Below are 72,089 nucleotides of genomic sequence, written 5' to 3' on the forward strand. Positions count from 1 at the left end.
GGCTGTCCTGCTCGGCCGGTGGTGCTTCCGGACCTTCGACAACACAGGAGGGCACCGAGTGGAGAGGGGCGGGCCGCTTTCCTAATCTCTTAACTCATTAAACTGGCCTGGGGGTCGGAGGCAACCCCGGTTAAGCTGGAAACTCATGGCACAGCCATTCTCCGTGGGAGGCTTTGAAGCCCTGGACATGGAGCTATATCACCTCAGTGCTCAGGCTCATTATACCATTTACTGATTCCACCCGCCACCCTTCATGCCACGCCTGGCCATGGAGGAGGACTACATGGCACCTACACCCCTAACCTGCCAGCTGGGAGCACAAGTCCCAGGTGACAGGGTATCACACCATACTGTCTCTTGCACCAATAACTCCTGGAAACGCTTGACTATGGAAATGGGCAAGACCCTCCTTTACCCTCCCCCCTTTGTGCTGCTGCCACACCTTCTACTCGCCCCAGTCACACAGGAAGCAGTATGTCGGGACATGCTGCGTAGGAGGGGACTACACACATGGGGAGACCTATATATGGAAAGCGGGTTCAAGGTCAAAAGGAGCTATTGGTGGGGGAGAGAGTCACCCCTCTGGAGATGTTCCTTTATGTCAGTCTCAAACATGAAATACGAGCCAGCACACCATGTTTCCTACAGGAGCCTGCCCCGTTGGAGGTCCTGCACACCACACTAAAGATGTCTGGCCCTTCACACGCTGTGTCTCGCATCTATCGTGCGGAGTTGTTAGTGTGATCGCATGTGCCACCAGGCGCCAGGGCTGCGTGGGATCAGGACCTGGACTCTCCCTGCAGAAATTACAGCAAGCAGCAGGCTACGCACCATACATACATTTCAAGTTTTTGCACAGGACTTACTATACTCCCCATTGCTACATAAATATAGGCTACAGGGAGACGACCATGCCTGAGATGCCACAAAGAGGGGGCTGACTTCCTACATTTGGCATGGACCTGCGCTCAGGTCCAAGGTTACTGGCGGGAGGTACTGGAAGCATTATCAGAGATGATCACACTGTCCCTCCCATTTTCCCCTCTATTTGCATTGTTGGGGTATACAGCAGACATCCCTAAGGCACACAGGAAGTTCGTTGCTATGGGCTTGCTGCTGGCCAAACGGAGAGCGGCCTGCAGGTGGGGCAAGGGGAGGGCTCCCAAGTTTGAAGACTGGTTACACAATTTAATATACAGTAAAAACCAATTAACAACCTATGCAGAACTGCTGCTGGTTACGTCCCGCCTCAAGGATATTTGGGAGCCACTGCTGTCTCCGCCGCTGGATACCCAGGAGGATGCCGCTTGAGTACAGCAGAGCAGTTTGTAGTATTGACTGCCTAGAATTGAATTTTTTACACAGCTGGGCGGGGGGCATGGGGGGGCACAGGATATGTCTGGCGCAGAAGCCTTTGTGCGCCCTGACAGGGCTAAGCACTGGGAGGTGAGAGTTGGATATTTTTCTGTTTATGTACCATGCAATGACTACTCTATGCTGAATCTGTGAGTTCATTTCACTGTTTGACAAAACATGATAAATATAGGTTTAAAAAAAAAGTAGGTCAGATTCTGTGTCTACCAAAAGGTTGAATATGTGGACAGCAAATGAGTGCACCTGGAGACGGTTTGTGTTCAGTTTTCTGATCCACAAACTATGTCTGAGATAGCAGGTTGGAAGAGAGAAAAATGAGGGTAGAAGAGAAAAACTGGGTCCTGCAATAGCAAAGTTTGGTTTTTGGCAGGATTGCACAAAATCACAAATATTTTCAATTCACACACGCACAGTTTGTTACCAACATAATACTGCTATATAGCTCTAAAATGCCCTGTGACTCTAGTCTAAAGAGCTATCGGGCTGAGAAACACAATTCAAGCAGTCAGCAGGTGCCTGTGAGTGAAAAAAGTAAGGGGCCAGACCGAGCGGGGGGAGCAAAAAGAAGGAAACAGAGGTTTTTAAAGGGGGAACGAACAGCAAAGAGGAGCACAGCAAGTAAATGGAGTATATGTAAATGTGGGATACTTGTAAAGCGCACTGTTACTCTACCCGAGTGTCCTGGTGCTGTAGACCGCTGGGGAACCCGTCCTGGTTTTCCCTGTGAGATGGCCCCTTTCTGGGTATCTCCAGGGTGAAACCAGGCATCCCCGGCGTCTGTGGGGGGCCGTTGTAGAGATGAGGCAAGCTTTATGCCCAGTGTTACCGAGTGTGTTCCCTGGTTAGAGTAGGCACTGAGGCAAGAATTATCGAGTCTGTTGACCCTGGTCCAACACCCTGCCGCATCGGGAATTGAAACCTGGTCCCGGGCCATTCTCTGCTTACAGGTCTGCCGCCTCTAACCAGTGAGCCACACCTCTATATTGGGGGATTGGGCAGTTTGAGAGTGTGGAGAGAAAGAGAATGGGAGAGAAAACACAGGATGCAGAGTGGAGGAAAAAGAGAGCAAAATATAGGTTGTAAAGGGGGAAAGCCCAGCAAAGAAGGGGAGTACAGCAAGTAAATGGAGTATATATTGGGGGGTGGAGGGAAAGGCAGTTCGAAATCACACAAGTGGAGAGTGTACAGAGAAGGAGAATGGGAGAGAAAACAGGATGCATAGCAGAGGATACATAGAGGAAAACAGAGAGGAAAACAGAAGCTGTGAAAGGGGAAAAGCACAGCAAAGAAAGGGAGTAGAGAGAGTAAATGCAGTATGTAGAGGGAGGTTAGGGGGCAGGATAAGATTAAACAGAGGAAGAGTGCCAATAGAGTGAGAAAGGGGGCGAAAAACATGGGGTGAGAGGGGGATAAAGAGAGGGAACCCAACGCTGTAAAGGGGGAAAGGGCATTTAAAGACTTTATCCAGTATAAAAACTGTTTTTCTTTGTACAACAAAAGATAGGAGAACTAACACGACGAGGGTCCCAGTGGACCAGAAATATTTACCAGAAATCACTAAGTAACTGGTATTAACATATATTATGTTTAGGGAAGAGTTGTAAAGTATTTACAACTGCTCCAGACAGACCAAGTTTGAATAACGGGGAATATATTTATTTTCCATGCTATGAAACTTAGGAAGTTAGTGATTAAATAATGATGCATTTTGCGGAGTATCCCATGTTTTGACCCTATTAAATGAAATGTTTTATTAATTCATTTTAGCTGTTTCAATTGGCCCATGGACACATTAGCTGGATTTGTATCCTAAGATGGATTAATGGTATATCTTTAACAGAAACAGTGCTTATGTTATGAAATTGTAATTGTTTTATTTGTATGCGTTTATGGTTGTTTTAAACCGAATAAAGTATTATTAAAAAAACAGGTCAGACCTGAGTTAAGGCCAAATTAAGAGGAGTAAAGGAGCTCCTATTACCAGAAGGTGTGTCTCAAGTAATCGTAGGTTGAAACGTTAAGCCCCTAAACCTATTAGGGAACGACTAAGTAAGGATGTAGAGAAGACAGAGGAAGATCTCAAGGGAGGAGACCCTTGCTAGTTGTCCTTTTCTGGCTTGAAACAAAGAGCTTAGGGAATTGGGGAACTAGAACAGCAACCCAGCTATTTCCGTGTAGGCATCTATTGTAGGGCATGACAGTGGTTTTCTCCACTCTGTGTCAACAGTCATTAGTATTGAGAACCATACAGTGATGAAGAGGGTGAGCTTATACATCCGGATTAGTTGAAAAACTCAAAATGGTGCTATATTTGACCTATTTTCTCAGTACCCTCCAGTGAAATCCACAAATCCTTGGTAATTTTAGAATCCTCAGGACGTATGGAAAAAAAGGGTGCAAATGTGGCCTGGATACCCTATGTGGAAAAAAGTTATGGAGCCTTAAGTGCGAACTACACCAAATAGCAGAAAATGGGTTTAGCACTGGACTGTAAAAGGCCCAGCAGTTATGGGGGTTAAAATGCTAATTTTAGTAATTTGGGGTTGAAATAAGCTACAAAGTCAATGCAACCACCGTCTTAAATAGTTATTAAAAATTGAATTCAGTGCTAAAGTTGAGCTTTTGATAAATATGCAGAAAACATAACTTCTAGAAGTTATACTTTTTGATCCTGGAGCCCCAATACACTAGTTAGCATTAGCATGCCTGAATCTGCTCTCCATGTCAGTGCTGTCCCCTTGCTAGGTTGTGAAAACTACTTCCAGAAGAGAAACAACAACTTGAGCCTTTTGGAAGAAGGACTTGGATGCGAGGCGTGCAACTTTTCTCTTCTCAGGAAAGCAGTCTGGATGGTTGAACAATTCACTTTAAAGGGACTAGGGTGAACTCTGCTCATTCATTGTTTATAGTTAAATATAAAGTGATACCTGCGGTAGAGGGGTTCTTTGGTCCCAGGGCCAAATTTAACCTGTCTGGTCCCTTTCCAATTTGAGTGGGCGTGGTTAAGGAGGAAGGGACTGCACATTTCCCTAAAGGTTTTCTTGGGTAGGCTACCAAGCTCCTCCAGGGCAGGAAGTTTGGGAACTTTTTCCCATTAATATTGGAGTGCCGACTAGCTCATGAATTGTACAAAAGTGGCACATCCCCCACCTCAGGTTCCTAAGACCATATGTTGACCTGAGTATAATCACATGTGTGTGATCGGCTGTCACTCTCACTGTTGCCACAAGGCTGTTAAACCCTGCCATGGCAGGTCTGAGTTACCTTTTGAGGGCTACTCATGTGGGTGGCACAATCATTGCTACAGGCCCACAAGTAAAGAAATCACAATGGGGTAACCCAGTATCCCTCAGAACCTGGGCAATAGTATGAAGTATACAATTGGTTCTGTCCGGTTTACCTTATTTCTTCAAAATATTCTGAATATTCAGCAATTTATTCATTTTTATAAACAGTAAATTAATTCAACTAAAGAAGAAGCGTCAATAGAAACCAAATAGGGTACATCAAAATACTTTTATAAATTAGTTTTATTTATAATTACCCTAAATTCACAAATTACATGGTTGTAAGCAATACATGGCAGCCCATCAAATAAGGTGAAGGTGACGTTTTGGTGCTCTGTGATATTTGTGCAAGTGAGAAATATATATAAAGGTGACTTTAGGTAGGGTGGAGGAAAAGGGAAAGGGGAGAATGGCCAGTGACACAGCGTTTTCTAATTAGTTCTGTGAACCACATCAGTTGGTATTTATCACAGAACCCTTTTCTAACTGGTGCAAAAGGATTTCAATGTCAACGTTTCAACCCTGAAAAAGCCAACTTGGCAGGTCATAGCGGGTCTTCATCAGGACCGGGTGGGGGGGGGGGGGCAGGGCAGACAGCCTCTGGAATAAATGAAACATTGGTAAGGGTTTGGATTAAGGTGTTAATTTATTTAAGAAGATCTCTTCACACTAGAGACTCACCTTCTTGGGGCACTGGTAGCTGCACACAGCTGGACTAGTCAATTTGAATTAAGCAAGTGGTTCAGGCTCTCTTGGATGTAGATTCTGAAGAGAAACAGGCGTAAGAATTACTAATCTCATAATACTCTCGTATTGATTCAAGGGTATGGCTCGGTCGGGCTGTGGACCCAATACCAAGGAAAAAGCTCATCGATTCCAGGAAAATTAGTTGGTTGCTTGTTAATTGCAATCTGCTCTCGCGGCAAGGGTGGGGGTGACGTCTAAAGGGAAGTGGAAGAGCACAGATTAGTGAAATCCGCCCTGATTAAGATTCTAAAGTTACGGGAGTTGGATTTCCTAAAATCTACAGTACGCTCACCTTTGGGCATTCATGCTGAATCCGAATAGCAGTCGCGGGCAATAATTTCTTTCCGCTCTGATCGTGCTTGCTAAAGTTTCAGCGAGCGTATGCTGACTCGTATAAAATTGGTTGTACAAGCGCGAGGACGTTCAGTTGGAATGACGCGCAGCAAGTTGCTAGGCAACCGCCCTCACGTCACAATTGCGAACGAGCTGACGTGGTGTATGCCTGACAGCATGCGGGCCGGTAGTAATAACATTCCGATCTCTCGCATGTAATGTTTAATATGGGGTTTGCAGATGTGTTCACCGCTAGTGCCATCATTACGGGTCACAATTGTCTTGAATTCAGCCAGTCAGCCAGTCGTAATGTTAGCCCCATTGAGGTCTCCTAGACCTTATGCATCGGGTGGGGATAATGTGGAGTTTGAAAGGAGTGCACTAATTAACAACAACATTGTCTGTGGGTGCTTAATTTCCCACTAGTAGTATTTGATTTACAGGCCCTGGTACACTCAGTGCACTTTACTAGGGGCTAACAAGTAAATCAAATATCCAATAATGGAAACACCAATCCATAACATAATCTACACAGAGAGCCTATGCACTTTATCACTGATTAGCAGTGGTAAACTGCCCAGAGTCCTAAAACCAACACAAACAGGTCAGGAAAAAAATAGGAGGAAGCAAAAGGTTTCGGGATAACCCTGCAAAAACAACTAATAGTCACTAGTCGAGGCAGAAAACTCCACACATACAAGATAGGCTTGTCCTGTTATGTCCACTGTTATGCCTGCAGTGCTAGTGACAAATCTAAATCCACACGTACGGCTCTGAAGTAGAAGTTCCCTTTAACCCTGGTACAAGCTAGGTTTGGATATTATTTGGATAGTCAATTTACACAAGGTTTAAAAAACACTTCCATGCTTGTTTTGATGGGCTCTCGTTCTCATCGGGATACCACCCATTTAGTGAATATTTGATCCTGATAGAAGAAAAAGCTTGTCAGCTCACTGGCTCAAGGCAACCTTTTTAAACAGAAGGGGGGCTGGAAGCACACTATCTCACATCCCAGCATAGTTCACCCATTTGCAATATGGTGCATGCAGTTCACAATTAGTGCTTACTTGAATATTAGTAGTAGTAATTCACCAAAATTGGTGTAGGTTGTGATGGATCTAGAGGTAACTCCAGAGAGGAAGGAATTTTCCAGCTTAGCCTATCAACTGTTATGTTGGAAGGTCTCTGAATACCTTGTCCCTCCTGCTTTTTCACATAGGCCTTGGTGGTAACATTGTCTGTCGGAATCAACACTGGTCTCCCTGTCAGAAGAGACTTCAAGAAAAGAAAAGCTTATCTTAAACTCCCTCCAGTTTGAGGATCTCTGAGATGCCTTGTGGGACCAGCCGCCCTAAACCTGCACGGAGGTCCTCAATATGCCAGACCATGAAAGAGTGGCATCTGTTGTTACAATCTGGGAATTTGATGGATTCAATTAAGCCTCTTTTTGAAGATTGTCCTGTGACATCCACTAAGCCAAATCTTCTTTCCCCTGTTGAGTAACCAGAATTCTAATCCTTAGATTCTCTGATCTCAGATCCCAGTTTGTCTAAATCAAGGAAACCAGTTTGTGTAGATGGAATCAAGGCCATTGTACCAGGAACCCTGAGCCACAACCCCACTCTTGGAGCTTTGTGACTTAGCAATTCCAAAATATGACTTTGATTTTTTGCAATTCGCTGCAGTGGCAACAAGACCTTTCCCTGAGTGTGAGAAATCGAGCTCCTGTAAAAGTTAGATCTTGAACTGGCTTAAGATTGGATTTTATGAGAAACCTGTGAGGCCACAACGCTGTCAACACTCTGTTGATATGAAACAAGAGCACTCCTTCTGAAGCAGCCTGAATCACAAATCTCTTAGGTAAGGATGGATAAATATACCTGCGGATTGAAGCAATGCAACTAACAGTGCTAACACCTTGGTGAACATCCTGGGAGAGGTTTTGAGTCTTTGTTCTGATGGGCACAGACACATAAGTATCTTCTAGTTCGATTGATGTAAACCAATCCGCCTTTTGAACCAGTGGGAGAATGGCATGCAAGGTCACCATCCGAAAGTGAATAGTTCTTATCCTGGAGCTGACCCACTTCAAATCCAGGATAAGCCTGTATGCTCCTGAGGCCTTCTGGAACAACAAAAGGATTGCCTAACATCCAGTCCCTCTCTCCCACTGATTAACTCTCACAATTGCTCATTTCCTGAGCAACAATCAACCCCTTTCAGAAGACCCAAGCATTTGGGACCTGAAGAGGTAAGAATAGTCAACTTTACCCCTCTATACAGGGGCTTTTTCAAAATTTCTATATGTATAGCCTTTGCCGACTATGCTCAACACCCATGCATTACATCTTTTTGCCAGAAATTGAGAAAATGATGAAGCCAACCTTCTACTGACATGGACATGTCGGAACCATAATTGTCAAGACCTCTTCTTCACCAACCCTTTTTTTCTCAGAATCCATCTTAGGAAAAAATGTATTTGTTTGGAACTTCTGCTTGTGCACTGCATAAGACTCCCAGTGAGAAGATGATTTCACTCACTTGTTCCAAAAGCTTCTTTACCAGATGTACTCTAATATAGAAGAGTATGCTTCCAATCCTAAATGCTTCAGGGATCATAGAGCTAATTGATCTTCAAAGAGTATTTTGCCATGAAACAGAATCGTCACATACTCCGTTTTCCAGTCCCTCATCCACAAATTGTGTTTTGCCACAATTATAGCACCAGAAGACATTGTGGTTGCTTTGATTACATCTGAGCAGATACCCGCCAGCAGATGTGCCTGTTGATCCATGCCAGCCAACAGTTCTGAATATAATGGACCCTCTTCGATAGCCACTGACAGAGCATTAAATTCTTAAATGAGTGAGGTAGCCATTTATGCTGTATACAAACTGGATTTTGGTGATAGATTCTCCACAGCAAATGCCTTTCACAATCCTGAATCCTCCTTTTTATCAGAAGGATTAGAACGAGCACAATCCTCTGAATTAATGGATGTCTTCCTAATCAAATTGGCCAAAATTGCATCCACTTTCACGTTATGTGGCAGAACAGTTTCACAGACCAACATGTACAACTTTTGAAGGTATTGTTCACTTCCTTCCATTCATTCATTACTATGGGGGGTCATAATTTATGGCTGAGGGACCACCACCGACAGGTGATGGTGGGGGGAAGCATGGCAGTTGGAAAGACTGACCCCCACAGTCCAGATGGGTGGAACAAATCCGACAGCCCGTCGGACCAACTGCAAATCCCTGCATTGCGGTGGTGCCTACCAGGCACCACGGTAGGGATTGTGATATCCCTTTCCCCAGGTCGTTGTACGGCGGTCAACCCGCCGCAAAACTGTTGGCAGAAACGGATTTGGGAACCCGTAACAGGCCCCCCTTAATCCCTGGGGCAGGGACATATCCTCGGGGGGCACCTACGGTGCCACCCTACGTATCCCTGCACCATTTGGCAGGCACCGCATGGTGCCTGCCACATAGTGCATGGATATGTATGCACCATATTTTTTGTATTGCTCCAGGGGCTTCTGACTGCATCCCCACCACAATACAAAATATAGGTAATGTGCCTGCCATGGTGGCAGTTGCATCATCATAATTTGGGTTTTGTGGGTAGGCGGCATCGTAGGCAGCCAATCCCATATCCGATACAATGGTGGATGGACTGAAGTCCATCCGCCTTCGTAATGACCCCCTTTGTTTTTAATAGCCCCATGAAATGGCATTTCGATACAGAAAGGCCTAACAAATTGTCGGAATAGGTTGTCTCCCTTCTCATCCACTCGAAAGGGAAGATAATCCAAATTTATTTTGCACATGTATTGAGTGTCCCACATATACTCTCACCTGAGATACTTTCCTGATAAAGTGAATGGTTTATCGGCTTCCGAAGCATTGTCAATGACCTATCAAGTGAATGCCGTCTCCTCCTCCTGCTTCAACACCCTCCGCATGCTCCGTAAGATCTACAGATGGATCCCCACCAGTACCAGAAGGACAGTCACCCAGGCCCTCATCACCAGAAGACTGGACTACGGCAACGCTCTCTAAGCAGGAACATCAGCCAAACTCCAGAAACTACTACAACATATAGAGAACGCCTCTGCATGCCTCATCCTCGACATCCCCCACCACAGCCACACCACAGCCCACCTGAAAGATCTACACTGGCTTCCCGTCAAGAAGAGGATCACCTTCAAGCTCCTCACCCACGGTCACAAAGCTCTCCACAACAACGGACCAGTGTACCTCAACGAACAACTCACCTTCTACACCCCGAACCGCTAGCTTTGCTCCGCTGAACTCGCCCTCGCCACTGACCTCTGCATCCGTCGAGCAACTGCCGGCAGCAGATCGTTCTCCCACCTTTCAGCAAAAACCTGGAACATCCTCCCCATCCGCCTAGGACAGACCCAGACCTGCTGGCCTTCAGGAGACTCCTCAAGACCTGGCTGTTCGAGCAAGAGCAGCACCCCCGCCTCCCCCAGCGCCTTGAGACCCTCACGGGTGAGTTGTGTGCTCTACGATTTTACTGATTGATTGATTGAGGAAACCAAAACATCTGTACTTCCAGTGGACTTGGGGGCATATCAAGAAAGAGTTAACGCTACCAGAATATCACTTATTTTGATGTTCTGTTGGTGTTAAGTCCTTCACCTTATTTACAAGGCGGCGTTAGGCCCCTTTTTGTGGCTTAACACCGCCTTGTAAATAATGGCCCAATTCATGCAGCACTAAGAATGAAAGGGGTGTGCAATGGGTGTTGCACTGGGCATTTGATGCTGCCTCAGATTTACAAGGCTGAGGCAGCGTCATAAATACGACCAGGAAATATCTAGTCTTAAACAGGTGATACAAGGAGAAATTTGTATTTCTCCTCCTATTTGGCTCATTCCATGTGTGCTGCATTCTGCAGCACACATAGATAGAGCAAATCACCTGTAAAGATTGTTTATGTGCCGGAAGGTGTCCTTTCCTGCACTTAAACAATTGCCCCTGCATTACAGGCACCCTAGCAGAATGGTATCTTTTTTAGCGCCAGTGCCAGGGAAAATACAGGGGTGCGCCTCATTTTTTTTTTTTTTTTTTTTTTTTAAGATTGTCATCTTATCACCGTAAGCGTCTGCAATCGTTTCATTAGACCCCTTTAATCCTGAACGCCCATGGTCCATGTTCCTGCATACACTACGGGCCGCCAGGCCTGCTTCTTTGTACGAGGCTTGGTGTAATCCTTGGACGATCTTAAACCCTCACGGGTGAGTTGTGTGCTCTACGATTTTACTGATTGATTGATTGAGGAAACCGAAACATCTGTACTTCCAGTGGACTTGGGGGCATATCAAGAAAGAGTTAACGCTACCAGAATATCACTTATTTTGATGTTCTGTTGGTGTTAAGTCCTTCACCTTATTTACAAGGCGGCGTTAGGCCCCTTTTTGTGGCTTAACACCGCCTTGTAAATAATGGCCCAATTCATGCAGCACTAAGAATGAAAGGGGTGTGCAATGGGTGTTGCACTGGGCATTTGATGCTGCCTCAGATTTACAAGGCTGAGGCAGCGTCATAAATACGACCAGGAAATATCTAGTCTTAAACAGGTGATACAAGGAGAAATTTGTATTTCTCCTCCTATTTGGCTCATTCCATGTGTGCTGCATTCTGCAGCACACATAGATAGAGCAAATCACCTGTAAAGATTGTTTATGTGCCGGAAGGTGTCCTTTCCTGCACTTAAACAATTGCCCCTGCATTACAGGCACCCTAGCAGAATGGTATCTTTTTTAGCGCCAGTGCCAGGGAAAATACAGGGGTGCGCCTCATTTTTTTTTTTTTTTTTTTTTTTTAAGATTGTCATCTTATCACCGTAAGCGTCTGCAATCGTTTCATTAGACCCCTTTAATCCTGAACGCCCATGGTCCATGTTCCTGCATACACTACGGGCCGCCAGGCCTGCTTCTTTGTACGAGGCTTGGTGTAATCCTTGGACGATCTTAAACCAACCTTAGTGCCTTTCCCCAGCACACCAAGGGCGCCCAAACGTTACCTTCCGTACGGTCTAGCCTTGCGGTTGCAAGTGCGGCTCTAAGCCACTTCTCATATAGGGGGGCAGCTGGATCTTTCCATAATATACATAGTTCACTACGGGCCAACAGGATTACATTTTAAAAAAGGCCAATCTGTGCTCTAGACATGGAATTTCCAAGTGAAGAATTTAAACCAAAAATAACTAGTGCTGGGTCTAAGTTGATCTTTTTTCCAAATATACCGATAATGCCTGTTCTACGTTCTGCCAGTACCCTATAAGTTGGGGACATTCATAAAACATATGCAGATCATCTGCTTTAAGCATACCACATTTAGGGCATCTGGGGGTTGGGTTATCTACAAATTTAGCAACTTTATAAGGGGTGTAATAAATCCTATTCAGGGTAAAAAAGTAGTTTTTCTTTAGGGAGGCAGATTTTACGAACTTATAAAGGTTTATGATAGAAGGAAGAAAGTATTCTGCAGCACTATTTTCTAATACTGATGTTCTCCATACCATATAGGGTGGAGGAAGTTCTATATCTTCTCTATCTAGCTGAACGCCGCACACGCCGAGGGTCTGAGAGCCGACACCCTATCACAGGTTCGGCACGTTGTACTGAAAATTCTGGTACTGCTCACAAGCACTTGGTCTGTGACTTTATTTCGGGGAACCTCGATGTTTGAAAAACGAATACAAGCTGGCACTATTTGAAAACGGGTTCGGCACGTTGTACATCAAATTTCTGGTACTGCTCACAAGCACTTGGTCTGTGACTTTATTTCGGGGAACATCGACGTTTGTAAAACGAATAGAGGCTGGCACTATTTGTAAACGGGTTCTCAATCTTCCTGCGTGAAACACAAGATCACCCCAGGAACCACAGGCTGATATACGCTATCCTTATTTATGAGAACGCACGTCCGGCCTACACAGCGTAATATGTGGAACTATGTGGCAGTCCGAATTTCACTGCTTTGAAGTCTCAAGTTTATTGTCTATTGCCCTGACGAAGTTCCAAAAGGCAAAGAGTGGAACGAAACGCGTTGGCTGTGCCTTTGATGTTTGAAAGAAATTCAAAATAAAGAAGAATTTATACAAAAAAGCAACTACGGACACTGATTTTTCTTAGAGTGCACCTTCTTTTTCTGTTTCAATCTTCTCTATCTAATAGGTACCTATACCATACTCCGACTTCCTTTTTAAAGGGGGTGGGATTTTGCAGTTTAAGCTCTATTTCCCAGTTTCCGCCAATATTGTTATTTTCTGCTGCAAACCATGAGCGTAGTTGTATATATTTAAACCGTGAAAAGGAATCCCCGATTCTTGCTTTCAGGACCTCCCATGGATAAACCCCTTCTGCGGATATTAGTTCTGACCATTTACCTATACCTGCAAGTTCTATTGGCACCGCCAAACCATCTTTCAAGCTCTCAGGGAGCCCAGGAGAATCCCAGATTGGGGCAAAGTCTGAGTAGTATTTTATACCCCATCTAGTTTTCAAATTTAGCCATACATAAAGTGCTGCCCGGATGACCTTCAGTCGGACCTTCTTGAAGAACCTTATGGCTCCGAATTTGTACAAAAAACCTTCTCCACCTCCCTCGTGTATTGCCATTGTTTTTAAAATCATCCTCCAGTTGTTATTACAAGGACTGGTCAAAAGACTTCAGATGTTTTTAAACTGAAAAGATAGGCAGTAGCAGAAAATATCCGGTAGTGCGAGCCCCCCCTTAAGTAGTCTTCTCTTCAGCTTTTTCCAGGACAGTCTGGTGGTGTTATTGGCCCATACAAAACTACCGATCTTACTTTGAATTTTCCCGATAAGCCTAGAGGAGAATTCAAGGGGAATAGCGCTAAAGAGGTATGTTAACTTGGGCAAAATTACCATCTAGAGAACACCACTAAAATTGCAGACAAACTTACCGGAGCGCCGTGAGGGGAACGGCAGGACCGACGGGCACAAGGGAAGTGCCGTGAGTCATTACAACTCGGCTCTAGGCACCACAAGCCCCAGAAGCACCAGGGGCGACGCGCCTGTGACGCGCTCGCAGCGCCAGGAGGCGGCTCGTCAAAAGGCTGACTCCCCGGGAGTCCAGTGGGAGAACACCACTAAAATTGCAGACAAACTTACCGGAGCGCCGTGAGGGGAACGGTAGGACCGACGGGCACAAGGGAAGTGCCGTGAGTCATTACAACTCGGCTCTAGGCACCACAAGCCCCAGAAGCACCAGGGGCGGCGCGCCTGTGACGCGCTCGCAGCGCCAGGAGGCGGCTCGTCAAAAGGCTGACTCCCCGGGAGCCCAGTGGGAGAACACCACTAAAATTGCAGACAAACTTACCGGAGCGCCGTGAGGGGAACGGCAGGACCGACGGGCACAAGGGAAGTGCCGTGAGTCATTACAACTCGGCTCTAGGCACCACAAGCCCCAGAAGCACCAGGGGCGGCGCGCCTGTGACGCGCTCGCAGCGCCAGGAGGCGGCTCGTCAAAAGGCTGACTCCCCGGGAGCCCAGTGGGAGAACACCACTAAAATTGCAGACAAACTTACCGGAGCGCCGTGAGGGGAACGGCAGGACCGACGGGCACAAGGGAAGTGCCGTGAGTCATTACAACTCGGCTCTAGGCACCACAAGCTCCAGAAGCACCAGGGGCGGCGCGCCTGTGACGCGCTCGCAGCGCCAGGAGGCGGCTCGTCAAAAGGCTGACACCCCTATCGCCCCGCGAGTCGCGCGCGGGAGTGCGCCGGGCTAAGCCGGGGCAAAGGGCGGGCCCTCTGTGGCCCTCAGAGGCACGAAAAGGCCAGGCAAGGCCACGCCCCTGACACCTTCCGTATGGACTATAAGGTACTGTTCCCAGTTCGATATTTTGCACATAACATTGCATAGATGACATTTTCCTGCTATTTCGCCGCTGCTGATTGATATTCATATCATATCGTGTTGTTATCATCCACTGAACCCATCTTAGCTGAGCTTGGAAAGGCTGTCTAAAGCCACAGCCCCAATCATGGGGAAAAAACTGGTACCTGCCCCTGCTGAGACATTGAATACTTTAGATTCCTATCTTGTACAAGTGGTCAGTAGCATTAATAATAAGCGAAGGCAATCTCTTGGCTTGAGCCAATCACCTGTTCTGCCTTCAGAAAGCCCATCTACAAGCGTACTAAGCACAGCGACGTCTGAATCACTGCTAGAAAATCCTCAGTTAAACCTAGCTGATTCTATTCCTCCAGATATTTGCATTGAGGATGCTGATGACTCTGACCCTCTAACAGATAGAATAGATTTAATAGACTTATCAGATAACGCTATTATTGATCCAAACCACCAGATAGCCGCCACGGACGAAGACCTACAACCCCTGCAGCCTGCTACACGGGCTGTTAGAGCTTGTAGAAAAATCCCAGCAAAACGAGGGGGGAAACAACTAGGTAGGAAAAAGCCCGCCACCCCACCTCCTAGACGGGTGGGGAAACATGCAGATCTTGATGTTGATATTGAGTCAAAACGCATCATCGATGACGACCTTTTTAATAGGATTCAAGACATGATAGACATTAAAATTAGGACTATAATCAAACCCCTGATCGGGAAACTGGATAAATTAACATCTGAGGTCAGAAAGTTGGGTGGGGTACACAGCAAATTGGCTAATGAGGTAGAGAATTTATCTTCCCTAGTCACAAATTTAACACCCACGGACGTGGAGGTTACCCCAACCGAAAGCAACTCACAGCCCATCCAACAAGGGCTGCCGCCTCTGCCATCACTACCATCATTACCTGCCCCGGGTCAGGATGTAGAAGCTGGAGACTCTCACATCAGTACAACTGGCGCCACAGCGGAAACACATCAAGAGGATGCTTCAGCCCAATTCATCTTGGAAGCCTCACCGGTAGTACTGGTGTTGGCAAATGTCCCTGTTCTATCACAAGATAAAACAGAGTCCAATCAAGGTCTAAAAGATAAAGCGTTACATTGGCTCACTAACAATATGCACATGGCACAAGAGGGGTTGGATAAACTGGCAGGGGATATAGTCTTGACCAGGAGGGTATCCTGGATTGGCAGTAAGCCAAAAAAGTTTAAAGGTGATTGTGTTATTTTAAACTTTGCTAATGCCGAGGTCCTCCCAGACATCCTGAGTAATGTTTTTCCACTCCAACGTCGTAGTGGCTCTATAATTCCCCTTACTCTCAAGTTCTTTTACGATGAGATTCAGTTTGCTACTTTACCCAATATCCCCAGTTATAAAAGACCTATTAATACCAGCAGCTGGGGAGGGGTCACCAGATCTCGACACCCTAATGACTGGTTTCAGCCTATAGCTTACCGGGAGCCAGGAAGATCCATTTACCCGAATGAGCAAAACATCAAGTCTGTCCGGTCACATGAGTCAAGAACCAATGATTGGGGTCCTGGTCCCCTGGGTTATGACCATAGTGTTCGGGGCAATAGGCCCACACACTGGCTGAGAAATGATCCGTTTTTGATACGTCCAAATACCCCACAACCCATGTGGAACTCAGCCCTAAATGGTCAGGGTCAGGTAGCCACTCCCTTTGCATGGGGTTTTGCTACAGGAAATAGGTTTGGCCCTTTATCTGATCTAAATACCTGCGATTGACTTGAAACAGGAGTCGATCAAGAAAGGGAGGTGCTGAACAATCGAATAACTAATAGTGGTGGTCCCAACATTGTTGAACACTTTAGCCCTTTAACTCTTAATGTAGCTCCAGAGTCTCAATCGTCCACAAATTTCGACCAGCAATTAATTTTATCTGGGACCGTGGCTTGTGCTAAACCGAGTACGATTGGAGAGGACACACAGAGCCCCCGTCAAGCGGTAACTAGTGAGGAACCTTTATCGCAACAAACAGCTGAAGGAGACTCAGAGGGCGGAAACGAATTAAGGACACCCACTGACTCTTGTAAGATCATAAGCTGGAATGTAGCAGGTTTAAATGCAAAACGCCAGGACCTTGCTTGGCTGAGCTTTGTTTCAAAGCACCACATCATTGCTCTGCAAGAAACCTGGGACACATCAAACAATCTTTGGTGGGATGGATTCACCAGCTTTACAAAACCTGCAGTCCCTAGCAGAGCGGGCAGGGCTAAAGGCGGTTTGGTGTTTTTGTTTTCCTTGGATCTAAAAGGAAGTTACAGGCAGATCAGCTCTGATTCGGATAATATCTTAATAGTTGAAAGGGTGATCAACAAAACAAGCAGGACTTTATATGTATAACTTTTATAATTCTGGGAACAGTGATTATAGCGGTTGTAATATCGCCAGCCTGGACAGTATTTTAAACACAGTCTCACAGAATATCGAGTTAGCTTTTGAGTTTATTTTATTAGGCGATTTTAATATTCATTTATGTAAACTAGCCTGTAAGGGAAGAGGAGTCAACGAGGTTGATGATGCGGCCCCGCAGGGACCTCACTTCGAACATTCCGTAGAGGGGCAGGAGCTTGAAGACTTACTTGCTAATTATAACCTATACGAACCTGACTGTGGCCTGAGAATGCCAACCTTTATCGGCGCCCAACATGGAACAGTGATTGATTATATTTTTGTCTCACTAGGCATTCTAAATCGGACCACGGCCTATCGCACAGTTGCAACTCACTACAGTGACCATAACCTAGTACTACTCGAAGTGGCCTGGGGAGTTCAGATGGGGGCAACACCAATAACTGCAAAATTGTCACATCCCCTGAGGACCACTGATCAAGATAGACGAGTGAAGTGGGCGAATGTGATCCCGGATAACTTTTATGAAAAATGCTTCCCTAAAATTAAAGACCAGGTCGAGCTCTGTAAAAATCGACACTCAAGGGAATCATATAGTAGCAGCTTATGAGGCAATATGCGACCAGGTATCTAAGGATCTTCTAGCCAAACCCATCCAGGGAGCCCAAGGTCACAAGCGATGGTTCGACTCTGCATGCTCGAAAGCCCACAGAGAATTGTTGGCGGCTCTAAAAAACGCCCCTAGGGTTAAAGATGATATCTCGAGACTAAGGAAAACTTATAAGGCAGCCATAAAGAATCGCAAAGACACCATCAAACGCGAAACATGGGATAATCTCCTTTCAGCGGCAGTGCTGAAGGACAGTAGGAGATTTTGGGAGATCATTAAACAGCCCCTATTTTCTGAAGACAGTAATGCACCCATGGACTGCGTGATTACCGATGCAAAATGGCTGTCTTTTTTCAAAAACGTATATTGGGGTGACGATGAGGGAATTAAAAAGGGTCCACTGCCCAATGTGGCTGTACATCCTATCATCTTTAATCCCCAAGAAGTGGAAAAAGCCCTCTTGGCAACCACCAAACATAAGGCACCTGGTCCAGATGGAGTCCCCGCTGACTTTTTTATGTATTCACCTAAACTGTGGGCGGAGGTTTTGTCTAATGTGTGTAATGCAGTTAATGGCAATTCAGCTCCCGCCTCATGGGCCATATCCACAATCGTCCCCATTTTTAAAAACAAAGGTCAGCGGGATGATCCCGCGTTTTATAGGCCCATATCCCTTTTGGACTCAACCATAAAAGTTCTGGGCAGAGTCCTCCTATCTAGATTGAGGGAGAATGTTGAGGGCTGTGGTGGGCTGTCCGAACTGCAATACGGTTTTAGAGAGAGAAAAGGGACCATCGAACAATGTATTAATTTGCATTTACTCATCTCTAAGTACACCGTGGCCAAGGAGGGTTCCGTGTTTCTTGCATTCATGGACCTCTCTTCGGCTTTCGACCTTGTGAATAGGTCAAAACTATGGTCGATCCTGTTGGAAATGGGCATCGATGAAGCTCTGGTCATGTTCATGTCCACCTTGCATCAGGAGCTTTTTGCAGCCGTCCGAGTGTCAAACAATGGCAGATGTACCCCTCTGTTCAAATCTTTAAAGGGGGTACGGCAAGGTTGTATTTTAGCCCCCTCGCTTTTTACCATCTACATTAATGGCCTGGGGGCACACCTGCAAGGCCAGGACGCGCATGTGTCACGCGCAGGAGATGTCCAAATTCCGGCACTCCTGTACGCGGATGACGCCGTGTTGATCGCCCGCACTGGTGTTGGACTCCAGCTTCTCCTGGACGCCTTCGGTTCCTTTATGGAAAATTTGGACCTTAAGGTTAATGTCTCCAAATCACACACGATGGTAATGGGGCGTGAGTGTACCAAAAAAAGACATAAATCATTCTTTTGTAGAGGGGTCCCGGTTTCTAAGGTAACCACATTTCCCTACTTGGGTGTATTGTTTGATCAAAAAGGAACGTGGGGACACAGATAAGTGCAAAGAGGCTGGCGGTAACCAGATCTTCCTCAGCGCTCTTGGGTTTTGCTGGTAAGTTGGGAGCCAGACCCATGGAAGCCCTATTAAAAATCTATAAGTGTAAGCCTGTGGCCATTGCACTATATGGATCGCCTTTGTGGGGGTACGTAAATCTCGACCCCATCCAGAGAGCAGAAAATAGATTTATTAGATCTCTCCTCTCTGTACCCCAGTCAACCCCAACCTATTCCATCCATAAAGAGGTGGGCCTACCCTACTTGTCAGACTTATTGAGTTTAGCGCCCCTGACCCTGTGGCTGAAAATGTGGTTGAACGAAGACCTTCCTTTGAATCACAAAATATTGAAGGACGTCTTATCACTTGATAAATATAGCAGAATCCCATGGCTGGCCTATTTAATTAAATCATTTACAGAATTGGGTCGTCCAGAACTTTTTTCATGCCCAGAAAAAATTAGGGCTCTGGACACAGGCCATATAAAAAAGTTATTCAAGGAAAGGAAGGAAGCGCGCCGCGAGGAAGTCGAACTGCTGAAACCAGCAGTTAGGGCTCATAACCTTTTGGTGAGTGTACCCTCTCTTGCACCTTATCTCAGCTTCGTTACATTCCCTTATCACAGGTTTTTATTAATTAAATTCAGGTTTAACCTGCTACATTTTTACCTAGGTTCTTTTAAGTGCTGGCAGAAGCCAGACCTAGCCCCTCCTTGCAGTTGTGACCATTTCTCCGTGCAGGACACAATGCACTTTGTCATGTTTTGTAGCTTGTATCACGAGCAGAGGAAAAAATATTTGCTCCCCATTTTGAAAGAAGCGGGATTCACACAGGTGCGCCCGGCGCTGCTCTACTTACAGCTCCTGACAAATCCCCGCACAACTTTCTGCATTGCTAACTTTTTAGTGGCCGCTGCGAGGGTGAAAGCTGTTGGCCAAATTTCGCCTTAAAATTTTTTAATGGTTAAGATGTTCTTTTTGATTTGAATCATAAAATTTACCTTTTTTAATTTTGTACATAGTATTTAAAATGCTCATCTAGATTGATGCTTTTTATGAAAATGCAGGGTTATGTATGTATCCCATGTCATGTTTTATTGTTTTCTGTTTCTTTGTATGACTTGGAATAAGTCGAATAAAGATATTCTGACTGACTGACTGACTGACTGACTGACTGACTATATTTACACGCCCATATATTGTAAGTTGGAGGTTTCTCCACCGAAGGAAAAGATGGTCAATTTCCTTTATCACTCTATTTAGGTTAGTCAAGGGTATGTTTATCAGGTCTTGCTCTATACTAATTCCCAAATATTTAAATCCTGGCCCATCACGTCTTTCCCAGCCATCGACTCCCCAGCTCATTATATCGGTCTTAAGAGTATTAACTGCATAACCGGAGAATCTTCCGAACTCACTTAGGGAGTACTCGACCTTTGGGAGGACCTCAGTGGGGTTGTTAGTGTATATTAACAGGTCATCCGCGTATAGAGCGAGCTTAATATTGAGGTCTTGCACCAGAAAGGGAGTTATTTGCGGATCTAGCCTGTGCATTTGCGCCAGTGGCTCTATATAAATGTTAAATAATAAGGGTGAAATCGGGCACCCTTGTCGGGTGCCTCTCCTTATTTCGAATCTAGATGTTAGTTTACCATTTAGAAGGATATTAGCGGATGCCCCGTCATAGCATTTAATTAATGATCGTATAAAGAGTGGGCCAAATCCCATAACTCTTAGAGTTTCCCAGAGGAAGATCCATCTAACACGGTCGAACGCCTTGGCGGCGTCGTACGCTGCTACTGCTAGTGGTTCTGACTTTGCTATCGCTAAGTCTATACAGCCGATTAATTGTAGAGTCTGTTCCTGTATATATCTGGCATTTTTGTTAAAAAGGTGCATCCCTGCATTTAAAACTGTTAGAGCACGAAGTTACCAATTTTGGAGTAACACTGCACTTCACCAATTTATTGGAAATATGCTCGTTTGTACTTAGCTGAGACTTAGCCTTCTTTACTGCTCTTGAAACAGCCTTTTCAACCATGTCCTGAACCTCTGTCTGCGACATAAGAGGAGGACCAGTATCAGCTTTATTCCCACTTTTCACAAGATGCTTTGCCGAAATAGGCCCTTCATCATCAGAAGATAGGGAATAAATGACATGCATCCTCTTCATCCGACGTTTCCCAGACATACTGGCACAATATGACCATACACTCTGTTGGCTCCTAAAATACCATCACACAAGCTTGAACTGCAGCACAATGAGGCCCTAAACAGCCAAAAACCCACCAATGGGAAGGAAGGACCTCACCTCCAATCAAACCTCAACAAGGGAAACACCCAAAAGCAGTATCATTGTCCTCCTTCAAGGAACTTTCTGCCTTTGTATATGTAGGACCATTTACCCTAGCGTTGAGTGTCCGCTAACCCAAAAGAGAAGCCCCAGCTGCATCAGATCCACCCAAGCCCATCAGGGCATACCTTGCTGATCCGGACGTCTGCCACTTTGTTCACAGCTACCTCAGAGCACACACGGCTCAACACAAAACTGAGTGATTTAAGGGAGAAATACACAATTAGCTGTGGTGGTCAGCAATGCCCCACCACCTCCAACAGTGTGACCAGGTACCGGGAAGACACACATATGAGGTATGGTATGGGGAGGGGTTTTTACTGCTTCTCTTGGGATGTGATTGGGTTTAGTTGAGGCAGGTAATGATCATGTATACTGAATTAAAGTGAGGGAGGGACATAGGGGTTATGTCATTTTCTTACTCTCCGGGTGGGTGCTAAATGAAACTAACTAGGTACAATATGGTGTTTTCCACACATGGTACATAGTGATGCAGGGCACTTGCAAAGTTCCGATTCGTGAAAAGCGACAATAATAGATCATGCACTTTAATTGTACACCTGCCACTGCCTAAAGGACAAGGAGTGGCTAAAAATAAAATGATGTCCATGCTTTCAGATCAATCAGTCTGGCCGTGTGGTTTCTTGAACTGGTAGGCGATGGGATCACAAGAGGACGTGTTTCCTGTTTTTCTGAAAATTCTGGCCAACCTTATGGTATAGAATTCACACAGCACAATTCTGTAACTCAGTTGGAAAACAGATTTGGAGGAGAACTCTCTATGCTGTAGGTAGCGTCACTTTAATAATTTTCATGGACAATGTAACTGTACACTGCAGGAACATTAATGTTCAGTCATTTCTTTCTGTTGGGAGCATTGGAGCCCTCTGCATGAATCATGTCATCGTTGTAAGAACATGTTAAGCATGTTTTCACGTAGGGCACAAAGGGACCATTCTACAAACTGCACTTTGTGATATGTACGCTTTTACTATTTATGTACTACACAATGCTATTCACAATCCTAAAGTTGGTGATCTCCGCTTGTCCTAGTTTTACTATGCAGGGAACCCAATTATGTGGAATTTAAAATACAGTTGTAAAGTTACGAGTTAAGGTCATAATAATAATAATAATAATAATAAGCTTTATTCGATTTTCATTAAAAAAATCATAAAAGCACAACACATACATCAAGGTATAGTCAGAATTAATATACATTTACGTAAACATTACCAGTTAAAAAACAACCGCTGTAATAAGCAAATTATTAAAAAAAAAAATTTGTACGAATACAATGTGATATAAAGTGCAAATGATACTGTCTAACATAATGAACATGGACCCAGGCAAGAATGTTTTACCACATAGTTTTCCGTAACAACATAACAGCTCTTAAAAAACATGATACCGCAAAAATTACATGCTCATCTTCAAGTTTTGATAATCTAAGAAAAGCAGGCCTACAATTTCTTACACCCCACCGTTTTAAAAGAGGTTTTAAATAAAGTTTTCTGGGGGAGGAATAAAAAGTGCAAAAGAACATTATATGCAAATTAGATTGCAGAGCGGTATTATCACAGGTGCAGGGCAATTTAGAGGTAGACCAATAATTCATCTCCGGTACAGATACCATGCGAAAAAAGGTCCCAAGGCGAAGACGGGACAGAAGCATTCTGTTATATGGGCTGGGCTCCACAATTAGATACGTTTGCATGCCTTCATTGGGGGTGACTTCATAAAGTATATTTTATGCAGACTCCACCCCCTAATTTGAGGGAAGGAAGGAGGTAAGTCTACAATTAAGAGTAACTTTACACTTCAAAATAGTGAGTAGCAAAAAGTAGTGGACTTAGTCCTAAGTGGAAGAGTAACTTTACACCCACGTAAATCTACATACTTAAAAGTACTCATGTGAAAACGCACCATAGTGAAAGAAAAGGCACAGTTGTCGAAGTGTGCATGGTTTTTAAAATAAAAGACACAATGGAGAAAAGATTATAAACTAGAAGTGCATTGAAAGACTACGCTATAAAAAGCAGACTCAATGAGAAAGCATAAAATGAAGTGAGTAGAGACTGCAAAATGGTTTAGACCCATATTACAGAATAATGAAAGAGAATACAGTGTGTGAGAATGGTACAAATCAATGATCACACATTATAAGTACTGACATTGTCTCATCCTCACTACATTTTAATTTGCCATGTCTAAAATATAATCCCAATTAATGCCAGTTCCTGCACACTGTGTTTGTTTAGGGTGCAAAAAACAGAAAGGCGGATTATTTAGTCTTTAGAGAAACTAGGTAAAAATACAATTAAAGCAATCAATCCTTGAGCATTTTGCATGTCTTCATTCACAACTACCTGAGATGGCTCTTTCGAAAATGATGTCCTTAATGGAAATCTGTATGTGCTGGTTAAGCAAATGATGTTCTAACAGCCAAAAAAGATGTAAATTGTGAAAGTGCGGGAGCTGGATACAGGAATCTAAAGTGCATACTATAAATACCAGAACGTGACACCTGAATCTCAGAGGTCAGTCTAGCTTGATACTAATGCATCGAAACGGGGTGAGTACGATAAGCGTCGGAGCTTGGACATACATATGCAACATAAGTATTGGTTCCTTCAGGTGTAGTACACACAAGGTCCACATGTTTAGGGGAAACAGCAGGAGCTAATTTCATGCCAGAATTGATAATTATTACTAATTTATATCAATAATAAATCAATTACTAATGCCACATCAATTGATCCGTGATTACGTGAAATGTATGCAGCCAGTGACAGATTTAGTATGTTCAATCCAATTCACAAAATATAAAAGGTGCTATGTGTGCAAAACGGTGTGACGTGCAGGGATTGAGTGACAGTAAAACATGGGAAACCAATGTGAAGAGCTGCTCTCCTTGTGACCCTTCCATTCAACTCAGGCCATATACCCTACTTTTGTAAGAGAGTTTAGATGAATCTACTTTGTTCTCTTTCATAGGAAAAACGAATCTCGTTGATGCTTACTCAGTCATCTCAGATAGATAACAATGACACTTGTTTACATCTAAGTATGTTTTAGGGACATAACATGCCACGTGCGGTTCTTAGATGCTTGTGGGTTTTGCAGTACAAATGATTTTGTTTACGGTGTGCTTTGAGAACTATTCATGCACTCAATGCTACATCAGGTGTAAGATATTTGAACTACACGACGTTGCTTGAAAATATTGATAGTTGTATTGATTTACTCGACAACTCTAAGTGGATTAAGACTTGCAAGATGTAGGAGGGGCATGTACATATCAATACTATTTATATTGTTTATTCTAAAGCACGTCAGTCCATTTTATCTGCAAATTTCATTAACTAAAAAAGACCTTCTTAAGAAACATCTCATGAGTCCAACCAGAGGCTAAGCTTCAGGGGGTGTTTGGGTTGTTATACCCCGCTAATATATTATTTTGTAAATAGTTGGGTATCGGAGCTTTCAGTCAGGTATATTAAGGAGTCTGTAAGATTTCATCTGGGATTTTTAAATGCTCACTCAGACATAAACACACACACACTTTTCTGTTTTGAAGGTCTTAAAACATTGATATTTTACAAAATAATTTTGCATCCTCCGCAAGACCTTCAAATCAATCCCCCCCGAATCCAGAAGGGCCATCACCCACGCACTCATGACCAGCAGACTGGACTATGGAAACGCCCTCTACACCGGGATCAACAAATCTCTACTCCGCAAACTCCAGACCATTCAAAACACCGCAACCACACTCGTCCTTGGCATCCCACGACAAGACCACATCACCCAGCACCTACTAGATCTCCATTGTCTCACTATCGAAAATAGTGTGACCTTCAAGCTGCTCACTCACTCCTACAAATCCCTACACAACATCGAACCCTAATACCTCTATGAAAGAGTCTTCTTCTAAGCACCCAAAGGAAGCCTCCACTACGCTGACCTCGCCCTGGCTGAAACCCCACGCATCAGCAGAGCCAGGATGGGAGGAAGAGCCTCCTACCACTTAGCGGCCAAGACCTGGAACAAACTCCCCCTCAGCATCAGACGATCCCCCACTCTGAAAGCATTCAGGAAGAGCCTCAAGATCTGGCTCCTTGGATGAGACAGAGTTGCACACACCCACCCCCCTCCCCCCAGCGCCTTGAGACCCTCCCAGGTGAGTAGCGCGGTTCACGAATCCCTGATTGATTGATTGATTTTAAGTACCCCTCACAATCCACACTCCTTTCCATTGGCCTTAAAATCCCCTACTTGTGCTAGTCTCATATAATAATGAACATGATATGCCAGCGTGTTTGTTTCCCTCCTGTCTTACTGACCAAGCTACTCCCTTGTTTCCAACCTTTTATTTATTTTATGGACACTAAACTGAATGCTGCCTTGCACCTTTCTTGTTGCCATCTACCCAGGCCTTTTCACTCAGCTCATTACAGATATTTGTCTCCTCAAAATTCCTGCCTCCTTGTTTTCGTTACCTTTCCAATCAGCTATTTTATCTTTTAAACCCCTTAAGTGTACAGAACATGACAGCTGATCTCCATCTGATAAATAAAGAATCCCTAGTATTGTTAATTATCAGTTGTGATAAATAACACCTAAACTCGTAATCAGGCCCTATATGTGTTAAATGTCTGACAAATTTTACGTGACCTGGTGAAATTATGGTATTTGTTATTAGTAAATTACATTTTTTGACTAAATCAGTTAGCTGCCTCTCCCATGAGGGGCACACAAATTTAAAACACCAAGTGTAAGGCTAAACATGCCAAGAATCTGCCAAATGTCTCACAAATGTGACAAATGGCTCTAACATTATAGGCACATCAAAAAATACAGTTTCTACTGTGATATCTCACATTTTTAAAATCCTTTTGAATGTTTGGTGAAATTCTATTGAAATCGCCAAGCACTGCTGATGACGTCACATATTACATCACTCATGACTTCTTTAAGGGCATTATTGATAATATCACTGCAACATTTGCATTTCAATTATTGATGAAATAACTGTCCATGTGGGAAACACAAGTTATAATTACCTTTGGGCACAAGTCATAGTTACTTGCAAAATTTCCACCTAACTATAGCATTACTTCAATATGTGAAAAAAGTATCTATCTATATTATCTATCTATACAAGTATATATATATATATATATATTCACTGAAAAAACCATAGGTTTCAGCCACGTTATAGTTAGGAATTAGCATTAAAAAACCGTAGAAATTCACTGAAAAACCATAGGTTTCACACACATTATAGTTAGGAATTAGCATTTAAATAAACCTTAGAAATTCACTAAAAAACCATAGGTTTCACACATGTTATAGTTAGCTGGACATTTCACTCATACAAAACCATTGAAATTCCCCCGTTATAGTTAGTTCAGCTAACTATAACTCGCGAGCCCGCAAAGCACTGCTGATGATGTCACATATTACATCACTCATGACATGGTTAGTGACATCACTGATGACATCAATCAATCAATCAATCAATCATAGCATTTGTATAGCGCGCAACTCACTCGGAAGGGTCTCAAGGCGCTTGGGGGAGGGGTCCGCTACTGCTCGAATAGCCAGGTCTTGAGTTGTTTCCTGAAGGCGAGGTGGTCCTGTGTCAGCCGGAGGTGGATGGGGAGGGAGTTCCATGTCTTGGCTGCCAGGTAGGAGAAGGATCTTCCTCCGGCGGTGGCTATTCGGATGCGTGGTACGGCGGCGAGGGCGAGGCTAGTAGAACATAGCTGGCGGGTGGGCGTGTAGAAGGTCAGGCGGTCGTTGAGGTATTGGGGCCCAGGTTGTGGAGAGACTTGTGTGTGTGGGTAAGGAGCCTGAATGTGATCCTTTTGCTGACGGGGAGCCAGTGCAGGTCCCTCAGGTGGCCGGAGATGTGGCTGCGTCGGGGGATGTCCAAGATGAGTCAGGCGGAGGCGTTCTGTATGCGCTGGAGTCTTTTCTGTAGTTTGGCTGTGGTTCCCTCGTAGAGGGTGTTCCGGTAGTCCAATCGGCTGGTGACGAGTGCCTGGGTGACCGTCTTCCTGGTTTCGGTCGGGATCCATCGGAAGATCTTTCGGAGCATACGCAGGGTGTTGAAGCACAATGAGGAGACGGCGTTGACTTGTCTGGTCATCGAGAGGGAAGAGTCCAGATATGACATCACTGATGACATCTCAAATGACATCACTGATGACATCATCCAGTGAATGTGTGTCTTTCTGGAAAATAAATATTTTTTATATATTTATATCTAAAAGTCAACGTTAGAATAAATGGGTAAATAAGTGTCGAAATTGATGTTTTTTTTAATAAAAATGACTGCATAAGTGGCTTGTTAAGTGTATCCTAGTGAATACCTGTATTAGCGAGTAATGTTTAAATATGAAAATATCTGTATCAGTGTCTCACTTTGTGTATAAGTGGCTGCATGGGTTGGTGACTAGCTACATGAGTGTCGATTTGGGTTATTAGTTGGTTTTTAGAGTATCAGTATGAGTGTCTGTATGGTTTGGTGGGGGGTATTACTTCCCGCATAGATGCATGAATGGGTGACTCACTGTTTGTATGTGTTTTGAAGACAGCATGTGTGCAGGACTGTATGGGTGGGTGGATGAGTGTGTGTATGGGTGTGTTAGTGAGTGAATGACTGTTTCAATAGTATCTTTATGAGTAACTACATATGTTTTAATCTAGTATATGTGAGAATTGATGTATATAAGTGATTATGTGAGAGTGAGAGATTGGAAGAGTTCCTGTATAAATAAGTATGTGTTTCTATAAGTGATCGTTTAAGAGAGTCAGTATGTATACGTCTCTGTAGAAGTAAGTGTAGTGGTGTGTGTCTAGCTGTATATGGAAGTAAATGGATATTTGATAGTTTATTTGCATGTGTGAGTATGTGTGTGAGTAACTCTATGGATGAGTATCGGTGTGTAACAGGATGTATAGGTGTATGAGGACATATGATGAGTGAGTACATGTATGAGTGACTATATAGAACTGTTGGTGAATGAGTGGATGTGTGTGTAGATTTTGGAATTACTGAATAGGTTGTAACTGGTATTGGTATCTCCATTTTTTTGAAAATTTTAGTTTCTATTTTTGAATGTGGATATCAAGGGTTATATTACGCTGAGAGGAGGTCTGCCACTCTTTCACAAGGATGATATCATCAGTGATTTGAGATGTCATCAGTGATGTCATGAGTGATGTAATATGTGACGTCATCAGCAGTGCATTGCGCGCGCGCGAGTAAAAGTTAGCTGAACTAACTATAATGGGGGAATTTCAATGGTTTTATAAGAGTGAAATGTCCAGCTATCTATAACATGTGTGAAACCTATGGTTTTTGCAGTGAATTTCGAAGGTTTTTTAGATGCTAATTCCTAATTATAACGTGGCTGAAACCTATGTTTTTTTTCAGTGAATTTCAATGGTTTTGTAAATGATAATTATTAAATGTATTAATTGTTATATGGTTTATAATGATTTACTACATTGTTTTAAAGTATTTCTTTTTTGATATTTTATTTTTTAAATTACATTACATATTTTTTAAGATAAATTGAAAAAAAAAATGTTTTCACACCTCACTGCAACGCAGCCCCCTGGCGCTTTTGCAGAGGGGGAACTAATTCCCGTTGCATACTGGGGGTCCCTGGGGGCCAACTAGCCCACCTGGAACCTCCAGTATGCGCCAGGGGGCTGCAATGCAGAGAGGTGTGATGAGGCTATGCCCCTTTTTACACCTCCCTGCAATGCAGCCCCCTTGCGCGTTTGCAGAGGGGGAACTAATTCCCCTTGCATAGTGGGGGTCTATGGGGGCCAACTAGCCCACCAGGAGCCTCCAGTATGCACCAGGGGGCTGCGTTGCTTTGCCCCGGGGGGCGGCGGTCCCTGGGGCAATGTGGGGGGATTGGGGACCCCCCACACTTCTTTATTACTATGCCCCCGCGATTTAGTCCCCCCGGGGGGTAATTTGAAAAAAAATAGACCGGGTTTAAAAAAAAAAAAATTGGGGCCTTGGGGGTCCTTGTGGTATCACCTGGGCAGGCCTAGGGGGTCAGGGTGTGTCTACCCTGCCCCCTTTTTGTGTTCTACATGTTTGTTTTTCTGCTTTCTTGTGCCTCGGTCTACCATACATGCGCCAGGGAGCTGCGTTGCAGAGAGGTGTTCAGAGGCCACGCCCCCTTTTACAACACTCTGAAACACAGCCCCATGGCATTTACTAGAGGTACCTGTTGGGCTAGTTGGCCCCAAGGGGACCTCTGGATATAAGAGGAATTAATTCCCCAACTTAAAACTCACCACAGGGCCTGTTTGCACACATATCAACTCAAGCCCTGCCCCCTACCTTCACCACTGTGCAAACGTACCCCGTAGCACGTTCTAAGTTGGGGTATTAAGTCCCCTTGCATACTGGGGGTTCCTGGGGGCCAACTAGCCCACAAGGAACCTCCTGTATGCGCCAGGGGGCTGCGTTGCAGAGAGGTGTAAAAAGGGGCGCCTCCTCGTTACACCTCTCTGTAACACAGCCCCCTGGCGCGTTTCCAGAGGGGGAACTAAATCCCTTTGAATACTGGGGGTCCCTGGGGGCCAACTAGCCCACCAGGAACCTCCAGTGTGCGCCAGGGGGCTGCATTGCAGAGAGGTGTAATGAGGTCACGCCGCATTTTACACCTTCCTGCAACGCAGCCCCCTGGCACATACTGGAGGTTCATGGTGGGCTACTTGGCTCCCAGGGGCGCCCAGTACTCAAGGGGAATTACTTTCTCCTCTGCAAACGCACCAGGGGGCTCGTTTGCAGAGTGGTGCAGGGAGGGGGCGTGGCCTCCTCCCCGATCCTGTTTAAAATCAAAAAATGTTTTTTAGAAGGGGGGCTGTGTAGACCCCCTTCTTTTTCTTATGTTTGGGCCTCAACCCCCAAAATTATTATTATTTTTTTTTAATGGGAAGGGGGCCTTGTGGCCCCCTCTTGTGGCTAATCAAGGCCCCGGGGACCCCATCCCCCGTGGCATGCCACATTTTATTTTAAATTTTTAAGGAGGAGGGCTGCATAGCCCCCCTCCTCAGACCACTTAAGGCCCCAGGGACCCCATCCCCCGGGGCCGGCTTACATCTTTTAAAAAAAATACATTTTATTATTTGGGGAGGGGGCCGCGTGGCCCCCCTCCCGGGCCACTTCTGGCCCCGGGGACCCCATCTCACGGGGCCTGGCCCTCCTCGTTGGGGGCCATGGGGGTCTCCAAGCCCCCCACGGTCCCTGCCGGCTCCCTGCATCCGGCGGGAGCCGGAATTGCTTTTCTGCTTCGGGAGCAGCTATCATGCTGCTCCCCATGCAGAAAAGCAATCCGCTTTGATTTTTGGAAGAGAGAGCAGGTTTCCTGCTCTCTCTGTCAAAAAGCAAAGCAGTTTTTTATGGTAGGGTGGGAGCCGCGAGGCTCCTGCCCTACCGGCCCTGGGGGTGGCGGTCCCCAGGGCCATCAAGGGCTCCAGGAGGGGGGGCCGCACAGCTCCCCACCCAACCGTTAAAAGCCCCGGGGGTGGTGGTCCCCGGGGCTGGGGGGTCCGTCACGGACCCCCCTATTTTGAATATTAGTGCCCCAGGGAGGGGGCGGTCCCTCGGGCTGCGAGGGGGCCGTGTATGTATGTATATATATATATATATATATATATATATATATATACATACATATATATACATACATATATATCAAACAAATATGTATAATTTGTTGTATATATATACCGAGAACCTGAAGTCCGTGCCTTCTTCATGGGAGTTCCTATTGAAGTGGGGTGTTAGTGTTCATTTCGATTTAGCGTCAGTGGTATGGGCGCTTTCACGGAACACTGGTCATTTGTGGCTCTCCCTAGTGACCAAAATCTTGGAGGAAGTACTGGAGTGCTTGAGGGTGAGCCCCCACTGTGAACGTCCGACAGAGAAACGTGGATGGCGGTAGTGGGAGCCCGAGTTCCTGTAGCGGGCTTTTTTTATGAATGCCAGCATGGGTTCAATGTTTCTCTGCAAGAAATGCCTCGCCCAGGAGTCTGAAGCCCCGTGGTGACCGGGCCCTGCTGACGTCTATGCCGAAGCGGTGAGGTTTATTCGGCACTTTTACATCTGTTTACGCATCGGTCCCCCTCCACCCTGAGCCTGTGTCTGGATGAAATAATGTTTGGCACGCTATTTTTACGAGAGACATTGAGACTGCTGTTTCCTCTAATTGTACATTTACACGTTCCCATTTCATTGACTCAGTTTGGATGGAAACTGGTCCCGGTAATATTTGTCTTACGGATCCGGGCTTTCTATGGTGACTCTTGCGATGTGTTTCAGCCGTGCTCATGACTGCCCTAATGCATTATGGGATGGGTAGTCCTTCTAGTGTTGTGCGCACACGTAGGAAATGTAGATATTTGCCTTTCATGGACTTAAATATGTTTAAACTAGGTCCAATACCACGAAGGTTACCTCCCTACCGTTATGCTCACTGGAATATCAGAGGGGGATGTTTTAATTTCAGCATGGCTATGAATGAAAGGCAGGGCGAGTCAGCATCAAGATTACCGGTAGACCGTCTATTTTAGTAGTATTGCTTTCCATGTCAGAGGGGACTTTGAGGAATAATTCACCATAAGTCATGTGTTCTATGTTTTTATTACAGCGTGCCTTTTACTGTCAAATCAAAATGACTTTTGTAAGTGATTAGTATACTTAGTGCATAATGTGGGTGACACACTTGGAGTGTTTTGGTGCCAAATGGAAAATACAATGTGACAGCATAATGAGTGTTTGTTTAGATTTATTTTACCCGGATAACAAACATCAAATGTGATTATGGTAATAACGAAGATGTGCCTTGCGCAGTAGTTATATACTTTCTATCATGCTTTATCACAATGATGATAATATATTTGTTTGACAGCAAGTGGTTCAATGCGACATACGCCTGAAAGTATTTTATTAATGTCTATGGCTGTCTTCAAGGGGTGTGACTATATATGTTGATAGCAGAATGGCGCCATACTGATTGAGAAAGGCTTCTTTGAAGACGAAACGCGTCTCTAGTGACTCGGGGCCGTGGGTGACCCGATATAATAAAAGAAGTTGAATACCGAGAACCTGAAGTCAGTGCCTTCTTCATGGGAGTTCCTGTTGAAGTGGGGTGTTAGTGTGTATATATACATCACTGGTAACATGATTACTGATTATTTCTTAACCCTAATCAACCTCTTCCTTCCCAATTATTTCCCAAATGTTCACGAATTTCCCCCTATTGTATATGTTGACACGTTACAAATGCCAAGAAATAAGACTTGGCCACTTGGCCTTTATGTCTAAAATCTGCATAAAGATCTATGACTCTTTGGGGTGCACCAAATGTTAATTACAATTTTATAATAACTCCCTAGTGCCTAAAAGTATGGGCCAGGTGACCATATGTGAACCGATTTAATGTGAATAAAACATAAATCTGAATATATTGTTGTTTAAATGAAAGTACGAATTTACTAATGTAATTTCTGATATTAACTGCACATCATGGTGAAATCACTGGGTCTTTCTTTCATCTAATTTGTAGTATTTTGAACGATTGTAGTTCAGGATGGGTTTGTGGCCCTATCTCACTTTTCACTACCCCTTCAGTGCACTTTAAAATGGTGATTGACTGTTTATGCGGCTGGCTAACGAAGAAGACCGCCTGGTCGAAACGCGTCGCCAATAAAAATTTTCTTAACACGGACCCTGGAGTGCGAGTCTTCTGTGTTTCCTGAGTTGATATCGTGCGGAAAAACCTTTCTGACGGATATTTCCGGGTTGCAGACACCCGGGACTCGCACCAACCTCGTGTGGACAGGAGAGGTTTAGTTGGAAGCTTTTCTCACGAACCGGTCCTCTGGCCAGCAACCGCTCCGACCGCCCAATCCAAGAGTGCAGGATAACTTGCTGCCGGTAATTGACTGGTGAGTACTGGGACGGCGGAGGCGCGCTTCGGAAGTTGCGCGCTACTGCCTCTTAGAGCTTGCCGATCGGGAACCGGGCAGCAGGTGAACGCCGCAAGGCTCACTCCATAACCGGGATTACGGGCAGAGGTACCGCGCTACCGATCTTAAGGACCGTGCGGCGGGGTTCACCTTCCGTGTATTCTTAACCCGTGTGTCATCGAGGGGACACCACGCCTACCTGGCAAGTATGACCCGAGGAAAGCAGACAGCGGCGGCTGCCGCGCCTACAACAGCAACCTCGAAAAACAGTACGGTGAATGAAAACACCACAAGTACCAGCAGACGTGCTGGTAGGGCAGATGAAGCGAGGTCTCTGTTCTGTGAAACAGACGACGCAGAAGCAAGCACAACCGGCACTAATGAAACGACGACCACACAACCAGACAAGACTTTGAAACAAATGTTGTTTCAGTATGAGAAACATATGAAAAAAGAGATCAACCGCTGGTGGGAGGTCACATCCCTAAGCAACTATATCGAAGTCGGGAGAGTGCCGAGAGGGTTGCGCATCATGATCACCCCGACCTACCAGAACCCACATCCAAAACTGATATCTGACTGGTCTAAATTGATGGCAGGAACCTGCAAAAATATGTTGGGATTACTCTCAAAATATGCTGCTATGGAACTAGAACAAGTCATTGCAGACATCGGTAAACTCAAGGAGGAGCTTGACAAGCATGATTCACAAGCTGAAATAATCAAAGCCATCGAGCAAATGGAGAAGAGGCTGGATAAATATGAAAACAAAATCAAGCAAAAGAAAAAAAGTAAATTCTTGAGAGACAAACAGGATTATGCCAGTGGGCGAATCTTAACATTTGGTAAAAAATACGATGGAGCAATAAAACAATTCAAACAGCTTGGAGCAGGGGCGCAACAACGCAATGTCACAGTATCGGAATCTGGATCAGAAAATTAGTCAGACATGGATGAGGTATTGGACACAAGCAGAAGGGGTCTGCTTTCTTTTAAACCATTGGAGGAGTATGATTTTTTACAATCGGCAATGACACTCAGGGCAAGACCTCTAGAAAGGACATACGTAAGACGAAGAGGCGGAAACACAAAAGGAAGGTCACAAGGCGCGGAGGAAAGAAGCACAAGAGCAATGTCGCATGGGAGAACTACACGACAGAACAAACAGCAATGATGGGTGAGCCCAATTTGACTATTATTAACATTTCCTCCCACACCTTGACTATGGCTGAGAAATCGGTATTGGAGTTGGGCCTAAGTTTCTGCCCGATGGCCAATTTCAACTACAGCCAGACAAGAATTGATGCGTTTCTTTTTGTCCGTAAATTAAAACTAATGAAAATGTTTGCATTAAAGAAAAAACGTTCTATAGAAGAAGGGAGCCATGGTACTGATGGTAGCACACAGGTGTCAAAAGTGTTGCAGATACAGGATGTTGAGAGCCTGGCAAGCGCACTGGAACTGTGTGGTGACGATGTGAGTGGAATGAATGACTCTGAAATACTAGAAAGGATGGGCCTGTGTCTAGGAGGTAGAAATGTGACGAACCATAGACCCAAATCTACCTTTAATCCGATCACACCGCATGACAACCTAGAAACATTTCATGATGTAGTCACTAGAGACCTCCTCTCTCTTTGGGAGACCAGCAAGAACAGGCATGCTCATAACCTCTCCATTGACCAGCGAAATGCCCTCGGCATGCTCAATGCCGACCCCTGCTGTATAGTTAAGCCATCAGACAAAGGTGGAAATGTTGTCTTGTGGGATGTTAATTTGTACAAACAGGAGGCCCAGAGACAATTAGAACTGTCAGGAGATTACAGGAAATCCAACAAAGAGGAATATACAGCAAGCATTACCAGGTATCATGAAAAACTCAAGGGTTGGAGAGAAAGGGAGCTACTAGCAGAGTCAGAGTTTAGGTTCCTATGTGTAAACCAGCCGGTCTCACCCTGTTTCTACATGCTCCCAAAGGTCCACAAGGACGAGAGAAATCCCCCAGGTAGGCCCATTGTATCTGCAAATGGTAGTCTCCTGGAAAGCACTTCTATTATTCATGACACCTTTCTTTTCCCTTATGTCCTCAACCTCCCCTCGTACTGTAGGGACAGTACTGATTTTATCTCCAAAATGGAGGGCATTAGATGGGAGGAAAATTTCTGGTTGGTGACAGTAGATGTGGTTTCACTCTACACATGTATCAAACACAGTGATGGTTTAAATGCATGCAGACATTTCCTGAGAGATAGGTCTGTTTTCTACCTGCAACAAACTGAAATGCTTCTTGAAATGTTGGAGTTTTGCTTAACGAACAATTTCTTTATGTTTGACAATACGTGGTATAAACAAGAGGTGGGAACTGCGATGGGAAGTTGTTTTGCTCCTAGTTTTGCCTGCATGTTGATGGGGTGGTGGGAGGAACAGGTTTTTTGGACTGAAAACAACACCAACCTTACAAGCCATATTGCCTTTTACACCAGGTATATAGACGACATTTTCTTGATCTGGGATGGTCCCAAAACTGAATTGAATAAATTCCTTGCCAGCATAAACAGAAATAAGATCAATCTGAAATTTACCAACAAGGTTGACCAAACAGAAATGGACTTTCTGGATGTTAAGGTTAAAGTGGTGCAAGGAGCTATCGAAACCAGTCTATACAGGAAACCCACCTCAGGCAATAGCATCCTCCACGCTAGGAGCCACCACCCTAGCAGCCTTAAGGACAGCATCCCGTATGGAGAGTACTTAAGGGCTAAGCGTAATTGAAGCTCAGAAGCCGCATTTTTGAAAGAACAGTCAAATATGACAAAGAGATTCAGAGACAGGGGATAATCAGACCGAGTACTCCTAGTGGCGAGAGAAAAAGCCATAGCTAGAAATAGGGAGACCCTTTTGACCCAGAAGAAAAGTAAAACTGAAGAGAACTTTCGCTCCAACAATGTCAGGATGATAACCACATACAGCACAGAGGCAGGCAGGGTACGTGAGATAGTAAGGAAACACTGGCATATTGTGAAAAGCGATCCGGTCATTGGCAAAATGATCAACAGACAACCACAGGTGACATACAGAAAGGCCCGTTCTCTAAGGGATATGCTAGTGAGGAGCTACTTTGAGACACCCAAGAAAAAGAAAAATTGGCTCTCTGAGCAGAAAGGCTTTTATAAATGTGGTAAGTGTAAGGCCTGTGCCAGTAGCAAGAATGTCAAATCCTATCCCCTTCCTACGGGTAGAAGCACAGGCATTAGCAAATTTATGAATTGCAACACTGATTATTGTGTTTATATGATTGTCTGCCCATGTGCGAAGTTCTATGTTGGGAGCACCATCTTCCCAATAAAGAAAAGGGTGTTGGAGCACATGAGGGCAATAAAGAATGTTGACATGAGTTATGCTACAGCACGCCATTGGCTACGCTTTCATGACAGTGATGTTAATCAATTTTCCTTCTTTGGCATTGACAGAATTCCAGCAAATCCAAGAGGGGGCAACAGACTAAAACAACTTCGTATCATGGAATCCGAGTACATCATCCGTCTGGATTCAAGAAGCCCCTTTGGCCTTAACGAGGATGAGGAATTACATGTTCACATTGGCTAAGAACCTTATGTGAGGCCAGAACTGTACTTACCTGAACCCTTGTACCTGAACCTCATCCTCTCCCATGCTTCTTCCCTTGGGCCACCCCCCCCGCCCCCCCTCCTTGCTCCTGTGTCCGCATCTTTCCAACTCCCACCATCCTCCAGAGAGGGCTCTCTCTGCCGCAGGGTGGGATTAGGAGCTTTCACATTTGAGTTTATGTTAGATAGCCTCACCGAAAATTGCTCTATCAGGTACAGGGGCTGGCTCCTCTTTGAGAACAACCCCTCACCGTATCACTTAGGTAAAAATCCCCCACTCCCTCCATGACATACCCCCACCACACGCCCACAAATGCACAATCACACCCAGATGTATCCCTCTGTTGAAGGTCCGACACACATATATATATATATATATATATATATATATATATATATATATATATATATATATCCACACACAAGGTTGCCTGGAGTGAGGAAGCACACACGGAAGCTGTTCAATATCCCTTCTTTAATGGGTGAAAAAGACACGCAATCACAGCAGGGAATTCTCGCTCAAAAAGTGGTCCCATGGTTTTGCCCAACGCGTTTCATGCAGGGTAGCATTTCGTCAGGGGCAGCCAGGCTCGAATAAGAGTTCCGGTCACGGCAGTTTAAAAAGACACCTGTGATTTCATTTCCCGCCCAGATGGGCGTGGCCACCCCGTGGCCTTCTGGATCTTGTGGTGCTTTGCATTATTTTCTCCAGTGAGTTGCCGTCTCCCAGCTCAAATGTACATCAACAGTATTCCCCAGGTGGGTGGCGCAGATAAACCATGCCGCTTGTCATGCTCATAATTTTCCTCCATCGGGCACTCCCGTCCTCAAGTCGAAGCGACGCTTGGCGCCTCAACAGGGCTGCACCCAGGTACAGCGGGCTTCACTCGCGGCTCAGGCTGCGCCGCACTTAATCCACACACAAGGTTGCCTGGAGTGAGGAAGCACACACGGAAGCTGTTCAATATCCCTTCTTTAATGGGTGAAAAAGACACGCAATCACAGCAGGGAATTCTCGCTCAAAAAGTGGTCCCATGGTTTTGCCCAACGCGTTTCATGCAGGGTAGCATTTCGTCAGGGGCAGCCAGGCTCGAATAAGAGTTCCGGTCACGGCAGTTTAAAAAGACACCTGTGATTTCATTTCCCGCCCAGATGGGCGTGGCCACCCCGTGGCCTTCTGGATCTTGTGGTGCTTTGCATTATTTTCTCCAGTGAGTTGCCGTCTCCCAGCTCAAATGTACATCAACAGTATTCCCCAGGTGGGTGGCGCAGATAAACCATGCCGCTTGTCATGCTCATAATTTTCCTCCATCGGGCACTCCCGTCCTCAAGTCGAAGCGACGCTTGGCGCCTCAACAGGGCTGCACCCAGGTACAGCGGGCTTCACTCGCGGCTCAGGCTGCGCCGCACTTAATCCACACACAAGGTTGCCTGGAGTGAGGAAGCACACACGGAAGCTGTTCAATATCCCTTCTTTAATGGGTGAAAAAGACACGCAATCACAGCAGGGAATTCTCGCTCAAAAAGTGGTCCCATGGTTTTGCCCAACGCGTTTCATGCAGGGTAGCATTTCGTCAGGGGCAGCCAGGCTCGAATAAGAGTTCCGGTCACGGCAGTTTAAAAAGACACCTGTGATTTCATTTCCCGCCCAGATGGGCGTGGCCACCCCGTGGCCTTCTGGATCTTGTGGTGCTTTGCATTATTTTCTCCAGTGAGTTGCCGTCTCCCAGCTCAAATGTACATCAACAGTATTCCCCAGGTGGGTGGCGCAGATAAACCATGCCGCTTGTCATGCTCATAATTTTCCTCCATCGGGCACTCCCGTCCTCAAGTCGAAGCGACGCTTGGCGCCTCAACAGGGCTGCACCCAGGTACAGCGGGCTTCACTCGCGGCTCAGGCTGCGCCGCACTTAATCCACACACAAGGTTGCCTGGAGTGAGGAAGCACACACGGAAGCTGTTCAATATCCCTTCTTTAATGGGTGAAAAAGACACGCAATCACAGCAGGGAATTCTCGCTCAAAAAGTGGTCCCATGGTTTTGCCCAACGCGTTTCATGCAGGGTAGCATTTCGTCAGGGGCAGCCAGGCTCGAATAAGAGTTCCGGTCACGGCAGTTTAAAAAGACACCTGTGATTTCATTTCCCGCCCAGATGGGCGTGGCCACCCCGTGGCCTTCTGGATCTTGTGGTGCTTTGCATTATTTTCTCCAGTGAGTTGCCGTCTCCCAGCTCAAATGTACATCAACAGTATTCCCCAGGTGGGTGGCGCAGATAAACCATGCCGCTTGTCATGCTCATAATTTTCCTCCATCGGGCACTCCCGTCCTCAAGTCGAAGCGACGCTTGGCGCCTCAACAGGGCTGCACCCAGGTACAGCGGGCTTCACTCGCGGCTCAGGCTGCGCCGCACTTAATCCACACACAAGGTTGCCTGGAGTGAGGAAGCACACACGGAAGCTGTTCAATATCCCTTCTTTAATGGGTGAAAAAGACACGCAATCACAGCAGGGAATTCTCGCTCAAAAAGTGGTCCCATGGTTTTGCCCAACGCGTTTCATGCAGGGTAGCATTTCGTCAGGGGCAGCCAGGCTCGAATAAGAGTTCCGGTCACGGCAGTTTAAAAAGACACCTGTGATTTCATTTCCCGCCCAGATGGGCGTGGCCACCCCGTGGCCTTCTGGATCTTGTGGTGCTTTGCATTATTTTCTCCAGTGAGTTGCCGTCTCCCAGCTCAAATGTACATCAACAGTATTCCCCAGGTGGGTGGCGCAGATAAACCATGCCGCTTGTCATGCTCATAATTTTCCTCCATCGGGCACTCCCGTCCTCAAGTCGAAGCGACGCTTGGCGCCTCAACAGGGCTGCACCCAGGTACAGCGGGCTTCACTCGCGGCTCAGGCTGCGCCGCACTTAATCCACACACAAGGTTGCCTGGAGTGAGGAAGCACACACGGAAGCTGTTCAATATCCCTTCTTTAATGGGTGAAAAAGACACGCAATCACAGCAGGGAATTCTCGCTCAAAAAGTGGTCCCATGGTTTTGCCCAACGCGTTTCATGCAGGGTAGCATTTCGTCAGGGGCAGCCAGGCTCGAATAAGAGTTCCGGTCACGGCAGTTTAAAAAGACACCTGTGATTTCATTTCCCGCCCAGATGGGCGTGGCCACCCCGTGGCCTTCTGGATCTTGTGGTGCTTTGCATTATTTTCTCCAGTGAGTTGCCGTCTCCCAGCTCAAATGTACATCAACAGTATTCCCCAGGTGGGTGGCGCAGATAAACCATGCCGCTTGTCATGCTCATAATTTTCCTCCATCGGGCACTCCCGTCCTCAAGTCGAAGCGACGCTTGGCGCCTCAACAGGGCTGCACCCAGGTACAGCGGGCTTCACTCGCGGCTCAGGCTGCGCCGCACTTAATCCACACACAAGGTTGCCTGGAGTGAGGAAGCACACACGGAAGCTGTTCAATATCCCTTCTTTAATGGGTGAAAAAGACACGCAATCACAGCAGGGAATTCTCGCTCAAAAAGTGGTCCCATGGTTTTGCCCAACGCGTTTCATGCAGGGTAGCATTTCGTCAGGGGCAGCCAGGCTCGAATAAGAGTTCCGGTCACGGCAGTTTAAAAAGACACCTGTGATTTCATTTCCCGCCCAGATGGGCGTGGCCACCCCGTGGCCTTCTGGATCTTGTGGTGCTTTGCATTATTTTCTCCAGTGAGTTGCCGTCTCCCAGCTCAAATGTACATCAACAGTATTCCCCAGGTGGGTGGCGCAGATAAACCATGCCGCTTGTCATGCTCATAATTTTCCTCCATCGGGCACTCCCGTCCTCAAGTCGAAGCGACGCTTGGCGCCTCAACAGGGCTGCACCCAGGTACAGCGGGCTTCACTCGCGGCTCAGGCTGCGCCGCACTTAATCCACACACAAGGTTGCCTGGAGTGAGGAAGCACACACGGAAGCTGTTCAATATCCCTTCTTTAATGGGTGAAAAAGACACGCAATCACAGCAGGGAATTCTCGCTCAAAAAGTGGTCCCATGGTTTTGCCCAACGCGTTTCATGCAGGGTAGCATTTCGTCAGGGGCAGCCAGGCTCGAATAAGAGTTCCGGTCACGGCAGTTTAAAAAGACACCTGTGATTTCATTTCCCGCCCAGATGGGCGTGGCCACCCCGTGGCCTTCTGGATCTTGTGGTGCTTTGCATTATTTTCTCCAGTGAGTTGCCGTCTCCCAGCTCAAATGTACATCAACAGTATTCCCCAGGTGGGTGGCGCAGATAAACCATGCCGCTTGTCATGCTCATAATTTTCCTCCATCGGGCACTCCCGTCCTCAAGTCGAAGCGACGCTTGGCGCCTCAACAGGGCTGCACCCAGGTACAGCGGGCTTCACTCGCGGCTCAGGCTGCGCCGCACTTAATCCACACACAAGGTTGCCTGGAGTGAGGAAGCACACACGGAAGCTGTTCAATATCCCTTCTTTAATGGGTGAAAAAGACACGCAATCACAGCAGGGAATTCTCGCTCAAAAAGTGGTCCCATGGTTTTGCCCAACGCGTTTCATGCAGGGTAGCATTTCGTCAGGGGCAGCCAGGCTCGAATAAGAGTTCCGGTCACGGCAGTTTAAAAAGACACCTGTGATTTCATTTCCCGCCCAGATGGGCGTGGCCACCCCGTGGCCTTCTGGATCTTGTGGTGCTTTGCATTATTTTCTCCAGTGAGTTGCCGTCTCCCAGCTCAAATGTACATCAACAGTATTCCCCAGGTGGGTGGCGCAGATAAACCATGCCGCTTGTCATGCTCATAATTTTCCTCCATCGGGCACTCCCGTCCTCAAGTCGAAGCGACGCTTGGCGCCTCAACAGGGCTGCACCCAGGTACAGCGGGCTTCACTCGCGGCTCAGGCTGCGCCGCACTTAATCCACACACAAGGTTGCCTGGAGTGAGGAAGCACACACGGAAGCTGTTCAATATCCCTTCTTTAATGGGTGAAAAAGACACGCAATCACAGCAGGGAATTCTCGCTCAAAAAGTGGTCCCATGGTTTTGCCCAACGCGTTTCATGCAGGGTAGCATTTCGTCAGGGGCAGCCAGGCTCGAATAAGAGTTCCGGTCACGGCAGTTTAAAAAGACACCTGTGATTTCATTTCCCGCCCAGATGGGCGTGGCCACCCCGTGGCCTTCTGGATCTTGTGGTGCTTTGCATTATTTTCTCCAGTGAGTTGCCGTCTCCCAGCTCAAATGTACATCAACAGTATTCCCCAGGTGGGTGGCGCAGATAAACCATGCCGCTTGTCATGCTCATAATTTTCCTCCATCGGGCACTCCCGTCCTCAAGTCGAAGCGACGCTTGGCGCCTCAACAGGGCTGCACCCAGGTACAGCGGGCTTCACTCGCGGCTCAGGCTGCGCCGCACTTAATCCACACACAAGGTTGCCTGGAGTGAGGAAGCACACACGGAAGCTGTTCAATATCCCTTCTTTAATGGGTGAAAAAGACACGCAATCACAGCAGGGAATTCTCGCTCAAAAAGTGGTCCCATGGTTTTGCCCAACGCGTTTCATGCAGGGTAGCATTTCGTCAGGGGCAGCCAGGCTCGAATAAGAGTTCCGGTCACGGCAGTTTAAAAAGACACCTGTGATTTCATTTCCCGCCCAGATGGGCGTGGCCACCCCGTGGCCTTCTGGATCTTGTGGTGCTTTGCATTATTTTCTCCAGTGAGTTGCCGTCTCCCAGCTCAAATGTACATCAACAGTATTCCCCAGGTGGGTGGCGCAGATAAACCATGCCGCTTGTCATGCTCATAATTTTCCTCCATCGGGCACTCCCGTCCTCAAGTCGAAGCGACGCTTGGCGCCTCAACAGGGCTGCACCCAGGTACAGCGGGCTTCACTCGCGGCTCAGGCTGCGCCGCACTTAATCCACACACAAGGTTGCCTGGAGTGAGGAAGCACACACGGAAGCTGTTCAATATCCCTTCTTTAATGGGTGAAAAAGACACGCAATCACAGCAGGGAATTCTCGCTCAAAAAGTGGTCCCATGGTTTTGCCCAACGCGTTTCATGCAGGGTAGCATTTCGTCAGGGGCAGCCAGGCTCGAATAAGAGTTCCGGTCACGGCAGTTTAAAAAGACACCTGTGATTTCATTTCCCGCCCAGATGGGCGTGGCCACCCCGTGGCCTTCTGGATCTTGTGGTGCTTTGCATTATTTTCTCCAGTGAGTTGCCGTCTCCCAGCTCAAATGTACATCAACAGTATTCCCCAGGTGGGTGGCGCAGATAAACCATGCCGCTTGTCATGCTCATAATTTTCCTCCATCGGGCACTCCCGTCCTCAAGTCGAAGCGACGCTTGGCGCCTCAACAGGGCTGCACCCAGGTACAGCGGGCTTCACTCGCGGCTCAGGCTGCGCCGCACTTAATCCACACACAAGGTTGCCTGGAGTGAGGAAGCACACACGGAAGCTGTTCAATATCCCTTCTTTAATGGGTGAAAAAGACACGCAATCACAGCAGGGAATTCTCGCTCAAAAAGTGGTCCCATGGTTTTGCCCAACGCGTTTCATGCAGGGTAGCATTTCGTCAGGGGCAGCCAGGCTCGAATAAGAGTTCCGGTCACGGCAGTTTAAAAAGACACCTGTGATTTCATTTCCCGCCCAGATGGGCGTGGCCACCCCGTGGCCTTCTGGATCTTGTGGTGCTTTGCATTATTTTCTCCAGTGAGTTGCCGTCTCCCAGCTCAAATGTACATCAACAGTATTCCCCAGGTGGGTGGCGCAGATAAACCATGCCGCTTGTCATGCTCATAATTTTCCTCCATCGGGCACTCCCGTCCTCAAGTCGAAGCGACGCTTGGCGCCTCAACAGGGCTGCACCCAGGTACAGCGGGCTTCACTCGCGGCTCAGGCTGCGCCGCACTTAATCCACACACAAGGTTGCCTGGAGTGAGGAAGCACACACGGAAGCTGTTCAATATCCCTTCTTTAATGGGTGAAAAAGACACGCAATCACAGCAGGGAATTCTCGCTCAAAAAGTGGTCCCATGGTTTTGCCCAACGCGTTTCATGCAGGGTAGCATTTCGTCAGGGGCAGCCAGGCTCGAATAAGAGTTCCGGTCACGGCAGTTTAAAAAGACACCTGTGATTTCATTTCCCGCCCAGATGGGCGTGGCCACCCCGTGGCCTTCTGGATCTTGTGGTGCTTTGCATTATTTTCTCCAGTGAGTTGCCGTCTCCCAGCTCAAATGTACATCAACAGTATTCCCCAGGTGGGTGGCGCAGATAAACCATGCCGCTTGTCATGCTCATAATTTTCCTCCATCGGGCACTCCCGTCCTCAAGTCGAAGCGACGCTTGGCGCCTCAACAGGGCTGCACCCAGGTACAGCGGGCTTCACTCGCGGCTCAGGCTGCGCCGCACTTAATCCACACACAAGGTTGCCTGGAGTGAGGAAGCACACACGGAAGCTGTTCAATATCCCTTCTTTAATGGGTGAAAAAGACACGCAATCACAGCAGGGAATTCTCGCTCAAAAAGTGGTCCCATGGTTTTGCCCAACGCGTTTCATGCAGGGTAGCATTTCGTCAGGGGCAGCCAGGCTCGAATAAGAGTTCCGGTCACGGCAGTTTAAAAAGACACCTGTGATTTCATTTCCCGCCCAGATGGGCGTGGCCACCCCGTGGCCTTCTGGATCTTGTGGTGCTTTGCATTATTTTCTCCAGTGAGTTGCCGTCTCCCAGCTCAAATGTACATCAACAGTATTCCCCAGGTGGGTGGCGCAGATAAACCATGCCGCTTGTCATGCTCATAATTTTCCTCCATCGGGCACTCCCGTCCTCAAGTCGAAGCGACGCTTGGCGCCTCAACAGGGCTGCACCCAGGTACAGCGGGCTTCACTCGCGGCTCAGGCTGCGCCGCACTTAATCCACACACAAGGTTGCCTGGAGTGAGGAAGCACACACGGAAGCTGTTCAATATCCCTTCTTTAATGGGTGAAAAAGACACGCAATCACAGCAGGGAATTCTCGCTCAAAAAGTGGTCCCATGGTTTTGCCCAACGCGTTTCATGCAGGGTAGCATTTCGTCAGGGGCAGCCAGGCTCGAATAAGAGTTCCGGTCACGGCAGTTTAAAAAGACACCTGTGATTTCATTTCCCGCCCAGATGGGCGTGGCCACCCCGTGGCCTTCTGGATCTTGTGGTGCTTTGCATTATTTTCTCCAGTGAGTTGCCGTCTCCCAGCTCAAATGTACATCAACAGTATTCCCCAGGTGGGTGGCGCAGATAAACCATGCCGCTTGTCATGCTCATAATTTTCCTCCATCGGGCACTCCCGTCCTCAAGTCGAAGCGACGCTTGGCGCCTCAACAGGGCTGCACCCAGGTACAGCGGGCTTCACTCGCGGCTCAGGCTGCGCCGCACTTAATCCACACACAAGGTTGCCTGGAGTGAGGAAGCACACACGGAAGCTGTTCAATATCCCTTCTTTAATGGGTGAAAAAGACACGCAATCACAGCAGGGAATTCTCGCTCAAAAAGTGGTCCCATGGTTTTGCCCAACGCGTTTCATGCAGGGTAGCATTTCGTCAGGGGCAGCCAGGCTCGAATAAGAGTTCCGGTCACGGCAGTTTAAAAAGACACCTGTGATTTCATTTCCCGCCCAGATGGGCGTGGCCACCCCGTGGCCTTCTGGATCTTGTGGTGCTTTGCATTATTTTCTCCAGTGAGTTGCCGTCTCCCAGCTCAAATGTACATCAACAGTATTCCCCAGGTGGGTGGCGCAGATAAACCATGCCGCTTGTCATGCTCATAATTTTCCTCCATCGGGCACTCCCGTCCTCAAGTCGAAGCGACGCTTGGCGCCTCAACAGGGCTGCACCCAGGTACAGCGGGCTTCACTCGCGGCTCAGGCTGCGCCGCACTTAATCCACACACAAGGTTGCCTGGAGTGAGGAAGCACACACGGAAGCTGTTCAATATCCCTTCTTTAATGGGTGAAAAAGACACGCAATCACAGCAGGGAATTCTCGCTCAAAAAGTGGTCCCATGGTTTTGCCCAACGCGTTTCATGCAGGGTAGCATTTCGTCAGGGGCAGCCAGGCTCGAATAAGAGTTCCGGTCACGGCAGTTTAAAAAGACACCTGTGATTTCATTTCCCGCCCAGATGGGCGTGGCCACCCCGTGGCCTTCTGGATCTTGTGGTGCTTTGCATTATTTTCTCCAGTGAGTTGCCGTCTCCCAGCTCAAATGTACATCAACAGTATTCCCCAGGTGGGTGGCGCAGATAAACCATGCCGCTTGTCATGCTCATAATTTTCCTCCATCGGGCACTCCCGTCCTCAAGTCGAAGCGACGCTTGGCGCCTCAACAGGGCTGCACCCAGGTACAGCGGGCTTCACTCGCGGCTCAGGCTGCGCCGCACTTAATCCACACACAAGGTTGCCTGGAGTGAGGAAGCACACACGGAAGCTGTTCAATATCCCTTCTTTAATGGGTGAAAAAGACACGCAATCACAGCAGGGAATTCTCGCTCAAAAAGTGGTCCCATGGTTTTGCCCAACGCGTTTCATGCAGGGTAGCATTTCGTCAGGGGCAGCCAGGCTCGAATAAGAGTTCCGGTCACGGCAGTTTAAAAAGACACCTGTGATTTCATTTCCCGCCCAGATGGGCGTGGCCACCCCGTGGCCTTCTGGATCTTGTGGTGCTTTGCATTATTTTCTCCAGTGAGTTGCCGTCTCCCAGCTCAAATGTACATCAACAGTATTCCCCAGGTGGGTGGCGCAGATAAACCATGCCGCTTGTCATGCTCATAATTTTCCTCCATCGGGCACTCCCGTCCTCAAGTCGAAGCGACGCTTGGCGCCTCAACAGGGCTGCACCCAGGTACAGCGGGCTTCACTCGCGGCTCAGGCTGCGCCGCACTTAATCCACACACAAGGTTGCCTGGAGTGAGGAAGCACACACGGAAGCTGTTCAATATCCCTTCTTTAATGGGTGAAAAAGACACGCAATCACAGCAGGGAATTCTCGCTCAAAAAGTGGTCCCATGGTTTTGCCCAACGCGTTTCATGCAGGGTAGCATTTCGTCAGGGGCAGCCAGGCTCGAATAAGAGTTCCGGTCACGGCAGTTTAAAAAGACACCTGTGATTTCATTTCCCGCCCAGATGGGCGTGGCCACCCCGTGGCCTTCTGGATCTTGTGGTGCTTTGCATTATTTTCTCCAGTGAGTTGCCGTCTCCCAGCTCAAATGTACATCAACAGTATTCCCCAGGTGGGTGGCGCAGATAAACCATGCCGCTTGTCATGCTCATAATTTTCCTCCATCGGGCACTCCCGTCCTCAAGTCGAAGCGACGCTTGGCGCCTCAACAGGGCTGCACCCAGGTACAGCGGGCTTCACTCGCGGCTCAGGCTGCGCCGCACTTAATCCACACACAAGGTTGCCTGGAGTGACAAGCGGCATGGTTTATCTGCGCCACCCACCTGGGGAATACTGTTGATGTACATTTGAGCTGGGAGACGGCAACTCACTGGAGAAAATAATGCAAAGCACCACAAGATCCAGAAGGCCACGGGGTGGCCACGCCCATCTGGGCGGGAAATGAAATCACAGGTGTCTTTTTAAACTGCCGTGACCGGAACTCTTATTCGAGCCTGGCTGCCCCTGACGAAATGCTACCCTGCATGAAACGCGTTGGGCAAAACCATGGGACCACCTTTTGAGCGAGAATTCCCTGCTGTGATTGCGTGTCTTTTTCACCCATTAAAGAAGGGATATTGAACAGCTTCCGTGTGTGCTTCCTCACTCCAGGCAACCTTGTGTGTGGATTAAGTGCGGCGCAGCCTGAGCCGCGAGTGAAGCCCGCTGTACCTGGGTGCAGCCCTGTTGAGGCGCCAAGCGTCGCTTCGACTTGAGGACGGGAGTGCCCGATGGAGGAAAATTATGAGCATGACAAGCGGCATGGTTTATCTGCGCCACCCACCTGGGGAATACTGTTGATGTACAGTTGAGCTGGGAGACGGCAACTCACTGGAGAAAATAATGCAAAGCACCACAAGATCCAGAAGGCCACGGGGTGGCCACGCCCATCTGGGCGGGAAATGAAATCACAGGTGTCTTTTTAAACTGCCGTGACCGGAACTCTTATTCGAGCCTGGCTGCCCCTGACGAAATGCTACCCTGCATGAAACGCGTTGGGCAAAACCATGGGACCACCTTTTGAGCGAGAATTCCCTGCTGTGATTGCGTGTCTTTTTCACCCATTAAAGAAGGGATATTGAACAGCTTCCGTGTGTGCTTCCTCACTCCAGGCAACCTTGTGTGTGGATATATATATATATATATATATATATATATATATATATATATATATATATATATATATTCCGAATATTCAAATCAACGCCAGGTAGGACGCCAAAGATCAACAGGACACGGACCAGTTAGGTGCATATCATTTTATCATTTATTTAACGCAGAGTATGCCGCATGACGTTTCGGCTCCTTGGAGCCTTGCTCACATGTGTATATATATATATATATATATATATACGTATATATCTATATATATATATATATATATATGCGGTATGTAGCGCCAACAGCCAATATCTGTAAAAGACGAGACGAGACCCAATGGTTGGTGTTTCCTCAGAGATTTATTTTGCCCAACACCAGTTTGCCACGACGCGTTTCGGCTCTCGTGTAACCTTGATCACATGATATATATATACACATGAAGAAACACTCCTGTTCCGTCAGTGATCGGCGGAACCAAACAGGTATGGACCTCCAGCTATCCTTTTCCAATGTAGCGAGTAGTAATTACGAACAAAAGGATCACTCCTCAAGTGAGTTGCAGGATGACGTATTTATTCAATGAAAAGACGATGCGTTTCACTCCACTAAGGAGCTTGTTCACATAACGCGCTCAGAACCACAAGGACAATTTATAATAAAAATAAAAGTGGGACAATTCAAAAAAGTGCACGCCCTCTCTGCATTACTGATAAACATAGTAGACAGACTTGTTCTTTTTTTTTTTTAATTCATGGAAACGCAAACAAAATGATGTTATCTAAACAGGCTTTGCCATTGATCAACAAATGTGACAATCAAATTAAAGCATAACGAATCAAGTATATGCAAAATGAGCAACATATATTGATACGTGTTGACAAATTAGAAAGATGTAAATAAGAAAGGCCACTGAATTCTAGCCAAAAAAATGCAAAAAACAGAAACTTTCAAAGAATAACGACATAATGCCAGAAAATAGAAAGTTTCAAGAATTACATAAAATATTCAACATATACATATATATATTCACTCTGGCAAGCTCTATTTCTTTTGGTTCGCTCCCGGGTTAGCTTCCCGGTACGCGGACCGGGAGCTAACCCAAAAAAATTTAAAAAAAAAAAAAGAGTAAGTATAAGGAAAGTAAACAGAGAGTGATGTTAAAAGAAAGACAGCTATAGGGAGTAAAGAAGAGATACTGTTTAATAGATCTATTTACCGTAGAAAAGACGGAAGAGGGTATAATTGTGAAAAACAAAATAGATAACGAAGTGAAAGAAAAAAAAAGAGAGTATAACATTAACAAAGAAGAGTTTCTTGGAGAATGTGAGTGAATGTTCAAAATAAGATTAAAACATGAGGAATAACAGAGAGAAAAAATAGAAAACAGAAAACAAAAAATAACAGAAAAAGATTAATTGAAACAGCAAAGAAATGTAAGTAACATAGACCCATATCATCAACATAGGCAATAAAAGTTTTGCAGCTTTTATTGGCAGAAATGTGTCGCTAAAGCTGCTTTTGCGGCAGAAAACTGCCGCTAAAACCACTTTTGCACCAGTTTTTTGCCAATAAAAAGAGCAATAATTTTATTGGCTGTATTCATAATATGCCCCTTAGTGTGCTTCAACTACACAGAGAAAGCATTATGAACAAGTAGTGATAGAGTGATCAGTCAAAGACACTAAGAGTAATAGAGACGGAGTGAGTGAACAAGAGTGAGGAACTATGAGAAGAGAGGGACTGAGAAAAAGAGTGGAAGGAGTTGAGTAAGTAGGTAATAGAGAAAGGAATGAGGGAAGTAGCAAAGGCAGGAAACTGAGGGTTAAAGAAATGAAGCAGTGGAACTAATAGTAGGTGAATGTGATAGAAATGTAACGAAAAGAGTACAAAGCATTTACCTTATAATTGTCGTTAAATTACTCACTTTTTGTTTTTATACTTTCAATCTGTGAAAGAGAGAACAAACATTTCAAAAATATTAAAACATGTATTTAAAAATTACAAAAGACAAGGGAAAAGATTGAAGGACAAACAGTTTTTCAACAACTTTGACACTTACAGAAGCTTCTGCTTCTCCAGGCCCCCTACACAGTCCTAAAGATATACATTTTAAACTAACAGTATCTTGATGCAGATGAAGTGAGGCCTATCTTAAAACATGGTGCATCTTTTGCATTGCTGTTGTCTCAGAAAAGTGTCGCAAGACACTAAAATTTTAAATAATTGCTTCAGGATGCCAATAAGATGTGTCCTATCCAGAGGTTTGTTTGAGGTGAGGCCTACTCAGGGTTGCAGATGAAATTTCGAGTTGTTGAAGAGAATAGAGGACATAATACATGTGAAGGTCTACCAATGAAGTGAGTCATGTCCACTGCACTCTTGAACAAAGTCCAAACCTCCTATGTTTCCCTGGACAGACCTAAACTTGATCTGCACAATGTGATTCGTAATGATAGGAAACACAGGTGATGTAATTGAAATACGTGCAATTTATTTTGCTCATTTCACAATCACATCACTTGTGTTTCCTTTGCTTAGGTATCTCATTGTGCAGATGTAGTCTAGCATATGAAAGAATACGCAGAAGTGCAGCACTGCATGCAACAACTTTGACACTTACAGAAGCCTCACCTTCTCCATGCCTCCTACACAGTTCTACATATACATCATAAATGCAAACAGTACAGAATTAATTATACATGTTAAATGGTTTATTTTTGCTGTTCTCAGAATGTATCAAAATTCACTAAAAACAGTGACTTGAAGGTATTCATCATATAACAGCGGGGAAAAAAAAACACAATCAAAATGATTGTGTTTAAAAAACCCATACAACATAAGAAATCAGAATTCAGAACTCCTTAAAGTTAACTTACTTTCCATGACGTCAAAGGATGTCCTATGAACAGCTTACACTCTTTTGTGCTGTTATTACTTTCAGCCCGCCACTTTCTGAAAGAAAATCTCCATCGTTTTTAAAAACATGTTACATGCAATAAATGACTTCTTGCTCTCTACCACAAGTTTCCACAAGGCCAAATCTTGTCAGACCCATTTATAACTCTTGGATTTCTTGTAAGCCAATCCCGTCATTTGGCATTTCCGCAACTTTCAGAATTAAAATGTTGAAGATCATTTTCACAATCCTGGAATAGTAATATCTTCCCCTTCTTGCTCAGTCATGTTCTACATTTCCTATGACACTGATACTGCTTACTATGAAGCAGACTTACACTAACTCTATGACTACTACAATTATTTAATTCTCTACATCACTTTCAATCACAAAGCAATGTAAAACAGTAGACAGCGTTGCAGACTTACATTCCCTCTACTCTATGTTTTGATTGGCTGCTTCAATTAGCTTATAAAAAGAAATAGTTTTTCTGAACTCATTCAAAGTGCATGTATTTCTCCATGACGTCCAGTGTTATGGTAAAAAGTTATGTCTCTGTACTACACTTATCCTCAAGGCCAAATAGTGTAGGAGCCATGAGAACTTCTTGAAATTCCTCAGAGCACATCCCGAGATTCTTTCCCTAAAATTTTGGTTTTAAAAACACCAGGTAAGAGTTTTTAAGGTCATATGGCAATTTTTTTTTGAAAATTAAAACAGAATCATTGCAGAATGACCAGCCATTTCTACACTTTAAATAAGCTGTATAATGTCCTGATGTTATTGAAGGGCCGTCATGATATATAATTGCTGCAGTTACAAAAGTCCTTCCTGATATTGACAACTGCGAAGCTACAAAATTTTTAATTAAAGTTGTCAATTTTGTTCCATCAGGCCTACATCGTTGGAACATTAAAATGACATACTGGCCATATGTTCGTATAAATAATGTGGACATCATTTCAGATTTACATTGGCTACACTCCATGTTGTGATCAGCTGCTTTTACTAGCTTATTAAAGGAGACTGATTTACTGTCTGGCAAAGTTAAATATATAAATCTTTCTGAGTCTACACTAGTAGTACTTGATACCATACAGTTCTCGCAGTCATGCTGCCATTGATAAGAAAGCCCAAACAGCTGATCTACATCTACACCTTCAGCATGCAATACATCAAGCATATACATTAAAAACTCCTGACAATCTTGCTGAATATTTTGAGAGAATTGTGTTTGGCCTGAACATCTGTCTAACAGATTTCGAATTTCAGACACACTTTCTATGTTTCTTCTATCAGTGCTACATTTCTCTAACACAGAATTTAACAAACTGCAAAATCTTTGATCAGAATTGACCACAATCTCTTCTTTTACATTTTCTAGAGAAAACAAAACATTAACCACTACATTAGCATAGCAGTTGACACCAGAACTGTTTTCAAATTGAAAACCAACAACATCTTCAACAGAATCCTTTTTGTTTCTGCTTGTAATTTTAGGTTCATCGACTTTTCGTCTTTTTGCTACAACCTCCCCAGTATTGGTCACATTTCTTCGTTTCCGGCCTACCACACGTTTCTCAATCAAAGGATACTGAGGCAAATGTGACGCATACTCTCTTCTTAACCTATTGTATTCCTTAACACAATCTAGATCCGCACAAATGTTTGTGACATCACACTCAATCAAGTACAATCCCGATAAAGTTCTAACTCGTGACAATGCCACGTATGCCATACCCTCCTTGAACACAGAACTGCCAATATTCACCAATGCACAGTCTACACTTAAACCTTGCGATTTATGGATTGTCACCGCATATGCCAAGCAAACAGGAAACTGCTTACGGCGAACATATAAGTCTTTTACAAGCAAAAATCTAGCAGAGCAACGACCAATTAGCTGTACTTCCTCAATGCCATCAAATTTAATTTTTAAAAATTCAATTCCATCTCTATTTCTGTATTTTACAAAATCAACAACATTACCCATTGATCCATTTACCAGACCTCTTTCAACATCTAAATTCCTTCTTAAAATTATACGGCAGTTCAAGCACACATTCAGAGTCTTTTCAAAACCTGCAGTTTTAGATATACTCTTCTCTAATGAATCCAATGTTGTTTTCAGATTCTCAGACAAAATAATTGTTGATCCCATATGCTCTACTCTGTCAATAGCTTCCAGTTTCACAATCTCTTGCTTTTCTAAATGCAACATTTTGTTGTTGAATTTGGCACATTCTGCAAGAGTTGGCATCAAACATATTCCAGATTTCTTATCAGTAATTTTCTGAAAAATATTCTCAGGCACAACATCTTGTTCTGGATATAAATTTGACAGTAATCGTGCATGTAAAGCTTCTTTCCCATGCTCGGTCACTTTTCCAATTCTAACATCTTGTAGAATAGTCTTGTAAACTTCATCCTTCGCCTGACGCATATTTTCATGCAGTTCAGCATATTTGAAGTTTAACCATATATTGACGTTGCCAATGCTGCCTAGGCACTTCCTGGTATCTTCATGCGTGAGCATTTTGAACACAGGTTGCCCTTTCACTGGTGTCAGCTGCAGAAGATCTCCAAAAACAATGATGTGTTTGCCACCAAATAACACATCATACTCTGTTTTGAGAACTTCTTGCATTCTCAAATGCACAAAGGCAAGCATGACATTGGAAACCATGCTTACTTCGTCAATGATAAGAAGCTTCATTTTCCTCAAGATTCTTGAAACTTCAAAACAAGCATCTCCAGATAGCTTGTGATATTGTAATTTGTTGTCATGCTCCACTGGCAGCATCAGTAAACGATGTAATGTAATCCCTTTAATGTTATGTGCTGCCAGTCCAGTTGGAGCGGTGACAACACAAGACAGCGATGACTCTGTCCTTTCCTGCAAATAGCATGAAATTGCTTTAATGAGGAAACTTTTTCCAGTTATCGCTTCTCCACTCACGTACAGTCGGACAGGCTTCAACGACGTACATGAGCACTCTTTCTTGTCATGACTTAATCCATGATCAATTTGCATGGTAACTTCGTCATATATTTTCCTCTGCTCAACGTTGAGTTGTCTTTCCAACTCTTCTAAGTTAACCGCATCCTCCTGAGCATGTGCCATGGCTATTTCCACTTCATTCATGGCAGTGGCAGCTTCATTTTCGATAACAGGTCCTCCTAGTGGATCCTGACTCAATGAAGCAGAACTCTGACTGTCCTGAGAACTGTCTCTGGCAATCTCGGCTGCAATCGTTGCTTCCTGCTCAATTTCCGCATTCAACATTTCTACATATTTGGGAAAAGCAGGACATTCTATGGTCTCCTTGGCGGCATTGAAAGAGTCTTCGTAACAGAGGAAATCTCCAAGCAGTTCCTCTTCTGCACGCCAAGGCTTGAAAAGTTGCAAAAGTGCTAAATAGAAAAACTCCTTTTTTTCAGGAGATTCGCCACTCAATTTTCGATGGTTTACCAAGTGGCATTTTCTTTGCTTGACCAGACATCCCTCACTTCCTATTACAGCATACACTCCTTTCTCAGTATCTTCTTTGATGTTCCTCTTGAATATGTAATTTTGAAGAACCTCATACAGACAAACATTGTCGAGGTGACTGCTTCTATTTGGATAATATGTATCCAACATGTTGGTCTTCAAAATGTCGGTACTGTTTGGCTCCTTTTCCGCCAAATACTCAATTTCCCGCACAGGTTTCAGAACTCGATTACGCGTTGCAGCAAGACCAAGACTCGCCCAAACGATACTCCTGGACTTGGCATAGAGACTTGCTGAAGACAACCGGTCAGAGCATTCGTAAGCTCCAATTTCTCGATGCGACAACATCTTCAGACTGAAACTGTACAACTTCTTGCTGAGGCTCTTTTCATGGGAAATGTCCTCCCACATATCCTTCAATTCTGTCTTCTCTTTTTTGGTGATGTAAGACGTCACATACCGAGCCACAGCCATACAGTTATCAGCCACAAACTGTATATCCATGTTAGCATTCCACATGGACAAAATCACCGGGTTGTAGTCGTTGATGTACTTGGACTCTTCGTTCCTCTTCAAATTGTATGTGTTTTTAGGTGATTTCTTCATGACATTATGTCGCAGCGAAGACATCAAACTGTTTACTCTTCCTTTAGAAATCACCGGTCGTGGAAAGCCGAAACGACATTTGGTGTAGAACTTGTCCTTGTTTCGGAATTTACAACGGCAGTACTTTCCACATCGATGGCTTTGGAAACGCAGAACTTTTTCTCTTAGGCTTTTCTTCTCCTTTGCGTTTGGAACAGCACACGTAGAATACTGTTGGATGAAACTCATCACTGAGTCTTCTGGATCCGTTCCAAATTTAGGTGCATCCTTGATCCACAGCAACATATGTATATGAGGAGTACCTCTTGCTTGGTACTCCTTTCTCCAGAAGAAATCCAACACCTCTCCAAGAGGTGGATTCTTCTTATTCATGATGAAAGACATCATAGCTTCAAATCTATGATTGAAGTACCTACATACATTGACTGGATCCAAAGAGCACAGTTCTCCGGGTGTCTTGAATTCGATGTTATCTACGTTAGCATTTGCCTCTCGTAGAAATTCAAGTAAGTCTTCCCAGCCATACTCGGCACAGCTCAGAGTGAGGAACCATGTGGGAGTACCTAAGTTCCTCAGCATACATTTTAAATCACCATGACGACGGTACCAGTACTCATTAGTACCACGCTGACACGCCATGAGATTAATCAGGTGAGAATCCAAAATACTGTCTTGGACATTGACTTTATCCATAAAGTCACTTGCCGAGATGTTTTGCATGTGTATACCACTTTTCAAGATGTGGTTCACTGCATATGACAGTCCAGACAGATCGCTTTCAAACAGGAGATGAAACAAATAGGGAATGCATTGTCGAAACCTAGCATCTCCTGCATACAATCGCAAAGTCCGGTATTCAGAAGCAGGAATTTGATGAGGTCGCTCATCATATCTTCCTCCCTGACCTGTTGGAAAAAGCTGTGGGAAACACCGAGCTTCCAAACTTTCCTCCCAAACACTAATGGGACTCCCTTTGGCTTGTTTCATTTGAAACAACTCAATAGCATTCCCCATGACTTCCTTGGAATGCAAAGGATGAACACTATAATGTTCATATATTTCTTCACTAGTAGAGGGTTCTACTTTCTCAATTTGACCAGCACACAAATCGCTATCCTCTTCCTCACTTACTTCCTCTTCTGCAACATATACATTCTTATATTATTTATTATTTTTTTTCAAATACAATGTTGCCTTTTTAACTTTCCTAACATCTACTAAATCTTGCCATATTTTCTTATTCTTTGTCGGAACCCCATTAACTAAGATAACCAGAGGTTCCTCTTCCACTTTTTCTACTCCAATTGTGTTAATGTTTTTCTTCAAATCTAGAGGCAAATAAACAACTCTTCCCTTTAATCCTCTCTGTAAATCTGATGGAGGCAATTTCCCTGTCTTTGGCTCCATTCTTACAATAGCCTGAAAGGGATGGATACTTTGAATCAAAATAGATTCATAAGTATTTAAATCCTTCAATTCAGAAGGAATCTCAACCAATTCCAGATTATTATGAACTGCTCTAGCAGGCATCTGGTTTTGATTTAATTTGCAACAACAATAAGTACACACACGTTGATCAAATCCCAAATCAAAACAATTTTCTACCATCAAGTATGTTGCAAAATCCTTCCATTCACTATTATTTTCCCTTTCACTTTTTGCATATAAATCCACTAACTTAGTCTGATTCTTATAATAAGTGCGTCGACAACACACACAAGTGAAATTAGGCCTCTCACTTGATTTCACCTGAAACGTCGCAATTTCCCTCTGGAAATTATCTGTACTGGAAACCTGTACACTATCTTCCACATTACCCTCTTCTTCTGGGTCAATTTCAACATTCTCCTCTTTACTTCCAAAGTAACAAAACTCAATTTCTTCACATATGTTCTTCACATCTATTTCAGAACCATGCAAAAGAGCAGCGCATAATTGTTTAAGCATAATTGCTGGACTCTTAGCATAATACAACATTCTAACTAATTTCCTCACTTTGTTATGATGCACTGCTAGCATCCTGAAATGATGAAAAACACTCTGGCATACTCTCCTGGAAAGACAAGCCAGTGAATGACCATGCAAACCTGTCACTTCTCTCACTCTGCAAGGATCTAATTCTTGCAACAACCTTATTTTCTGCTTCAAACTTTTCTTATTAAATGACCGTACAAAATCACAAAGCAAATTGATGGAATCCTGTCGCACACTGCAAATACTACTACACTTCCAGGTGTACACAGGACCCTTAGCACGTCTTCCTAAAACCTCATTACCTAACACCTCTTCTGTCTCTGTTGTCACAAGTTTTTCTTTTTCAACTGGACAACCATCTTTCACTTCATAAGCACGACCACTGGTGTCAACTGCATGCACCAAATCATTATCCTGGAAATAACTCTCCTCATTAAAAAATGCCTCACAGCTTGAACTATGCATCCATTCTCCAGAAAAAACTTCACAAAAATTACTACGATTAACTATTCTCTTCCATCTACTATTTCTTTTGAAATCATAAATTGCCTTGTTTAGCTTCCTAATTCTATTGATTATCAAAATAAATAACTTACGTTTAATTTCAAATGCCTGATCAATAACTTTCTCAACTTTTTTTTTCTCTTATAAAAAACCAGTTTCTGTTGACCTTTCTTAATATTTTTTAACAAATTGCCAATTATCCTGTTGCGGAACATTCGTTTACGAATGTCCCTAAACTGTTGTTTCCTTCTACTATCATGCACAGACTTATCTCTTGCTCTAGCAGTAACATTTTTGATTGGCCTTTCCTTTCCATTTGATTTGCTTCTCTTTTTATGGACTGAAACATTTTCTGTAGTAATATTTTTTTTACTACACATATTTCTTATGAAATATTTTGTGCTCTTACCCGGTGCTTTCTTCGTGACTTGACAAATATTTTTGTTAGAGGACTGCTGCTTATTTTGTTTCACCTGCTGTCTTTGATGTTTTGCAGCCTTTCTCTGTCTTTCTATTGTTGGCATGGTGAAATCTTGAAATGATCTGCAGTTGAATCTGTGGTAAAATATAATAAAAAATGTTATTAACCATTATTACCAAACAGTAAATCAATAACAATGATCAAAAACTTAACACACTACTTGACATTTTAAATAGAAGATTTTTTAGTCCTTGGCAAATTTACAATACAGAAATAGCAGAAAAGAAATGACATTTATATTTATGTTACCTGTGCTATTTTATATGTGAATCTGATCTAATTTTATTAGCATATTTTAATATTTTATTGAAGACACTACACATAACCTGTTTTTGAAGGTGTCTTTATTTTTAAATTAAACGGTTTACATTTTTACTTTTCATTAATTATACATTTTAAAAATAAATGTTTATATTTCCATAGGCTCAAGCAGGTCAGCTTCCCACCCTATGTCATATAATTCGGACAAATCTGCATCCTCATCACGCTCTTCTTCATCCTCAGGATTTAAATCATCCAATGGATCAACATCCACTGATGTTTTAATTACAAGTTCAATGATGAGGTCAAAATCAGCTGATTGCAGATTGTCACTCATGTTGATGTTGTCTTTATCTTTAAAGAAAGATAACAACAATGAGATGTTGCAGAGTAAGAGACAAATCTCAGAGATTATAATAGTAAAATTGTTTAACAAGAGTAATATTTTGCAGCTATTATTTAGCCATGTCCAGCAATGCTGATCAGGTGAAGACTATGTCTAATTTTTCAGTGAACAGGACTCATCTCTTCTTAACCTTGGATAAGCCTCACCGACTCTGTGTGTCCTGCACATACTTAAATGTAAAGGGGCAGATTTATGTTAAATGGCACATCCCCAGGCATGCACCAGTTAACGTGCACCGCTGCTCTGCCACCCATGGTGTGCCGTATTTACAATTAGATAGGAGAAAGCTGCGTCAAAACCCTGTGCCTGCTTTAAGCAGGCATAGGTCTTGACGCAACATTGTGGAGATGGGGCACCCCTGAGCCTTGCTTGAGCTGCATCGCACTTGCGATACAACTCCAGCAATCACTACCTTTACAGCACAGATACATCACGCATCTGTGCCATTTTTGCCCCATGATGCCCCGCATTGTAAATGCAGCACACCATGGGTGGCGGAACAGCGGCGCAGGATGACTGACACATCCCTGGTGATGCACCAGTCATCATAAATCTATCCCTAATCTTCTTATCTTGTTACAGATGAACCGCCATATGTACCATCAAACTATTTTGCATTTCCTAAATAGCGAATTTTAAGGAATAAATAGCAATTCTTTACCATTCCTAATTTGCAATGAGCAAATTGCTAATTGCAAGTTACCCATTCATTTCCATGGGCTAGGAGCCTCATAGGAATGAAGGTTTAATTTGCGATTAGCAATTTGCTCATCACAAATTAGGAATTTTTCCAAGGGTGCAGGGGTGTCTCAAGAACACCCTGCTGCACCCCTGAAAAAGAAATTTGGGGGCATATGGCACACATACATGCCCTAAGGGCATGTGTTGGCGTCATATGGGACCTTTTGTTTTTTTGAAAAAAAGCTTTTTGAAAAGAATTCACAAATTACCACCAATTTACCACAATAGTTTCCAAATCCTTAATGTCATTTTTTACATATTTTTTGTTTGATACATTGCATTTAAGTAATCGCAAAATTTGCAAATGCTTCAGTGCAATTGCAAAATAAGGAATAGCAAATTTTGCTACTCCTTATTTTGCATCAAACTTGTTTGATACATACCATTTGTCTAATTAACATTCGCAAAGGCCGAAATTCGCAGAATTTTGATCTTTGCGAATGCTAATTAGCTTGATACATATGGCCCCAAGTGAGGCCTGTCTTGCAACATGGTGCATGTTTTGCATCACTGCTGCATCGGTTTCATGTGGTACGTTTTTTTTACACCATGACATATCTGCCTAAATGCATCAATTTGTAATTTTGTCGCCTCATAGCAAATCTTTTGCACCGCCGCTGCATCATAAAAGTGACGCACAGTGGCGCAAAAGAGGCATACACCTATCATAAATCTGTCCCTAGCATTTTAAATGATTAATCCAGGATGACGATAAGGTGTGGCCTACCCAAAGGTTTGTTTAAGGTGACGCCTACTCAGGATTGCAGATTAAAGTTACGCTTGATGAAGAATACAGAGGAGATAATACATGTAAAGGCCTACCAATGAAGTAAGTGATTTGCACTTTATTTCGCCAGTCATCATAAATGTATCCCTAAGCTTCTTATCTTGTTACAGATGAACCACCATATGTACCATCAAACTATTTTGCATTTCCTAAATAGCGAATTTTAAGGAATAAATAGCAATTCTTTACCATTCCTAATTTGCAATGAGCAATTTGCTAATTGCAAATTACCCATTCATTTCCATGGGCTAGGAGGCTCATAGGAATGAAGGTGCAATTTGCGATTAGCAATTAGCTCATCACAAAATAGGAATTTTTCCAAGGGTGCAGGGGTGTCTCAAGAACACCCTGCTGCACCCCCTGAAAAAGAAATTTGGGGGCATATGGCGCACATACATGCCCTAAGGGCATGTATGGGCGTCATATGGCACCTTTTGTTTTTTGGAAAAAAAGCTTTTTGAAAAGAATTCACAAATTACCACCAACTAGAAGTTGGTGGTAGTTTCCAAATCCTTAATGTCATTTTTTTACATATTTTTTGTTTGATACATTGCATTTAAGTAATCGCAAAATTTGCAAATCCTTCAGTGCAATCGCAAAATAAGGAATAGCAAATTTTGCTATTCCTTATTTTGCATCAAACTTGTTTGATACATACCATTTGTCTAATTAGCATTCGCAAAGGCCAAAATTCGCAGAATTTTGATCTTTGCGAATGCTAATTAGCTTGATACATATGGCCCCAAGTGAGGCCTGTCTTGCAACATGGTGCATCTTTTGCATCACTGCTGCATCGGTTTCATGTGGTACGTTTTTTTTACACCATGACATATCTGCCTAAAAGCATCAATTTGTAATTTTGTCGCCTCATAGCAAATCTTTTGCACCGCCGCTGCATCATAAAAGTGACGCACAGTGGCGCAAAAGAGGCATACACCTATCATAAATCTGTCCCTAGCATTTTAAATGATTAATCCAGGATGACGATAAGGTGTGGCCTATCCAGAGGTTTGTTTAAGGTGAGGCCTACTCAGGATTGCAGATTAAAGTTACGCTTGATGAAGAATACAGAAGAGATAATACATGTAAAGGCCTACCAATGAAGTAAGTGATTTGCACTTTATTTTGCCAGTCATCATAAATGTATCCCTAAGCTTCTTATCTTGTTACAGATGAACCACCATATGTACCATCAAACTATTTTGCATTTCCTAAATAGCGAATTTTAAAGAATAAATAGCAATTCTTTACCATTCCTAATTTGCAATGAGCAAATTGCTAATTGCAAATTACCCATTCATTTCCATGGGCTAGGAGGCTCATAGGAATGAAGGTTGCAATTTGCGATTAGCAATTACCTCATCACAAAATAGGAATTTTTTCAAGGGTGCAGGGGTATCTCAAGAACACCCTGCTGCACCCCTGAAAAAGAAATTTGGGGGCATATGGCGCACATACATGCCCTAAGGGCATGTATGGGCGTCATATGGCACCTTTTGTTTTTTGGAAAAAAATGCTTTTTGAAAAGAATTCGCAAATTACCACAAACTAGAAGTTGGTGGTAGTTTCCAAATCCTTAATGTCATTTTTTACATATTTTTTGTTTGATACATTGCATTTAAGGAATCGCAAAATTTGCAAATCCTTCAGTGCAATCGCAAAATAAGGAATAGCAAATTTTGAATTAAGGACATTTTAAGTCATTTCCACATGTGCAGTGTTTTCAAATTATGATTTGAAAATCGTTTTTGGGGAAAAGTAATGGTTTGCAAATTTATGACAAGGACATAATGGTGTATGCTTCTCTATAAGGCATTTCAGTGTCTCTGATGTCATTTTTCCCATATTACATTATAAGACCTTTCCCCATGGAGCACATTCCTTGTAAATATGCTCCCACCTGTGCATGGTGAATTTAGATTTTGACTGTTTGAGTCACATAGCCATGTTAAAAGTGACCCCAAAAAATTGCAAACGCTTTAAAAAAACACATTCATGTGTCTTAAGGACATTTTAAGTCATTTCCCCATGGACAGTGTTTTGTAAGTGGCGCAAAAGAGGCATACACCTATCATAAATCTGTCCCTAGCATTTTAAATGATTAATTCAGGATGACGATAAGATGTGGCCTATCCAGAGGTTTGTTTAAGGTGAGGCCTACTCAGGATTGCAGATTAAAGTTACGCTTGATGAAGAATACAGAGGACATAATACATGTAAAGCTCTACCAATGAAGTAAGTGATGTCCACTTCATTGCGCCAGTCATCATAAATGTATCCCTAAGCTTCTTATCTTGTTAGACATCAACCGCCATATGTATCATATAACTATTTTGCATTTCCAAAATAGCGAATTTTAAGGAATAAATAGCGATTCTTTACCATTCCAAATTTGCGATGAGCAAATTGCTAATTGCAAATTACCCATTCATTTCCATGCGCCAGGATGCCCATATGAAAGAAGGTGCAATTTGCAATTAGCAATTAGCTCATCGCAAATTAGGAATTTTTCCAAAGGTGTAGGGGTGTCTCAATAACACCCTGCTGCACCCCTGAAAAAGAAATTTGGGGGCATATGGCGCACATAAATTTTAACAACATTCCTTTACCTCAAAAACGATTTTCAATTCATAATTTGAAAACACTGCCCACAGGGAAATTACTTAAAATGTCCTTAAGACACATGAAAGTGTTTTTTTATTGCCTTTCCAGCATGGTTGGGTCACTTTTAACATGGCTATGTAACACAAACATTTAAAATCTAAATTTGCCATGCACAGGTGGGAGCATATTTACAAGCAATTTGCGCCACAGAGAAAGGTCTTACATTAAAATGGGAAAAATAACATCAGGGACAGTCAATTGCCTTATAAAGAAGCATACACCATTATGTCCTTGTCATAAATTTAAAAACAATTCCTTTTCCCCAAAAACGATTTTCAAATCATAATTTCAAAACACTGCACATGGGAAAATTACTTAAAATGTCCTTAAGACACATAAAAGCGTTTTTTAATTGCCTTTGCAGCATGTTTGTATCACTTTTAACATGGCTATGTAACACAAACATTAAAAATCTAAATTTTCCTTGCACAGGTGGGAGCATATTTACAAGCAATTTGCGCCACATAATTCATAATTTTCTCCTTAAAGCACACTATTCTCTATCTAAATTAAAGAAATATTTTCTCACCTTAGCAAATACTTTGAGTTTGAAAACAGTCTCAGAAACACACCAATTTGTCTTCAGCAGAGCAAAAGGTATGCACTCCAGAGTCTGCAGCTATCAAAAGCACAGAAATGCTGTAATTCTTCACACATATCTCTCATGTCACCCAATCAAAACTCTTCCCTCACTTTTTTTCAAATGAAAACCCTTCCCCCCTCTGCCCTTTCTGCCTTTTCTGCATGGCAACCACCTCTTGGAAGACTTCTGGTGTTTGCAAGTTCACACAACAATGTTGCAATTGAACTCTGAACTCTCAGTGCACCTGCATATCCAGTGCATTCTTTCATTTAATGATTTTTTATTGACCATTCAAAATACATCTTTCAAATAACTCATCCGTGCACCCTAACTTTCTGTTTTCAGCAATCAAAATCCACCAATCACTGTTACTGCTTCATGAACACAGAAACTCCACAGTTTTTTTCATTTTAAACTCTCATTTTTTCAACTGCCATTTCATTGCCACACTTCATCTGACTGCAGGAGAACCTTCTCTCACCATGTTTTCTGTCTGGATTGTTGGACATAGTTATATTCACTGGGCTCAAAGGTACACTGAAAACAGGAATTTACCTAACCTCAATTTACAAGATGTGGAAATTAAGTGGTTTGGCCACAGAGGATTAAAATGTCACCAATTGATACCATTGGTGAAAACCTTTATGCATTTGCCCAAACCTGACCTGTTAATTGTGCACTGTGGAGGTAATGACTTGGGCACTTTGACTGGTGTAGGTCTGGAAATGCTTTTAAAGGACACCTTTGAGCAATTAATGGCACTTTTTCCTCATACTGCCTTGGTATATTCAAATATATGCCAAAGACAGAAATGGAGGTGGTCAAACCAATTTTGTCCACAAATTGAGAAGTCGAGGAAGCATGTAAACAAATCTGTTTCAGCTTACATGAGAGACCATGGAATGGGCTCCCTGTACAACAATAACTTGCGTTACTACATGCAAGATATCTACAGAGGAGATGGAGTTCACTTCTCAGATGAGGGCAACAGAATTTTCACTCTGAATTTAAGAATGTGCATTGGTACCTACTTATAAGTACCTAAATGTACCATAAACCCAAAAGCTCTTCTCAGAGCTACCCTACATCTGATCACTCACAATTATTATTTTACTCTAACATTTTTCACTAATTTTCAACAAAGTACGCTCCCTGGGGCGCTACCCGGTACGCGAACCGGGAGCTAACCTCGCGAAATTTTTAAAAAAAATGTTTTTTTTCTCGCACATATGGGCCTCCTCAGCCACCCTCACAAAACCTAGGGGGTCAAGATAAGTCTACCGTGCCCCCTTCTACCCATTCTGAACATTATTTGCCCTCCATCTTGTATCTTAATTCGACCGAAACACAAAATGGTGGACTCCCGTTACGCTTAAGGTTCGCGAACCGGGGCGCTCAACGGTTCGCGTACCGGGTCGCTCCCTGGGAAGCGCACCATCAAAAAAGGTGGGAAAGTAGTTCACAGAAAAGCCACTGGAGACAATTTCACCAAATATAGACTAGCTCATACTACATACCAATCCCTACCATTTTCACAAATTTGATTGGAATTCCATTTAGCCATTTAGCCTGTAGACCTCTCTAAATACCGTGAGGTAAATTACTTCACAAAACACATCTGAAGTGTTGGAATTGACAACCAATTAAAATGTTACTTTCATTTTCTACTTTTTTTACCTGACATTTGATTGGTTATATACCTGAATATATATAAAGGAAGAGAAGAAAACACAGCCATTTTGACTACTACTTCTTGGTGTACATTTCAATAGGATTTTCACTAATTCCTTCAACTTCTTTCTAAAGGTAAGTTTTTATTTTTAAAACTGAAGTATATTGTGCACTATAAGTTAATATGGTAAACTTTTTCTGGAGTTAGGCTTCTCTTGTATAATTATGAATTTACTTACGTTAAATCACATACACTTTTTTATATTCCTACTTCCACTCTGATACTATACACTGCCCAAAATTAATCCCAACAGTGCCCTATCTCTACTAATATATATTTTTTTAATCTAAATTTCAGGCAAAATGGAAGGCGAACAGAAAGTTGAATTTCAAATTGTCCTGCAAGAGAGCAGCCAAGAAATCAATGATGAAAATGATATTGAATTTTTCGATGAAACTTTAGACAAAGAACTACTGCAATGTGTACAAGCAGTAGATAACCTCCTTGAAAATGAGGACATTTTACACCCTCAGAGACTACAATGTATATTCAATGATAATTATGAAATTTCTGACAATGAAATGTTAGAAAGTTTAATAAATTATGAAACACAATCACAATAAAAAAAAATGCTTAAAAAATAAAGAAAATAAAAAATAATCAACAAAACCAACAATCAATTAACATACAGCATTTGAAAAGTCTATCATTCATTTTTCATTGCAGTACGCTGCCCAGAACGCTTCCCGGTTCGCGGACCGGGCGCTCCCCACACAAAAAAAACAAAATTTTTTTTTTGTTTTTTTTGCCCCGCGGGGCCCTTTTAAAACCTCCACATTAAACCTAGGGGGTCAGGGAGGATCTAGTATGCCCCCTTATGGTTATTTCCCCCTTTGTTTTGGCCTCCTCTTGTCTCTCAATCCTACCGAGAGACAAGATGGCGGCCGCTCCGGACTGTTTAGAATGTTGACAGACACCGGAGAGCCAATCAGCTTAGCTACGCGAAGTTCCGGTACGCTTAAGGTCCGCGGACCGGAGCGCTGCCCGGAGCGCGCTTACAGATATATATCTTTTTTTAAACGTTAATTTCTCAAAATCCACTGGAGCACATATATTGAGACCTACAAAAGGCACATCGGGCTACCAGTCCCTACAATTTTGCCAAGTTTCATGCAAATCCATTCAGCCGTTCGGGCTAAAAGTGAGGCCAACCGCCCTATGGAAAACTCAATGTTAAAAACACGTTTTGGGACCCCCCTTTTTTCTCGACCCCCCCTGGACGAACCCCCCCCAAATTTCCAGGGGCTGCTCAGAAACAAAATGTTCCATTTTCCAGAAAATTTCAGCCAATTCCGTCCACAAACGCCAAAGTTATTAGACATAGAATTTTCAAAAATCCCATAGGGAAAAAATCCTAACTATATATACCTACTGGCGACCGCCAGTAGGTAATATATATACATATATATATATATACATATATATATATGTATATATATATATATATATATATCACCAACAACAATTCCTCACGAGGAATAATGGGGTCGCTAGTTCACAGAGTCGGCACTCCACACAAGGTTAGGTTCTTATTTCTTTATTTTCATTTCCATGGGGGATTAAACAAAAATCAACCAACGCGTTTGGACAGTCACCGCTGTCTTGGTCACGGTTAGTGAGTGAGTTGCCAATCATACTTTATAAACATCAAAGAGGGTTTCAGAAAGCAAACAAAAGTCCCTCCCCCCTCGTAGGTGTTAGCAATAACAAGGAATTTACTCCTTCTGTTTCAGTCCCTGGTTCAAGGGATTGTGGGTGATGTAGTTTCATTGAGTTTATCACCCTTTTGGAGTATTTCCTTGCCCGATTTGACAGTCTTTTGGGTCAGTCTTTTTTATATAATTCTTTCCCATTTGCATCAATAATTACGCCCTCCAGTGGGCCTGGGATTTGACGCCATCCATTTCCCATTGTTTTAATCAGTAGGTCACTGATATTAGTTCCCGCCAGTTGAGCGAGAATTGTGGGCGATGTAGTCCTGATGTTAGGCTTAGACTGTTTATCGGGTTCCGCCCTCTAGTGGGCTTTGGGGGCTATACCAGGACAGGTTAGAAAGTTTCAAGAATTACATAAAATATTCAACATATACATATATATATATATATATATATATATATATATATATATATATATATATATATGTATATGTATATATATATATATATATATATATATATATGTGTTTCCTCAATGGGATCCCTCCTCGAGAACACCTCGAAGTATATAGACTTTTTTCTGCGCCCTTTTGTGGAGGGTATACCCTCGTACCTAAAGGACAGCAGAGATTTTGTCAATAAGATTAAGAACTGTGAGTGGCAGGATAGCTATCTCCTCATCTCTCTTGATGTAGGCAGCCTGTATACCTCCATCAGGCATCTGGATGGTATCGACGCCTGTCGGAGGTTTCTTAAGAAACGGTCTATTTCGTTTCGTGACCATACAGATATGATTCTGAAAATGATGTTGTTTTGTCTCGAAAATAACTTCTTCATCTTTAATGACACTTACTTTAGACAGCGACAAGGGACAGCGATGGGAACTTGTTTTGCTCCCAGTTTTGCGAATTTGTTCTTGGCAAACTGGGAGCAACGGGTGGCTGAGACCAGCACTTTGTATCGCAGCCATGTCAAGACGTGGCTGCGTTACATTGATGATTTATTCATCATTTGGGATGGTCCTGAAATATTGGCGAAGAATTTCATCAGTGAATTAAACTGTAATGATCTCAACCTCACTTTTGATGGTAAGATCAGTAACTGTATGATGGAGTTTCTAGATTTAGAAGTTGGAGTTGAGAGGAATAAACTTGTCACCAAATTATTCCGCAAAGCCACGGCAGGGAACACCCTGCTCCACGCGGACAGCAGTCACCCGAAGTCACTCATACGCAGTATCCCCTTTGGGGAGTTCCTCCGGGCTCGGAGGAACTGCAGTAAGGATGAGGATTTTCTAAGAGAAGGAGACATAATGAAAGAACGTTTCAGGGAACGTGGTTACAATCCACAGGTGATTGATGCGGCTTTTGTAAAGGCTAGCACCATCAGCCATGAGTCGCTATTGGTACCTAAGATTGATAAACCTGAAGAACAGGAGGTTATTAGATTTATCTCTACTTACCACGCCAGTTCGTGGCAGATACAGAAAAGCTTTAAAAAAAACTGGAATGTGTTACTTACTGAACAGACACTCACCGAGGTTTTAGGGAGCAATCCTAGTATTACCTATCGGAAGGCTGATTCTTTGAAAGACAAGCTGAGCAGAAATGAGGTTAATACCATACCGAGGAAGACCAATGAGATAAAAGGCTTTTTCACTTGTATGAAGTGTAAAGCTTGCAAATTCAGCACCAACGTCAAATCAGTCTATTATCCCATAGAAGACAGGGAAAAACCAATTACACAACATCTTAACTGCCTCTCTGACCATGTGATATATGTGTTGGTATGTCCATGTGCCAAAAAATATGTAGGGAGCACTATGTTCCCAGCGAAAAAGCGTATTCTTGAGCACATGAGGGCGATCGACAATAAAGATCAAAGCTCGCCGGTCGCCCGTCACTTTGAAGAAAAACACAGGGGCAACCGCAACTTATTGAAATTCTTTGTGATTGATAGAATTCCCAACATGAGGAGGGGAGGCGACAGAATACGCAGGTTGCGTCAATTGGAAAGTAAATATATCCTTGATCTCGACACACGCATCCCAGGGGGGCTGAATTCTGAAGAAGAACTTAAATGGTATCTGGGAGAGTAAACTATATAGTGGTCTGCCTACAATGATGTACATTGCTCATAACGTCAGCTGTTTTCTCAAACTCCGAATAATGATTCGACTGTTTTTAAATCACTTAAATTGTATTGTTTTTTATGCACATATTACCTGAAGGTCGCTTGTACATGGCATTAGTAGTTCTGATGTGCCGCTCTTGTTTTTCTATAGGTGACACTTCTCTGTGGAGAATAGACCGGGCAGCAGTTGTGATCAACCCATGGGTCACGTTTATATCTCTCACTTGGGATTGAAGGAAACATTATCATGATATGGGTTTTGTTTATTTTTGATTATGATTGATTTTGAAATTGTATGACCTAATCTGGTTTTCATGATTACTTTGTGATCTGGTTGGTATGCAATCACCACCACCCACTGGGGTTGGGGGTCTCACTGCCCGTCTCTCATTTGTCACCATTATGCACTTGCTGGGTATAAGTGTTTCGTGCTGTTCTAAATGTGATTGTGTGAATATAGCAGCATGGAACTTTTATCATGTTTCGCATAATAAGATTGTTTTCCCCACTTGGGATACTTATTTTGAACTATTATGGTATAGATATTGGATAAACCGTTCAATATTGTTGCGAGTAATGATAGTATATACTATTGCAAGAGTCTGTTAGTCGAATGGATATTCACTCAGACACATCATTATGAATAGTTGACCATGCCAAGATGGCCGCTGTGTTTTACTTTATGCACATTGTCCTTTGTTTATGTTCATACACGATGGTTTGAAAACTTTATTTAAATGTTTATTTCACTAACATTACTCACCCGTGACCAAGGCGAGTTGTCGCTGAAACGCGTTGGGGGTTAGTTCCATGAACTGTGTTCCATGCTGGAATAAAGAATTTATACCCATGAACTTTACTGGATGGTATAATTGAATGGTGAATATACTCTGGATTTCGAGTGCATTTTCACGCTTGTGAGCGTGTGGTGAAACGCTATACATACAGGGTGCCTTTGACCCTGGTGTGCACCGCAGTACGAGGGTCCCGGTTTTTCAAAGGATGTGAACGCTTTTTACATATATATATATATATATATATATACTCGTTTAGCACTCCAATTGCTCCACCTGGAAAAACAAGCATTAGAAATGCAATCGGGCTCGGATTTATTTGAGTTTGAGATAATGGCATTGTAAATGGCAATGTATTGTTGCTATATGTTATGGAGTGTGTTCATGTGGTGTGTACTGCCAGTGATCTCCTTGTGAGTGTGAGAATATTGCACCGTTACTGCCTGTGATGTCCTTCTTGTGAGTGTGAGAAGCTTGCACCTCGACTGCCTGTGGTCTCCTTGTGAGTGTAAGAAGCTTGCACTGCTGCTGCCTGTGATGTCCTTCTTGTGAGTGGGAGAAGATTGCACCTCAGCTGCCTGTGGTCTCCTTGTGAGTGTAAGAAGCTTGCACAACTGCTGCCTGTGATGTCCTACTGACTACTCTACTCTACTCACTACTCTGCACTCTCTACTCACTACTCTACTCACTACTCTACTCACTACTCTACTCACTACTCTACTCACTACTCACTACTCTACTCAACTCACTACTCTACTCACTACTCTACTCACTACTCTGCACTCACTACTCACTACTCTACTCACTACTCTACTCACTACTCTACTCACTACTCTACTCACTACTCTACTCACTACGCTGCACTCACTACTCATTACTCTACTCACTACTCACTACTCACTACTCAACTCACTACTCACTACTCACTACTCAACTCACTACTCACTACTCACTACTCTACTCACTACTCACTACTCTGCACTCACTACTCACTACTCTACTCACTACTCACTACTCTCCACTCACTACTCTACTCACTACTCACTACTCTACTCACTACTTTCTACTCACTACTCTACTCACTACTCACTACTCTACTCACTACTCACTACTCTACTCACTACTCACTAAAAAACATACGTCCTTAAAAGTGTGCAATGCAGAGTGGAACGACACAAGTACAGAGACAATGTTCCAGGACAGACACAAAATGGATAAGGCAAGCCACCGAATTTTAAGCAAAAAAATTAGCGTGGCAGGACCAATGATTAGCAGTGTGTGTGATTCAAGCCCAATATGTGCTTGGTAAGCCCACAATTTGTCTCGCAACAGACAATGCATGTACCGTCTAATAGGCACAACCAAAAAAGTATTCCCCAATAAATAGAAAACCATTGTGGTATGAAATAATTATCCCTATTTCATTCAGCTAAGAAGTATGCTCAATATATGTCACTGATCTGTCAGACAAAACTATTTGAGGGCTTTCAGTCCATCCTGTTGTTCTTTGACTGTATGTAAAACACATACATCCGAAGTGAGCAGAACCCAACCAACACATACTAGCAAACACTTCAACCTCCCAATACCATCATCTGATTGTTTTAAATATGAGGATAGTGAAGTGACATAAGGCATCAGAAATCTATTGAGATAAATAAACATATTTTCTGTGATCCCGCTTTTATACTCACATTGGTACTGCCTCTTAGTTTCATCTGGTCTTATGTATGTTGGCTAAGACATATGTTGAGGGACCATAGTTCTTCTGAACTTTGCGACTAGATAATGAAACTTCTAATGTATCAAACAGGAAAACACCTGAAACTAAAAGTAGTTGTTCCCCAACGTGAATTAACACAATCACAGCATTTACCGTTTGTCTATACCTTCCTCTTGTAGTAAAATCCGCCTACAGTGGGCTGCAATAGACTGTTTTCTTTGCAGGTTTTCATAAGGAATGAATTCTCACTAATACACTTTACAGTGTGGTTTACTTAGTGCTGCCTACTTAATTATGTGCATAA

Source organism: Lissotriton helveticus, chromosome 4_1 (assembly GCF_964261635.1).
Source record: "Lissotriton helveticus chromosome 4_1, aLisHel1.1, whole genome shotgun sequence".
Lineage (NCBI taxonomy): Eukaryota > Metazoa > Chordata > Amphibia > Caudata > Salamandridae > Lissotriton > Lissotriton helveticus.